The sequence below is a fragment of the Panthera tigris genome, chromosome A1 (assembly GCF_018350195.1).
Source record: "Panthera tigris isolate Pti1 chromosome A1, P.tigris_Pti1_mat1.1, whole genome shotgun sequence".
NCBI lineage: Eukaryota > Metazoa > Chordata > Mammalia > Carnivora > Felidae > Panthera > Panthera tigris.
The window spans coordinates 112,506,517-112,578,605 of NC_056660.1; the positions used below are offsets into that span (position 1 = coordinate 112,506,517).

General features: G+C 41.2%; 1 long non-coding RNA gene across 2 annotated transcripts; it reads right to left on the minus strand.

Annotated features, from left to right (window-relative positions):
- Positions 1-22,413: 22,413 nt before the first annotated feature.
- LOC122231310 lies at positions 22,414-39,728 on the minus strand. 2 transcript variants are annotated; one of them, XR_006208501.1, is made up of 4 exons: positions 39,670-39,728; positions 39,418-39,572; positions 38,447-38,685; positions 22,414-22,981 (listed from the first exon to the last, which is right to left on the minus strand). It is a non-coding gene; the product is annotated as an uncharacterized LOC122231310 (long non-coding RNA). The 2 variants fall into 2 exon arrangements; XR_006208499.1 differs by having other exon boundaries at positions 39,418-39,709.
- Between the last annotated feature and the right edge of the window lie 32,361 nt (positions 39,729-72,089).

Below are 72,089 nucleotides of genomic sequence, written 5' to 3' on the forward strand. Positions count from 1 at the left end.
TCAGAAAAAAGGTCATCATAAGGAAAGTACATGAAAATAAACAAGTTACATAGACCCTGCAGACATATTTAACGATCAACTTCTTGTCCTGCTGAACATATTGAGCCTATTATTGAGAGTGAGTGAGTTATATATCTTCCAATGGACAGTATTAGCTCTGGTGATTTCTTCTCTGAATTAATTACAGTGAGCAGGGATTTCTTGGAAGTAGTGCTCTATTTTGTTTTTCTTAGGGACTGTGTATGTGAGCCTCATTTAGTTGGCTTTTCTATCAGTTTATACTTTTTTTTCCCTTTTTTAATTTTAATTTTTATTTATTTATTTATTTATTTATTCAATATATGAAGTTTATTGTCAAATTTTTTCCATACAACACCCAGTGCTCATCCCAAAAGGTGCCCTCCTCAATACCCATCACCCACCCTCCCTTCCCTCCCACCCCCCATCAACCCTCAGTTTGTTCTCAGTTTTTAACAGTCTCTTATGCTTTGGCTCTCTTCCACTCTAACCTCTTTTTTTTTTTTTTTCCTTCCCCTCCCCCATGGGTTTCTGTTAAGTTTCTCAGGATCCATATAAGAGTGAAACCATATGGTATCTGTCTTTCTCTGTATGGCTTATTTCACTTAGCATCACACTCTCCAGTTCCATCCACGTTGCTACACAGGGCCATATTTCATTCTTTCTCATCGCCACGTAGTACTCCATTGTGTATATAAACCACAATTTCTTTATCCATTCATCAGTTGATGGACATTTAGGCTCTTTCCATACTTTGGGTATTGTTGAAAGTGCTGCTATAAACTTTGGGGTACAAGTGAGTTGGCATTTCTAAAATGTGTTTCAAGTATGAGAAATCAGACCTCTCATAGAAGTCAATGGTATTTAGTCATTAGCACTTTGGGTTCTCATTTTAATCCGGTGGATGGCATTTAAGGAATAATACTGAAACAAAATTACAAAATGAATACATGTTTATTGTAGAACATTTTCTACATACAGAAAAGCTAAAAGGAGAAAATCAATATTGCCAGTAGCCCACTCAGGAATAATGATTGCTCACATCTTGAACTTTTACTTGTGGCCATCTAGCCATTTCTCCAGATTGTATGTGACATAGGGAGCATGTGTACATGTGTATTTCCGTGTGTCTATGTGTCTGTGCATACTTCTACAGCTGTAAAAGTTGGGCTCACAACCTACATACTATTGTTTTGTGGGCCTTTTTTTTTCCCACTAAGAACTGTCATGATTTTATTTCCATATCATTAACTTGGTTTCTACAGCATATTTTTAAAAATATTTAGTTATTTTTGAGAGAGAATGCAAGTGGGGAAAAGGCAGAGAGAGAGAGAGAGGGAGACAGAGAATCCCACAGGATCCGTGCAGTCAGCGCAGAGCCAGATGCAGGGCTCGAACTCACAAAACTATGAGATCATGACCTGAGCTGAAATCAAGAGCTGGATGCTTAACCTACTGAGCCACCCAGGCCCCCCCCCCCATAGCATAGTTTTAATAGCTGCATTTTATTTTATCATATGCCTATACTATAAGTGATTGTAGCAGTTCTATGTTAGTTGACATTAGGTAATTCCCAGATTTTTGTTTAAAAAATAATATTTTATGGGGTGCCTGGGTGGCTCAGTCACTTAAGCATCCGACTTGGCCTCATGTCATGATCTCGTGGTTCTTGAGTTCAAGTCCCATATTGGGCTCTGTGCTGACAGCTCAGAGCCTAGAGCCTGCTTCAGATTCTTTGTCTCCCTCTCTCTCTGCCCTTCCCTCACTCATAGTCCATCCCTCTCTGTCTCTTAAAAATGAATAGACGTTAAAACAAATTTTTTTAAATAAAAAAATAAAAAATACCTATTTTTTTATTTTTTATTTTTTATTTTTTATATTTTATTTTTAAAATATAATTTAATGTCACATTGGTTTCCATACAACACCCATTGCTCATCCCAACAAATGCTTTTAAATATCCCAGTTCATCAATGTGAGGTCATGACTATGATGATTTCCTTAGATAAAATGCCTCCAGTTGGACTCTCTGGGTCCTGAGCATTTTAGCGGCTTCTAATATATTGTTCAATTACCCTCCAGGAAGAGAACTGAACTTGAGTTTCAGACTCACAAGCAGTGTGAATAGTTACTGACACTGTGTATTGACCATTGGTGTGTTTTCGTGTCTCTGTTGGAATCATATTCATTTAGCCATACCGCAGGATTATAAAATAATAAAAGTCATACACTGGGCCCTTCCTAAGGCGAGACCCTATACCAAGCATTTTACACATGAATAGCTTCCTTAAAATTCTCATCCACCTTTGGAGATGGTGTTATCAATATCCCTATCTTTTAAAGATAAGAAGAATTGTTAAGTAACTTGCTTAAACTCCCACAGCTAGTAAGTGACAAATTTGAAACTGGGATTGTCTGGGGGCACCTGGGTGGCTCAGTCTGTTAAGCATCTGACTCTTGGCTTCAGCTTAGGTCATGACCTCACAGTTTGTGAGTTCGAGCCCTGCATCAGGTTCTGTGCTGACAGCACAGAATCTGCTTCGGATTCTCTCTCTCCCTTTCTCTGCCCCTCTGCTGTTTATTCTCGCTTTCTCAAAAATAAATAAATGAAAATTAAAAAAAAAAAACCTGGGAATATCTGATTTCAAAGCTTGAGATTTTGCTGACAAAATTATCCTGCTCCAGTAGTAGATAAATCCCAGGAGTTTCAGGTTTTAGATGCTACGTAAACTATCTTAGGCTGTTTTCCCAGAAAGGATCTCTGAGACTTGGAGATTTCCGTGCAGGAGGATTACTGGGGAGAGCTCTTGGGCATAGTCCCTTTGGGTGCAGGACAGAGGCACAGAAGGAAAATGGGAAGATGGAGAGGTTAAACAGCAAAGCAGTGTGACAAAGGCCTCAGTTGATGCCGTAGTGAATTCTGGAGCCAGGGTGCTGGCAGAGGGGGGTGCTTCAGAGTGTCCTGAGCTGGGGTGAGAAGGCCAGAGCTGTGTAATCCTGTTACTCAACATAGACCTGCCCACATAGCGGCTTGACCTTAGGTGAGGTAGCTCCATTTGGCCAAAGGCAATTCTCAGGGAGATTCAGCTGTGAGCTGAACAGGAGACAGGAGATACTCCTGAAAACTGGGGGAATGAGTGGGAGTCTGGGCAGCACTCTACACCTCCACTAACTACTCAAAAACGGCTGGCTGTTCAGGGGACTGACCTGATGAATCTAGCACAGGCCCAAATTCTTGCCTTTCTCTAGTCCCTTTGGGGAAAAATATAGTTTTCCAGGAAGTTTTGCCACTTTTTCTGGGACTAGTCTAGAAAGGTCATTGTCTCAGGTCTGTTCAGTCTGTTCAGGGAAGGGGAGAAAGAATTGAGGCTGTGGCCAAAGGGAACCCAACAGGTCATTGTGCATTAGCTGGTGATGTCATAAAAGGCCTTGTAGAAGACAATTTTGGTGCTCTGTGCCAGTACCCCTCTTTTACTTCAGGAATGACCCTACCCCCGTTCTGAGTCCATGTGGTTCCATGAGGCTAATCCTCTCCTCAGCCCTAGGAATGGGTACAGGACCAGATACTTCCAGCTTCCAGTGATTGGTGAAAGGATAGACAGGTGACTTTTCCAAGCCAATGAGATTCAGGCCTGGGACTTTGGTTAGAATTTTGGGGAAAGAGATTCTCTGTCTACCAGAGTTACTCCAGCCTGGTCTTTGCCTCTACTTGGAGAGAACTCACTTGGAGAAAAATAGAGGAAAAAAGACACGCAGAGGTAGAGAAAGACAGAAGCAAAGAGACACAGAGATGGAGGGGGACTGATTTCGGTGGCATGGTTTCAGTACTTGAATTCAAACAAGCCTGAGGTTACACCTTCCTTATCACAATTCTTCAGACTTTTCATTTACCTGAGCAAATAATTTCCTTTTTCTCCCTCTTGAGAGTGTTTTACTTGGGGGGCCAGAGTGGCTCAGTTGGTTAAGTGGCTGACTTAGGCTCAGGTCACGATCTCATGGTTCATGAGTTTGAGCCCCACATCAGGCTTGATGCTGTTAACTCAGAGCCTGAAACCTGCTTCAGATTGTGTCTCCCTCTCTCTCTGCTCCTCACTTGTGCTCTGTCTCTCTCTCTCTTTCTCTCTCTCTCAAAAAATGAATAAACATTTAAAAATAAAAAAAAATGTTTTACTTGGGTTAAGGACTTTGCTCATGACAGAGTTCTTAGGACAACAAAGATAACCGAAGAGCTTAGAGCACAGCAAACAGGACCTGTTGGCCACCAGCAGCAGTTGAGAGGGGTTTAAGTATTCCTGACCAGCATGGAAGTCTATACTGAGGACCAGAGAGGGAACAGGACTAACCCAGGGTCACACAGATACTGGATAATCCAGACAGAGGACATGCCTCTCCAAATGCAGAGAAGGGGCTAAATGTATACTGACCTTCTCAAAAAAACATTTATCCAATAAATAACACGGGTATTGATCGCTGGTGGGGTGAGATGGACTCTGTGATGTGCTGTGAAAAATATAAAGTTGAATTAGTCATGAACTCTGGCCTCAGGGGACTGCTGTCAAAGTTTTTTCTTCAACTTGATATACTCAAGGTAGAATTGATAAAATTCAGTGATGTAAAAGAGGGAAGGAAAGGGATGACTGAATTAAGAATGACTTTAGCCCAAATGATTGATTAAGGTGAGGAAAAGAGAATCTGATGAACTAAATTTTAGCTAACTGAGGTTCAATCCTTGTGGTAGACCTATGGATTATGCAGTTTTCTTTTTCCTTCCTCCTCTCCATTTTTCCCCTCACCTTTCCTCCCTCCCATCTCCTTTCCTTCTCCCCTCCCTCCCTCCCTCTTTCTTTCTTCCTTACTTCCTTTTTTCCTTCCTCCTTCCATTCATTCTTTTTCTTTGTTTCTTTGTTTCTTTTCTTTTCTTCCTTTCATACTAAAGTAAATATTCATGAAATTAGAGGGGCCAGGATTATGAGTGCAACATGTGACAATGGAATGATGGTGTCATAAAACCACCACTGGGTTATATCCCGGGAAGAAAATAGTATGTATGTGCCCTGATGCAAAATTATTTATGTTTGCTTTCCCACCACTTGCTGTTCTAAGTGGAAGATATACGTTAATGTGTCAAAGATTATTTTCCTTAATATATGCCTCCCTATCTGCCAGACTCTCTTCCATTTCCTCTCCATTTTCTCTGCTGTGTCTTATTACATGCCAAAACTTGATAAGAAATTAAAATAAAATGTACAAGTTGTATCTAAATAAACTTAAATGTGTTCATTTTTTCTCATTTCCTAAGTTGTCCATTTTTATCAGACAATGACCTCAATCTGGCCTAGAATAATAAAGGCAATTATCAGCTACTCTACTGCATGAATAAGCCCTAGTTTTACTTTGCCAAGCATCCCATTTAAGTATTTGCTGGATTCTTCCATTTTCTTTCTTTATGTCAGAATCAAGCAAGCCAAGTTAGCCCCACTGCTGACTGGAAGGTAAGAGTCAAACAAGGAAAACAGACTCCGAGACAATGAATTTTCCCTAAACTAGAACAACCTATTCTGATCAGAGAAGATGAGCATCACTTAACATTTGACAAACCACTTGCCATGGAATGTATCACCATGGCAACTCAGGGTTGCAGAGCACAAAACTTCTGGAGCAGCCCCATTTTGTGGTCATTGGTCACATCCTGTGCCATATGACGCTTATTGAATGCCTACTGTGTGCACAGCATGTGGTGAACCTCCTCATGACTGAGAAGAATCTGGACAAAAACCAACCACCCTTTCCAATTGAAAATATAATTCAGGAATAAGATAGAGAAGAAATAGAATTCCATTCCAATGTCCAGAGACTATACGGGAATCCACCTGGAATAAGGCAACACACATCAGACTTAATCCTAGTGCTCCTGGCGGGCCTGCTTGGGCTTACTCTGCAGGAGTGAACACGGATGCAGATACATGTCCAACTGATGACACAGCCAGAGACAACACCGTAGAGAAAACCAAGTGAAAAGCATCCTTCCAAGTCAGAGCTATTCACAGATAGACCTAAACTAATCTGTCATTTGACTATGGAATTGGAAAGGATCTTTAAATTGGACTGATTTCCATGAACCTACAAAAGCTGGAAGAGAACAGGATTTATACTTGGTAAATAATAACCCTAAATTCAGAGAAATATAGAAAACTTACTGGTCATCAGAAACCCCCAACAAGAGTTCTAGCCCTTTGAGAGCCTTGCCAAATACAGATATTCAAAGTTTATTGAGGATTCACTATCAGCCTGGCACTCTCCAAAAACTTTATACAAGTTATCTCAGCCCATTCAAACTCTATGATATAATTTGAAATTAATCCCATTCTACAGAAGGGAAAACTGAGGCACAGCAAGGTTAATTAACGGACCAGGGCCATAGCTATGAGATGGTAGAACCAAAGAATTAAGACTCCAGAGTTTATTTTTCTATCAGTTCCACTTTGCTGCTTTAATCCCCAGCTTCTTTACCTGGTAAGGAAAACTATGGAAAACTTTGTATATGGACTGTATGGCCCACACAGAAACCCCTTCCCTGGGATACCCTTTAATAATGTTCCCTCTGCTTTGCCAGACTATAAATGAAAGAACAACCTAGGTGGACCATGGCCTTGTATCATTTGTGGAAATGTGGTAAAAGGTATTTGTTCCTTGCTATTCACAAATGTTTAATGTTTATTTAATTTTGAGAGAAAGAGAGAGAGAGACAGAACATGGAGGGGGAGGGGCAGAGAGAGAAGGAGACACAGAACCGAAGCAGGCTCTAGGCTCTGAGCTGTCAGCACAGAGCCCAACGCAGGACTCAAACCCACAAACTGTGAGATTATGACCTGAGCCGAAGTCGGACACTCAACCAACTGAGCCACCCAGGCACCCTCATCTACTAATTAATCTAGTATAGGGATTGAGCAGGTCTTTTCAAAATAGTTTCACAAATTAATTTGCAGGCAGTATGCTGTTGTAGTAAAGGGCACGGTCCCAGGAGTCGTTCTGCCTCTGGTAAGTACCAGCTCTAGCTGTTACTGCTAATCTACCTGGCCATCCAATTTTTATCTGTAAAATAGAGATAATCAGAGTTCCCATTTCGCATGTTGTAAAAAGTAAAATAAAGTACTTAGAAGTGTGCTGAGCATAGGAGAAGCCCTCAATAATCATCAGCTTGTAGGATTATTGCTCAGCTTGCTGTTTTCAGAAAGTAAATGCAGTTCCAAAATCTCTTACCTAGACCTCTTACAGTCAGGCGTGCTCTGGAATTCAGAATTTGGGAGATTTTAGAAAGGTGCCCGCTTATCTATACTGGGCAAGCGCTGTGATGTACTTTCTTCGTGGGATCTGGGACAGCACACTGTAATGCAATGCAGGAGTATTTCTGTAGCAAAGTGCGTGTCTTTTTATTCTCGGGGGATGGGTAGAGGTGATATGAGGCCTCGTGTCAGTTTTGCGGCCACGTGAGTTTGCCTGACACTCCAAATAAGTAAGTAAGTAAACAGGCTCATTTTCAGAGCTTGTCGCATTGTAGAATTGTGGAGGAGAGCTGTAGACCTTAATACAGGACCAGAGTTTCACCAGACACCCAGTCCTCTCCTGGTCTCAGCCGCCTCCCCACTACAAGGGATCTGTCTTCAGTGCTTCCACGGCTCTTTATCTCTGAAGGCCCACCTGCAGAAAGGACCCCTTTCTGTCATCTCCTGTTGATTCTCTAGGCCTGACCGGTTGCCTTCTTCCCCACCAGAGTGGCACCCCATTCAGCTGCCTGGAATCTCACCTCTCAGGCAGCCAGCTGCTCTGACATGTTGCTGGGGTTTTCCACTCTCTCTGTTTCCCCAGTGTCTGCGCTGCTTGGCAGGGGCCGCCATTACGGCCCTCCTGGTTGCTCATCCCACCTCGGCCATCTCCCATATGCTGCTGGGTCCGCCTCCCTCCAGTGCCTTTCGCATCATGCCGTTGCATTCAGCAGAGTCCTAGCTTGCCAGCCAGCAACTAAATGTCCTCTGAACCTCCTCTCAGCTCCCCCTTTCAGCCTCACCTACCCTTGTTCTACCACACCCGAGGACGCCCTGTTTTGTCACACACCCATGCAGCTGTCTCTCTGCTTTGGTGTCCCCACGAGATTTCCCCTCTCCATCTCCATCTTTTGAAATATTACCTTCTGTGGATGAGGCCAGTTGCTGCTGCTTTCTTTTTTAAAAATTTTTTCCCTCATGTTTATTTGTTTATTTATTTTGAGAGAGAGAGGGAGAGAGGGAGAAAGCACGTAGCAGAGCCTGACACGGGACTTGATCCCACAACGCTGGGATCATAACATGAGCGGAAATCGAGTCAGACACTCAACCCAGTGAGCCACCCAGGCACCTCGCTGCTGCTTTCTTGAAGACTGCTTTGATTGTTCCCACAGAAAGTATTCCTCTCCTTAACTGCTGTCCATCCTTGGTTGCTTCCCTCATACTCCAGCTCCTCTCTTCACGGTGTCTATTTGTGAGGAGGTTGCGTAACATCACGGTCATGAGTCCAGACCCGCATCCAAATCCTGCCTCTCGAATTTGCAAATGCAGCTTCCTTATAAGCTTGGTGCCCTCATCTGTCAAACAGGGAACTCAAATTCCTTCCCTCATCTGGTTGTTTTTAGCACCTCACTGGTTTGCTTTATATAAAAGAAACCATTTAGCATAGTGCCTTGGGAACAGTGAGCACTCTACAAATGTTTGATACTATTTTCACTGTTTTCATTATCTTACGCACTATACCATGAGCTCCCCAGTGGAAGAAATGTGCGTGGCTCGTTGTTCAAATCCTCCACACAGCGTTTTTCACACTTTCCCACACCACGGATGCAGTGAACGTTTGTCAAGTGGAATTCTTAAACCTTTGTATTCTGATATTTAAGTTTGCCAACCGTACTGTTTGGAGTGAAGGTCTCTGAACCTCGAAAGAATGAAAAGGTATAGCCAAAGTAAGAAGATCGGGCTCACATATATAGTTGTTTTTTTTGTTTTTTGTTTTTTGTTTTTTAATACACAAGAGTCGGAAGGGAATAGATCCATTTCTTTGAATAGTTCAACCTAAATAAAATCTGGAAAAGTCCCTCTCCATCTACTGAGGAGATCTCCATACTACTGAGTATGATCTCCATACTACTACTGAGGAATAGCAGTATAAGGAATGAATGAGAAATAAATCAGTCTGAGGTATGAGAGAAGGGCTGCCCGGCAGAGGCGGTAGGAAGCTTCATTCATTAAGGTCTGCGAAGCCCTCAGGACTAGGTCAATAACAGGGGGTTCGCTTTGAGCCCTGTGAAACCTTGTGCACAATCGCACTGTGTAATCCCGCCGACCCTTTGGCCTTCTGACAGGTCTGCTGTCAATCCAGCCGGTGTTTCAGGTATTTCCCTTCATCCCGAAGCTGCTCCCCCAGGTTCAAGGGAGCCAAGGCAGCCGAGGAGATAAAAGCCTTCCCTTTCAGTGGAATCAGATGCGTGACTGACCTCTGCCACAGCCCTGTAGTATCTGATCACATTATCCCCAACAGTGCCTGGGGGCGAGGCAGCTGGGGAGATGAGGCAGAGGCGTAGCAGGGACCAGAACGGGAAAATGGCATTTAATCTGAGTTATCAGATTCAAAGGGAAATGTGCCCGTCTCAAGTACAGGGCTTTCAGGCGTGCGGCCCGGCTGTATTGTGAACCCAGTGGTAGATGGAGCAGAGAGTGTGTGTCTTCCTCCACGTCCAGTCTTGCAGATCGGTGGACCCTGCCAGGACCCCCTCTGGCTTCTAAGCTCGCAATAGCGGGGGCCCCAAAATGCCATCCTCAGTGTGGATGGCTTTTGCCGGGTGTTCTGTCCACTCATAATCTGTTCCTGACAGCACGGCAGTTTCTTCTGGGGAATTACCACATTCCACAGTGGGCAGTCATGATGTGGTGTTAAACCCAGGGCCCGCGTTCTCCCATTTTGCAGCTGGACATTCCAAGCCGAGCCCTTGAGCCTTCACTCTGATATTGCAGGCCTCCCCATGGTCTTCCAGGAAATTCCCTTTCAGCTGAAGTTTGCCAGAGTCGGTTTCCGCAGCCTTTAATCAAAGAAACAAGACCTTTCACCTTGGCCTTTCTACACACGCTACTTTCATTCCTTCTAGTCCTCCTTCCCCAGAAAGCTTCTAGGCCTAAGGGAGCACTCCCAGAAGCAGAAAGAAACAACCCCTCCTCCCCCCATGAGCAAGTACACTGGGAAGCCGGCTGTGGAAGCAAGTCTGGGCCTATCGGAGGTCTCTGAAGCAGCTCAGGCTGGCTGGCCCCGCGTGGGAATGTGCAGGCTGAGCCGGCAGGCTCACGGAAGGCTCGCCAAGCTAAGCCTCCCGCCTGAGTTTATGCTGTTAGGTTGAAAGTCTTTTCTAACATTTACTGATACGTTTTCAATTTCCGTGTCAAGCTATAATGCAGTTGTGCCCTCACCACCCACTTCTTGGCGCACAGGGACATTTTGATTTTGTATTCATTCCTGTGCCGAGTGACTAGGTGCTTTCTAGCATTCTCCCCCTCTCCGTGTCCTCAGTTTTGTAGAGTTACCTCTCATTTCTGACCGTTAAATTCGTGTCTGTACGCTAGATGCGTCTTCCAATCTTCCGCTGGCTTAGAAACCAGAAAATCAAGTCCATTAAAACCAAGTGTAAAGCAAGAGGGAGGAGGGCCTTCGCTGTGAGTAGAATGATGAGTCTCAGGGAGAAGGAGTGCCAGACTCAAAATGATGACACGGGTACGTTATTTATTTACCTCCTGCACGCTTGTGCTTTCTGTGTGTTTCTTTTTCTGTTTTTAATTTAAATTCAAGTTAGTTAACATCCAGCGTGTAGTCTTGGCTTCAGGAGTAGAACCCAGTGATTCATCTCTTACAGATGACACCCAGTGCTCATCCCAAAAAGCGCATGCCCATCTGTAGTGTTTCATCTTAGATGCCAAGGGATCAGAGGGCAGGGTTCTTAGGAAATCCACTACCCTTTGTGCCACAGAGTATTATCATTGGTGCTGCTCTTGAAGCTTTGCGTCTTTATGGTATGGAGCACTCTTACTCCTGGTCTCTTTCTTCATTCCCAGCTCTGTGAGAGAGCCAGGGCCGTCACCCTCATGTAGGAGAGAGGAGACGGAGAGTAGACATTAAATGGCTATTTAGAGTCATAAATCTGGTCTTGTCACAGGTGAAGCTTAAAGCCCCAGATTATGACTCCTGCCACCTATTACATTGCGGGCTTTTAAATGTATATAATAGTTGATTGATTTTTTGCTGAATATAAAATTAATGCACTTATAAGCAAAAGTCTAAATAGGAAAGTAAAAATTACGTAAGATCCCACCACCCAGAAATAACTATTTGTCCTTCTTCCATCACTGGGCTCTATTTTCTTGGTCTTTAATATTACTGGAATTATACGTGTGTGCAGATTTTTATCCTGACTTTTGTTGTTTGTTTTTCTTAAGCTTAGATCAAAAGAGCATTTTTCCACGCTATTACGATCTTTGAAAATATAACCGTAAGGTGCTGCAGTGACCTTATGTCATATGCATATTCCATAAATTATTTAATCAGTGCCCTATTATTTGACATATGAATAATATTTTACCGTAATAAATAACAATAGGGTAAAAACGTTTATATATAAATTGTCTCTTACATTTAGGAGTTTTTTCTTAGGACATATTCCTATGGGGCTGCAGAGTCAAAGTCATTACGATTGCTAAGGCACTTGACATTTCTTAAATATTAAATCTCCCCATTAAATTCAAGCGAAATCAGGCTGTAAGAGAACATCTCGATAGTAAGCAGCAGAGTCCTTTCCAATGGAAATTCTCTTTTAGAAGAGACAGGAACATATTCAATGGATAGTGACTTTGTCTCACCAATTAGACCCTCCATGGAGATTGGTAATAATTTCCTTAGTGGGCTTTGCCATCTTCTGCCGTCTGTCCCTGTTCTAAGGTCACACTGTCAATTCCCAAACCTCACCATCCTCAGGGTATGAAGGGGGTGTGAGAGGACAGGCTGAGGGGTGGAAAGCCAGCGAAGAGGCTGCTGTACTTTCTCAGCGCCTCCTTTCCTTTGCGTCTGCTCCGTCTGCCCAGCACACTCGGAAGAGCCTTTGTTTGGGTACTCCAGCTTGCCCTTCAAATATCGGTTCATTCTGGGAAGTGTGCCCTGTCCTCCCTTCCCACGCAGCCTCTCTGTTATCACGGCTGCAGAGTACCGGCTGCTTAGTGGTCGTATCTATCACACTTGCAACTCGGTGTTGATTCGAATTGGTTAGTGTCTGCCTCACCGACTCCATTGTGAAGCCCAGTCACAGATGATTTGTGCATGTGATGCATGTTATGTCTTTAGCGCTTGGTGTATAGAGGTTGGCCAAATATTTGTTGAATTAATAAATGAATGAAGGGATAGATGACCGAGGATAGTGTTGTGTAAGTACCGAATGCCGAATGGATGAGGTCAGGGGTCAGGGGAAGGTAGCGGCAGGGAGGTGAGTGTGGCCATAAAAGGGGCAGAATGAAGGATCCTTATGGGGATGGAAACGCTCCGTATCTTGACTGTCTCCGTGTTGCTGTCCTGGTGTGGTAAGCTGTGAGTAGAGTGGGTAAAACGTGCACAGAATCTCCCTGTGTGATTTCTTAAAACTCACATGAATCTACAGTTACTTCAAAATGAAATTTAACAAACAGAAGTAACGTTTGTTCTGGCCAAGTTGGCTTAAAATCCTGTTTCGTTCACAGAGTTCAAAGGTGAGACAAACTCCGAACTCTTTACTGGGGCTGCTGGTGGAATTCTCCACTACGTGATGCACACAAGAACAGTGAAATAGCTCTGCAGATCTGCGCTCCCCTCCTCTAAATGCTTGACAGGAGAAAACCCAGATGTGCAGTTTCTGAGGCATATAGGTGGTATCACGTTTGGATGAAATGTTTAAGAGCCGTATTTTGTGGGGAGTGAAAGGTGGTTCTTTAGAAGATGTGATACCCTCTGGTAGTCATGGTCTGGCTTTGCTGGCATTATAAGGTAGGAGTACAACATTCAGACCTATTTATGAATAACCTGGAGGAAAATATCTTCTCATGCTTTTTTTTTTTTTTCAGCAGAAACTTCTTAAATTTATGATGAAAATGACTGTTACTAGGCTCTGGTCAGAATGTTGCCTGGGACCCACAAAAGCAAGGGTATTTTCTGATGGTTTATAGAGCTGAGAGAAAAGAACTTCCAAGATGTCAGTGCAAGCTAGGCTCTGTTCCATAAGGAGGGAAGTAGTTATTGCAAAAATCCATTATTTATTAAGAAAACTATGTTGAAACAGATAAAATAGGGAGCAAGACATTATCAATGTTACGGTCGTAGGTAGAGATTGTCTTTTTTTTAATTTAATTTTTTTAATTTACATACAAATTAGTTAGCATATAGTGCAACAATGATTTCTCACTCATATGAGGACTTTAAGAGACAAAACAGATGAACATAAAGGAAGGGAAACAAAAATAATATAGAAACAGGGAGGGGGACAAAACATAAGAGTCTCCTAAATATGGAGAACAAACAGTGTTACTGGAGGGGTTGTTGCAGGGGGGATGGGCTAAATGGGTAAGGGGCATTAAGGAATCTACTCCTGAGATTGTCTTTTGATCTTTCTTTAAAACCATTATATATTTTTTTCTATTTATTTTTCTATTATATTTGTTTATTTATTATGATCTTCCTTTTTTAGTGTTTATTTATAATTGAGAGAGAGAGAGAGAGCAGGGGAGGGGCAGAGAGAGAGGGAGACACAGAATCTGAAACAGGCTCCAGGCTCTGAGCTGTCAGCACAGAGCCCGACGCGGGGCTCGAACTCACAGACCGTGAGATCATGACCTGAGCCGAAGTCAGACGCTCAACTGACTAAGCTACCCAGGCACATGATCTTTTGTTAACACCATAATAAACTTTTCTTTCACCTTAAGTTTGTTGTATTAATTGTGAGAGAATTCCTTTAAAATTTGGTCAGTATCTGGTTAGTATACATTACGAATGTTTTGTTTTTTTTTTCTAGAGGACAGAGAAAATTTTGTTTTCAGTTCTTATAAACTGCATTTTAAAAGAAAAAATGGTTTGTGTGTTTCTTATAGAGTTCTTTGAGTACTTCTTTTGATTTCTCTCCCTACTCATACCCTGCCTCTTCCCTTCTCTTATTTTCTCTGATTACTATCCTCCCATAGAATTTGCAGGACAAAATAACTCTGCAATTACATGTTGTAACTGCTCAATAATTGCAAGCACAGTGCTTGAATGCTTCACACAATGGGATGGTACAAAAACAGGACCCCTTCAGATAATCTCTGCTGGAGATATTTATTATCAGACAGATGTGAATACAGTCATCTGGAACGTTTATAAATTAATTCAAAGGATGTTGAGTGAGAGCGGCTTAAGTCTCATGGTCCACAAATCCGCAAGCAAATGAGAATGATAAAATACAAAACACACGGAGGCAGCATTTGATTGATGCTGACATGAAAGAAGGTTTGGGGGAAGGAGGCTGAAGTGCACCGGGTAAGGCCAAGTCTTGTTGGGCAATCTGACTACTAAGAACTAGGAGGGAGTAAACAGCCTACTCAATTAAGGGCTGGTGGAAACCAATCAGCTGCTGTCTGAGCACATTTGCAAAGGCAGTCATAAAACAATAGAGATGTGTAGAGAGAGGGGCATGGATTTTCTAGTAGGAGAAACAACAAGAAAAATAGAGATGACAGTTGGCAAATATTTTCCCGCAAACGTGTTCTTTGCGACTAATGGATAATGTGTTAGTCTCGCTAAAGCTGAGGTCTAGGTGAATGTTATTTTCCTCACGTAATGAGGTGCCTTAAAAGATGTGACTGAAAAACAAATGTCACTAAGACAAGAACTTGAAAAACTTGAGGTGGGAAAGACTTCAGAGACAAGTTATCTACATTTTCTCGAAAATCTCCTAAATTAAGTAGTAATTACAATAAGGCCACGATATTGTATATTTAGAATGACTATAGGTCAAGGAAATTTTCCACTGTGAGGGACAGGAAAGGAAATGAAGAAAAATAAACAAAGCCTAAGGAGACCTGTGGCAGAATCTATGAAAGGAAACACCCTACAAACATATGCTATCTGCTACAGACAAACTTCAGATTCATAAGTATAAATAGGTTGAAAGTAAAAGGATGGAAAAAAGATATACCATGAAAGCAATAACCACAATAGAACTGGAATGGCTATACTAATATCAGAAAAAAAGAAAGAAAAAACACACTTTCATACAAAAATTGTTAGTAGAGACAAGGAGGACACTTTACAAATGGTAAAAGAATCAATGCATCAAGAAGATGTAATCCTTATGAACATATACGCACATAACAACAGAGCCCCATGAAGCAAAAGTGAATAGAATTGAAGGGAGAAATAGAGAACCCAACAATCATATTTGAAGACTTCAATACCTCATTTCAATAATGGATAGAATAACTACACAGAAGACCAACAAGGAAACGTATGACTTGAACAACACTATAAAGCAACTGGACTTCGCAGGTGTCCATAGAATACTCTACCCAGTGGTAACAGAAAACACAGTCTGATTGAGTGCCCATGGTGCTTCTCCAGAGCACTGGAGCACATTGCTCCTCAATAACCAGTGGGTTATTGAGTGATTAAGCAACATACTCCTCAACAACCAGTGGGTCAAAGGAAAAATGAAATTAGACAATACTTTGAGATGAATACAAAGGAAAACTGCAACACACCAAAACTTACAGGATGCAGCTAAAGCAGTATTTAGGAGGGAATTTGTAGCTGTTGTTGACTATATTAAAAAAAATAGAATAAAGATCTCAAATCAGTAACCTTACCTTTCATCTTCAGAAACTAGAAAATGAGGAACAAATGTTAAACCCAAAGCAACAAGAATGACAGTAATGAAGATTGAAACAGAAACAGATTAAATGGCAAATCAAAACACACTATAGTAAGTGATTCATTAAACATAGTGGAGGGTCTTTGTGTTCCGGTCACTGTGCTAGGTATAGCTAATAACATGTCTGTCTCATCTCCTTGACTGTGGGTTCCTTACAGGAAAGAGTTTGAGTGAAGTGCCTTTGTGGTCTCTACAGTGCTTGGTGGGTAGCACTCAATGACATTGGTTGAACGTGGCCCATGCGACTGAATAACTAGTACCATCGGCATGCCACACTTCCATCCACAACACTCAGAGGTGCCTACACTCAGTTATGGCTCTTTGGGTCATAATGGCAATAGCTAGAAACTATTGAACAGTTTCTATGTGCCAGGCTCTACTTGTCACTCAGGTTCACAGTAATTTTTCAAAAGGTAGGAGTTATCAGCCCTTTTATAAAGGAGGAAGCTGAACGTTGAGTTACTGTAGGGCATACATAATAATGTACTTTTGAGATGAGTTTTGAACTGAAGCCTGCAGGACTCCTCCCACCACACCCTGGTGCACTAAAGTAAAGCCTCACTTGCACTTGGAAAGACTGTTTTGTGAAAACACTGTAATAAGGAATTCATGTCCCCAATGTGTTGAATTAAATGACCTCTGAAAACAGCTGACCAGGTAGGCACAGCTGTCCAAGAGGGATGCCTGGGAATGTCCTTTTACAGCAGCTGCTGTCTTTCATGGACAGTGAGCTTTCAGATCTCAATGCTGAGAGCTATGTAAGACCTTCTCAAATTGATTTTTTTTCCCTAGAATGGCTCTTGTACCCTTTAGAAACCCAAGCTTATTTTTTGATTGAACTAGACTCTAGTAATTCCAGACTAAATGGATTTCAGAAGATCTGAAAGGCTGAACTATTTGAAAAATATGCAGCCTACATGTGGCCACAGAGGGAATCTTCCTCTTAAGCCAACTGCACTCCAAATATTGAAATGTCATTTTCACAGCTAATACAGTTTTTCCAGATGGATTATTTTTCAGGATTGGTTGACATTAGCAGAAATATAACTTCTTGTTATTAAAAAAACACATTTCTTTGGGTTTGAAATGAACAGGTTTTAGGAAGAATATTCTGTGAGTGGAAATGTGAATTAAAATATCTCCAATGTAATTTTTCCCTGATGTAGTTTTCCCCAGGGATGTTATCAGCAATGCACTGAGATTCTGTTGAATAAGGAAAGGAGCTACCTTATAATGCTTAGTAATCTCCCCAGGGTTAATCCCATAAGGGACAGTCAGTACATTCATTTTGGCCACAGTATATGATAGTCATCTGAAGTAAGCAACCTTTCTACACAGAAGGCAAATTTGATAGCTAATTCTGGATTTTATCTTAGTGAGCTCTCATATTGTGGGGCTCTACAATCTAATTATCAAGTGTCCATGTTGCAAAGTTTCATTTTTAACTTCTTAATCGAGGCATGTCAAGTATATGGTTAGGTGTATAAATCTTCAGTGGGCAACTCAATAAATACTTACAAAATGAATATATCTGTGGAGCCACCATCGAGATCAAGATGTAGAACATTCCCAGCACCCCTGAAATCAGCTTCCTTGTGCTCATTTTTAGCCAACCACCTCTTCAGAGGTCACCATATTCTAACTTCTATTACTAGATATTTATTTCGCAATTACTTGAGCTTTGTAACCATGGAGCCAGGCAGTATATACTCTTTTGTTTCTGGTTTCTTTTGTTCAGTATCATTTCTGTGAGGTCCATCCCTGTTGCCTGTAGTGGTTCACCCTTTTCTGTTCTGTGTACTATTCCATCATACCACGTGTCCTTTTAAGGATCGTTGCCAGACGACCGTAAATTCACTTAATGTGGTATGCAAAGAACCTGTGTATCACTGCAAGAAGAAGGTAACTTAAATAGAAAATATCATATGATCCGATACCCTCCTATCCAGAGAGAACTGCCATCATCTATCCAGAAAATGCTCATCTCACATAGGTGGACAGTCAGCGCTTTGTAGGGTCCAGGCAGTGTCACGCATCAAACAGCTGCCTGCACAATGGTTTGCAGAATTTGGGGCTTCCTAATAGGAGGTGGTACTGTTAATTGATGAGCATGGAAGAAAATATTACCTGTCTGATTCAAAATCAGTAAATCCTATTTAATAATATAAATACCATGGACATTTTCAAGAAGAGGGAGTTACTGGGGGCAGTACACCTGGGACAAGCATTGATGATACTGAAGCCTGAATCACGATGGCACTCAGTACAGAGAGCTACATGACGCGTGTAAGGACTATGGAGAAAGAAGCTCTACAAGGCAGTGCTCACCACAGACACAAGAGAGAGGTACAGAGTAAGACAGGCGAGGAGCTTTCATGGAATAGAACCTGAGACTAAGGGTGATTTTATGTAGAAATACAATAGTGCTGAGTATCTAAGACATATCACAGTCACAGGAGGGTGGAGGTGAATAGAGAAAGAGGAGCATAGATCATCTTCTAGCATTTAGGGCTGTTTTACGATCTTGTGGGGGGTGGTGAGACATGCTGGGGTCAATTCAGCATAAAGTATTCAAAGGTCCAGCCCTTAGTGCATGGCCAACCATCCAAATTGTCATGATAACTAGAAGCAGGGGGGCATTTAATAGACTAGTAAGAAAGGAGAACGTTAGAGGATTCGTGCATTATGAAAGGAAAAGCATGAGGCAATAGCATGATGTTGTTTACTCAAGCCTTTCATCCCAATATTATCAATAAAATAAATGTTTATCGATAAAATACTGTTTATTGTTCATTCATTCATTCATTCATTCAGCTGCTTTTGTTGAGCTCCTATCACGTGCCAGGATATGGGAAGAGACTGCCAGGTAACCATTGCCCATTGTCAATAGCAGCACCCAAATCAGCATCTTAGCCGTTTTCCAAGGACATTTTATCCCACGGGTGTTTTTCTGCCTCTACTTTCAAGTCTGTGTCTACATTCACAGTGTTCTTTTTGCCTTTGACATTTGCACTTCTTGACTCAATGCTTTAGTAACTCTCCATGCCCTTTACATATCCTGCAGCTAATAACTATCCTGCTGGCTTAGGAACAAAAATGAATCTGGAGTTGGGAACTCCTGGAGAACTATGAACCAAAAGCTCCTATATCCTGACTCTGCATTTTTTGAGCATGGTTTATAAAGGAACGGCCTTGGGGTTTGCTTAAGTGTTGAGGGAGGAGGAAAGGAGGCATCCGCCTGAACACTGGGGTGTCTGTAATGAAACCCTTTGCTATCAGAGACCCCTTTTACAAGAGAGGAGTTTGGTTTTCTCAGATGGCCTGAGAAACTTTTACCTATTCTTCGGGTTGCCTGATGCCATTAAGAGGCCTAATTCTGGGGCTGCATTAGGCTCCTTATGCATGAGAACGAGGATCCGAGGAGGAGAACAGTAGAGAAAATGGATCAAGAAAACAAATCTGTAAGGAAAGTATTTGACCCTAGCTGAGGTTACGGTATTATGGCATGCCTCCTGTTTGTTGAGCACTTACTATCAGACCCCATGCTCCTCCCAAGCATGCACTATCTCAGTTAAGCTTCCTGACAGTCCCACGGGCACTTACTGTTAATTTTATCGTATTAAAGAAGAGGAGACTGAAGATCAGGTACTTTCTCTAGATCACAGAGCTGGTAAGCAGCAGGTCTGGGATTTGAACTGTGGCCCAAGTGACCCCAGAAGCTGTAATTTTAACCAGGTGGCATGCTGCCCCTCCCCACCCACCCCCCCCCCCGGTTGAGACAAAGGAAGAGGTAAACGATAGAGTGGTTTTCACTGGGAGATGAAGATGCTCAGAAGCAGGGGTACCTGCAGGTCCAGAGATGGAGAAACGAAGGGACACGTCCTCAGCTTTTATGAGACCAAGTTCTCCACCAACCTGAGAATGCCCCAGTGCACTGGTAGCTCTATACTTGGGGCATATCACTGCTAAACCTGGATATGTCCTCAGAAGGGGACATGGTTGGAGCCAGTTGTCAAAGGTGTGAAGTTCTTCTTTACGATTCCTCAGAAGGACCCCTGATTTTCTCCTGTTTACTCATCAACTGTTCTGAAGCTAAACAAAGACCTTCCTTCACTACTGGAAAAGCTCATGAACCTTCCAGGAGCTCCCTCACTTGAGACGTCTCATCTGCCGCTCACCATACTGCTGTGAATTACGGACTACCGTGTAATCACTCTGTTTTCACAGACAAGGAGCTTGAGCCACAGGACACCCCTTAGAAGCTGGACGGCTGGCTGGCTCCCTGCCCCATCCCAGTCCCTCTAGGCTTCCTCCCTGCCCCATCCCAGTCCCTCTAGGCTGGCTCCCTGCCACATCCCAGTCCCTCTAGGCTGCCTCCCTGCCCCATCCGTCCCTCTAGGCTGCCTCCCTGCCCCATCCCAGTCCCTCTAGGCTGCCTCCCTGCCCCATCCCAGTCCCTCTAGGCTGGCTCCCTGCCACATCCCAGTCCCTCTAGGCTGCCTCCCTGCCTCATCCCAGTCCCTCTAGGCTGCCTCCCTGCCCCATCCCAGTCCCTCTAGGCTGGCTCCCTGCCCCATCCCAGTCCCTCTAGGCTGCCTCCCTGCCCCATCCCAATCCCTCTAGTCTGTCTCGCTTGTTTGAGCTTCTGTCTGTGTAACCCTAGACCAAAGAGCCAGAGCCAATTCCTGTCTGAATGTAAATCAAATTCCAGAAGGTTCACAGGATTTTTTTATTCTTTCCTTTTCTTGGTTTCTTTCTCTTCTCCTCCTTCACCCTTCTCTCCTCCTCTTTCTCTCTCTCTCTCTCTCTCTCTCTCTCTCTCTTTTTTTTTTTTTTTTTTTGTTCTTAAGGAAACAAATGTATGTATTCAGTCACTGGAGTCCTTCCTCCTCTAGAGCCAGCTCCACAGCTGTTTCTGGGAGTTGAGTGAGCGGCAGCTCTCCTGGCCCCACTGAAGCCTCTGGGACGGACAGGGCTGTGGGGAGCCCCCTCAGTGATTCTAGAATCGTAAAGAAGAACTTCACACCTTTGACAACTGGCTCCAACCATGTGAGTTGGGCTCCAGGTACGTCCTATCTCCTCATAAGCACGAATTCGTTATTATGCAAGTGTTATGCTGTGTGCCAGGGATTTATAGTTAGGGTCTGTTCTTATCTTCACAGAGATCATAGCTAAGGTGAGTGAGGTGTATGTGAGGGATAAACATGTTAACAAACTACCCATAATACATTACAATTCAGCATGAAACCAGCAGCGCCTGGGTGGCTCAGTTGGTTAAGCGTCTGGCTCTTGGTTTCTGCTCAGACCTCACGGTTTCGTGGGTTTGAGCTTCGCATCAGGGTTCTGTGCTGCCAGTGTGGAGCCTGCTTGGGACTGTCTCTCTCCCTCTCTCTCTCTCTCTCTCTGCCCCTCCTCCGCTCACGTTGTTTCTGTCTCTCTCGAAATAAATAAACTTAAAGGCATGAAACCAACTGCATAAATAATGGGCTGCAGAACTGATGAGGAAGAAGGAGTCAGTTGTGCTTTTGGGTAAGGAGAAGGAGCGAGGCTGGTTGGAAGTGGGCTTTGGGACATGAGGAGCGTTTGTATCAGGCATCATAAACAAACTGAGAAAACGTAAAAATAGTTTGCAACCAATAACTCCACAGAGGATTCTGTGGCTTTCATTGCTTCCTGAAAGCATTATTCATTTACGTGTTGATTCAGTAAACATTTGCTGCCTGGGCCAGGCTCTGGCTAGTCCCTGAGGATGCAGGAATGAGCAAGAGCGTCCATTTCCCTGCCCTGTGGAGGATGAAAGTCTCACGGAGGGGGACAAAAGCCAATCGGCTCCTTACCCTGTGATTTATTTGCTAACAGTCATGAGAAGTACAAGTTGAAGGGTGCCTCGAAAGGGGCCTGAACTTGTCTCTAGGAAGTGAGAGGCCGTTAGGATAGGCTCTTTTAAGGAAGGGGTGTTTAAGTTGGGATGCAGAAGATGATTAGGATTTAGTTAAGGGAACAGGATAAGCATCCCTGACATAGGGAGTTGTTACGGGCTGAATTGTGTACCCCTGAAATTCCTTTGTTGAAGGCTTAACCCCCCAGTACCTCAGAATGTGGCTGCATTTGGACATAGGGCCTCTATAGGAGTGATTAGGTTAAAATGAAGCTGTTAGAGTGAGCGCTGATTTCATTTGACTGGTGTCATCACGAGAGAAAATTAGGATACATGAAAAGATAGCAGGCTTGCAGGTGCACAGAGGGAAGACCATGTGACCACACAGCAAGAAGACGGCCATTTGCAAGCCAAGGAGAGGCCTAAAAGGAAATAAACTCTGCTCACACCTTCATCTTGGACTTCTAGCCTCCAGAACTGCGAGACAACACGTTTCTGTTGTTTAAGCCACCCAGTGTGTGGTATTTTGTTATGGCAGTCCTAACAAGTACACAGTGACATAGCGTGCTGAGACCCTTGGGTATGGAGGCGCTATTGCAGTAGGGTCCCCTATCTAAGGAAAGAAAAAAATAACCTCCAGGCAACCTTGCTCTTCGCTTACTCGACAACATCCCTCACGACCTTGTACCATGAGACCACTTAATCAGACTACATGTTTGGGTGTTACCGTATATGGGAGACAAAGAAGTAAAAAAAATACATTAAAAAACTAGGCCACGTGGCGTTCGGGGCTCAGTTCTTCGGCTAAGAACCCAACGGAGCGGTGTCGGCAGGAATGAAGTTGCTTCCTGGAAAGAAAGCCTCCGTGTCATGACTCTCTGTGGCAGAATCCTGCTATGCTATGGTTGCGTACTGGAGAGGTGGCAGGTGTGGCTGGTGACATTCTTGCTGTTTGACCCGGTTAAGTCTATCCCCTGTCCCTGGAAGTAGGTGTTCTCTCCCGGAAGACAAAGGTCCTGGGCTGATGGACATCCTTGAGGTTCCTCCTGTGTCTATGATGCTGTATGTCCAATGCATTGAACCTTTATAATCCCAGAGCACTAGGGAGTAAATGGACAAAGTGATTATTTGCAAATAATTCAAAAAAGCTCACAACACTTTGAAAAAAATTATTTTTTGCCCCCGTAGTTTAAATGTATAATTGACAAATAAAAATAAATACATTTAAAGTGTGCAGTATGATGATTTGATATACATATACTTTGTGAAATGATTACCACAGTCAGGTTAATGATTATAGCCATCATCTCACATAATTACATTTTGTGTGTGTGTTAAAAACGCTTAAGATGGGGCACCTGGGTGGTTGAGTGTCCAACTTTAGCTCAAGTCAAGATTTCATGGTTTGTTAGTTTGAGCCCTACATTGGGCTCTGTGCTGCTGACAGCTCAGAGCCTGGAGCCTGCTTCAGATTCTGTGTCTCTTTCTCTCTGCCCCTCCCCCACTCATGCTCTGTCTCTCAAAATAAAAATAGGGATGCCTGGGTGGCTCAGTCAGCTAAGCGTCTGACTTTGGCTCAGGTCATGATCTCAGTTTGTGGGTTCGAGCCCCGCATTGGGCTCTGTGCTGACAGCTTAAAGCCTGGAGCCTGCTTCGAATTCTCCCTCTCTCTCTGTTCCTCCCCTGCTCATGCTCTGTCTCTCTCTTTCTCTCTCTCTCTCTCCTTCAAAAATAAATAAAAACATTAATAAAAAAATAAAAATAAACATTAAAAAAATTTTTTAATTACAAAAAATAAATACAAACACTGAAGATCTACTGTCTTAGCAAATTACGCTGTTATTAACCATAGTTACCATGCTGTACATTATTTTCCCAGAACTTACTCATTTTATAACTGAAGGCTTGTATCCATTCACCAAAATCTCTCCATTTTCCCCAACCTGCAACCCCTGGTATTGTTCTATTCTCTACTCTCTGTGAACTTGGCATTTCTTTTCCTTTATTTTACACATGTAAGTGAGATCATGCAATATTTGTTTTTCTCTGTCTGGCTTATTTCATTTAGCATAATGTCCTCTAAAGCTCATCTATTTTTTTGCAAGTGCCGATCATGGCTAAAAAATATTCCGTCATATATATCTATATAGATATATATATATGTATATATGTACACATATATGATGTAATACTGTTCACCATACACACACACACACACACACACATATATCAGTATATATAGGCATCTATATGTATGAGAGTATATGTATGCCACATCTTCTTTATCCATTCACCCATCTATAGACACTTAAGGTTTTGTCCATATCTTGGCTATTGTGAATAATGTTGCAGTGAACATTGGAGTGCACATATCTCTTTGAGATACTGTTTTACATTTTCTTTAGAAATACACCCAGAAGTGGAATTGGTAGTTCTGTTTTTAATTTTTTGAGGAAGCTCCATATTGTTTTCCAGAAAGGGTGAACCAATTTACTTTCATATCAACATTGCAAAAGGTTTCCCTTTTTTCCACCTCCTTGCAAAGATTTATCTCTTGTCTTTTTCCTAAAAGCCATCCTAAGGTGTATGAGCTGTTAGCTCCTGGGGGTTTTGATTTGCATTTCCCTGGTGATTAGTGATGTTGAGCACCTTTTTATGTACCTATTGGCCATTTGTATGTCTTTTTTTTTAATGTTTATTTATTTTGACAGAGAGAGAAAGCACATGAGTGGGGAAGGAGCAGAGAGAGGGCAAGAGAGTGAGAATCCCAAGCAGGTTCCCTGCTGTCAGTGCAGAGCCCAACATGGGGCCCGATCCCATGAACCGTGAGATCATGACCTGAGTCAAAATCAAGAGTCAGACGCATAAGTGACTGAGCCACTCAGGCACCCCCATTTATATGTCATCTTTGGAAATATGTCTTTTCAGTCTTTTGCTGATTTTTAATTAGATTATTTGTATGTTGCTACTGAGTTGTATAGGTTTGTTTTATCTTTTGCATATTAGCCCATCATGAGATATATGGTTTGTAGATTTTTTTTTCCTAATCCATAATTAGCCTTTTCATTTTATTGATTATTTCCTTTGCCATTCATGAGAATTTTAGTTTGATGTAGTCCCACTCATTTTTCCTTTGGTTGCATGTGCCTTTGGTGTGATATCCAAAAAGTCACTGCCAAGATTAAAGTCCAAGGAGCATTTTTCCCGATGTTTTCTTCTAAGAGTTTTTAATTTCAGGTCTTATATTTAAATCTTTAATCCATTTAAAATTAATTTTTGTGAGAGGTATAAGATAGGGGTCCAATTTCATTTTTTTCGCATGTGGATATCCAGTTTTCTTGGCACCACCTGTTGAAGAGACTGTCCTTTCTCTATTGTATGTTCTTTTCACCCCTATCCAAGATTAGTTCACTGTATATGTGCAGGTTTTTTCTGGGATCTCTGTTCCATCGACCTATGTGTCTGTTTTCATGCCAATAATATACCATTTTGATTGCTATATAGCTTCATAATATAGTTTGAAATTAGAAAACGTGATACCTCCAACTTTGCTTTGACAATTCAGAATCTTTTGTGGTTCCATAAAAAAATTTTTTTTTGCTTTGTTCATTATAAGCCAATATCTTGTTTTCTTATTAAGTTTTTTATGTTAATTCCAGTACTGTTAACATACAGTGTTACATCAGTTTCAGTTGTATAATATAGTGACTCAGTAATTCTATGCATTACACTGTACTCATTATGGTAACTGTACTCTTACCTTACTCTTACTCCATCACCTATTGTACCCATCCCCCCAACCCATCTCCCCTCTGGTAACTATCATTTTGTTCTCGAGAGTTAAGAGTCTGTTTCTCAGGGGCACCTGGGTGGTTCGGTCAGTTAAATGTCTGACTTCGGCTCAGGTCATGATCTCCCGATTCATGGGTTCAAGCCCCGCATCGGGCTCTGTGCTGACAGCTGAGAGCCTGGAGCCTGCTTCAGATTCTGTGTCTCCCTCTCTCTCTGACCCTCCCCTGCTCATGCTTTTTCTCTGTCTGTCTCTCAACAATAAATAAATGTTAAAAAAAATTTAAAAAAACAACAAATGCAGTGGATTTCTGTACCTTGATTTTGTATCCAGCAGCTTCACTGAATTCGTTTATCAATTCTAGGAGTTTTTTGGTGCAGTGTTTAGAGTTTTCTCTATATCATATCATGTCACCTGCAAATAGTGAAAGTTTTACTTCTTCCTTACCAATTTGGATATCCTTTATTTCTTTTTGTTGTCTGATTGCTGAGGCTAGGACTTCCAGTACTGTGTGAAATAATAGTGGTGAGAGTGTACATCCCTGTCTTGTTCCTGTCCTTTGGGGAAAAGCTCTTAGTTTTTCCCCATTAAGGATGATGTTTGCTGTGGGCTTTTCATATAAGGCCTTTATTATGTTGAGCTATGTTCTCTCTAAACCCATTTTGTTGAGGTTTTTATCATGAATGGATGTGTTGTAGTTTGTCAAATGCATTTTTCTTTTGTGTGTGCATGTGTGTGCTTTTATGTATGCGTATTAGACTTTGTTTATTCTTTTTTACATTTTCTTTTCTTTTATTTATTTGTTTGTTTGTTTGTTTTTAATGTTACCTACAACACCCATTGCTCCTCCCAACAAGTGCTGTCCTCAATGCCCATCACCCATTTTCTCCTCTCAAATGCCTTTTTCTAAAGGTAGTTTTTTTTTCCTATATCTGTGAAAATACCATTGGAATTTGATAGAGATTGAACTGAATCTTTATATTGCTTTGAGTAGTATGGACATTTTAACAGTGTTAATTCTTTTAGTCCATGATAATGGGAATACCTATTTATATCTTCTTCAGTTTCTTTCATTAATGTCTTAGTAGTTTTCAGTACATAGGTACCTCCTTGGTGAGAGAAAATTTATGCCTGGGTGTTTTATTGTATTTTCTATTGTTAACTTTCAAAATAAAAATCAGTTATTTTGGCAGCAAAAAATAGGTTTATTTGGGAATAACAGAGACTTGTAGTTCAGGACATGCAGGCTATGACAAAACCATAGGCAAGTCTAATACAAAGGAGAGGAACATTATTTTTTGGAGAAGAAGGAGGAAATTGGGAGGGGTTGTTTTGAATGAAAGTCCATTTGAGAAACATAGGAGTTCAGAGTGATGGTGGGTTTCTTGTGGAGTAAGTTGCAGGCATGATTGATTTCTTGTAGGAGATTCAAGGTACATCTTATCTTGTTGGAACCTGTAATTGATCATTCTTTCCTGTTGATGATTCCTCTGTTAGGGTCTGTAAGTGACAATTCTTCCTGTAACTGACATTGAGCTGTACCAGTTCCCCCTTCTAGTTTCCCACATACACTTCAGTGAGGATTCTCTTTATTTTCACAGTATTAGTGTAAATTGGATTATTTTCCTAATTTCTCTTTCCAGAGAAATTCGCTGTTAGTGTATAGAATTGCAACTGATTTGTGTATGTTGGTTTTGCATCCTGCAGCCTTACTAAATTCAACTTATTTTAGCCATTTTTTCGTGGAGCCTTTAGGGTTTTCTTTACATAAGATCATGCTGTATACAGAGGTAATTTTACTTGTTTCAACCTAATTTGGATGCCTTTTACTTCTTTTTCTTACCTGCTTGCTCTATTTTGGACTTCCAGTACTATGGTGAATAGAAGTGGCAAGAGTAGTCGTCTTTGTCGTGGTGCTGATTTTAGAAGAAAAGATTTTAGCTTTTTACCGTTGAGTGTGACTCTAACTGTCAGCGTTTTATATATTGCCTTTATTATGTTGCAGTACATGTGAAGTATGTATGTTCTTCTACTTATTTGTGGAGAATTTTTATCGTGGAAGGATGTTGAGTTTTATCAGATGCTTTTTCTGCATCTTATTGAGTTGATCGTAATTTTTATCCTTCATTCTGTTCATGTGGTATTTCGCATTAATTGACTTTCATATTTTGAACCATCCTTGCACCCTTGGGATAAGTTGAACTTGATTATGGCGTATGATCCTTTAAATGTGCTGTTGAATTCTGTTTGTTGTACTTTGCATTTGATACTGACTTCTGTTCCCTGGCTTAGCAATCGCTTGGATGGCTTCTGGTATCCTGGATGTCATTAGTCCTGTAGAGTTGTTGATATTCTTCCCTCCAAAACTAATAATAGGTAACATGAATTGAGCTTAAAACATGTGCCAGGCACTATACAAAGTATGTTATGTCTATCCTGTCTTTTATGATGAGGATATTGAGGCACCATGAATCTATGTAACTTGTTCAAGGATCCACATTTTCATGCAAAGGAGCAGAAACTTGCATCGAGCAGCCTGTCTTTATACACCATACTTTTAACCTGTATTATATACTGCCTCTGTGCAATGATATCCCAGCAACATTGTGAGAACAAAATGAGACTCTGCGTTGTCTCATGAACATAGGAGTGCACATAAGAGGCATGTAATGTATTACTACATAAAAGGTAGAAAACAAATATTGCCTCTAACTTGCAAAGCTCTTCCATTATGCTTGATGCTCATATTCTAGCACACAATAGTCAAACAGTGACAAATATGGACGCATTGACACCCCCATGTCTAAGAAGGAAGGCCGAATGTGTGGCACTAGATTCTGAGGGGCTTAGTGGGCACAGATCTTGAAGATCTCATGGGGAACTGGCTGTTTAAGATGACCAGCGGCAGGGTCTCCTGGCTTCACACACCTTTAGGAGGTCATTTCCTGGTCTTGCCTAGATCCTATAAGCATAGGCCTAACCTCTTTCTCTGCAGACTGGTTTCCTAATTTGTGCTTGACTTGGGCAGCCTGCTCAGATGCCCCCCCACCCCACCCAAATTTCCAATCACCTTTCCACCCTTTTAAACTCTACTATGGGTAGAGAGATAAGTGGAGTTAAGCTCTTCTCCAATGATACCAGATAAAGTGGCAAGGTATCTAGGGAAATTACGCAAATGGAATAGTGGTGCAAGAGATACTTTGCACCGTGTGCCTTTTTCACTCGTTTGGCTCTATATCCTGTGAATGTATTATTTATTCCCACAAAATGAGATCCAGAACTAATGCATAAATAAACAAATACATAAATCATGTTCCCTAGGTGATTTTGCTGCCTAGCCAGGTTTGAGAATCACTGCATTAACTCATCACAAGGGACGGAAACAAACTCAAAGTGCTTAGCCCATTTATCAGCCTTCTAGTGAAGTCATCCGCCTGGCACCCCCAGTGCTTACTAGAGAGCCCAGGGGAGGGTGCTCAACAAGAATTTGTTGAGTTTAAATCAATCCTTACCTTTTCTCTACAACAGACTGAGATGAGCTTGGTCTGTTGACTTCTGTATCTTTACATACCACCTGCAGACTAAGGGCCACATTATCACATCTTGTGTGAAAGCCTCCAGTTTCCAAATGCATATCCCTGAAATGTATTTCACTGGGGCTCCTTGTCTGATCCTGTTCTTTCAAAATTATACATTGTGCTCTTTTTGAGATTAATTTGGAAAGGGCCTTGGGCCAAAAGTTAGAACTCTATGAATACAGGGACTAGTGGGAGTTTAGGGAAGTATTTATGGAGGAGGGCACAACTTGACCAGGACTATGAGAATGATTCAAATTTTCATTGTCCAGTGCAACCACAGGAAAGATAGACCTGGAGCTAAGAGACTCCAGGTGGGGGGGGGGGTACAGGAGCAGGAATTATAGCATCAGGAAGAGCCTCAAGCGGGAAAGTATGTTTGGGAGCACTTAGCTATAGGAAAGGACACCAGGAGATGCAGGCTGGAGAGAGGGAGGGGCCAGCTCATAACAAACAATCCCAAGGTATTGGGCTTGATGTGCATACACAGGAAATTATCATTACTATAGTATTCGTATTAGTAAGACCTTCTTGGGGAGATGAGACAGATCCTGGCCTTGGAGCTAAATTTAGGGCTGTGGTTTTAAACAAGAAATGTGTCCCAAAGTTTGCTGCAGAAGCAGACCAGTTCAAGTGAAACCATGCTCTCCAGGAAAAGAATGTGTTCTCAGGGTAGATTGAGCCAGGTTTTGATGTTTGATGAACCTGCTGAGAATAATGAGGAGAGAGGTAGTGAGTGGGCAGAATAAGGAGATAATCATTCGTTAAAGAATAAAGTGTGGAAGCAGAGAAATAACATTTCTCTTCTCAGCATAATGGGGAAAGAACAAGGTGGGTGACGATAAAGGTGGTCCAGGGTGAATGGAGGATGCAAGTGACAGAAATCAATTCCTGACAACAGTGTTTCCGTTCTCAGCTCAGAGGCAGAGCCAACCTGGACTTTTGCTCCATATCCTCCGCTCAGTGAATCCCTCTCCTGTTCCCTAAAGCGTTTCTCACAGAACCATTGTTGGAAAGGGTGGGAGGTGCTCTTCCACCCCCATGTGAAGGCTGCCAGGCAGCCAGCTTGCCCTGCGTCTGCCTGCCTCCCCACAGATGGCAAGGGACCCCAGACAACGTGAAAGACGCCCCGTCAATGGAAAATGGAGCAAAAGAAAGCACCCCCTACGTGAGCCCTGTTTGCCCACAAGTGTTTTGAGGGAGGAAATAGGAAGGGAATTATGCAAAAGTATCTTCTCTCAGAAAGTCAGTGTCATTCCTCCAGAACAGCAGAGAAACCTGTGGAGTATGGCTCACACTTACAGATTCCACCCCCATGCTGGATAGTTGTTTGTTTTTGCAGACTAAGAAGGCCTAAAAGGTGGGAGTTACCTTTTGATGGAACGGGATGCAAAATGTCTCTCGCCTAGTCGGTTTCAGGTCTTACAAAGCAAGGCAGATTCCTTAACGGGATTATATTTTCCTGTCTGTCGTTTTTTCTGTTTTTTTTTTTCCAATATATGAAATTTATTGTCAAATTGGTTTCCATACAACACCCAGTGCTCATCCCAAAAGGTGCCCTCCTCAATACCCATCACCCACCCTACCCTCCCTCCTACCCCCCATCAACCCTCAGTTTGTTCTCAGTTTTTAACAGCCTCTTATGCTTTGGCTCTCTCCCACTCTAACCTCTTTTTTTTTTTCCTTCCCCTCCCCCATGGTCTTCTGTTAAGTTTCTCAGGATCCACATAAGAGTGAAACCATATGGTATCTGTCTTTCTCTGTATGGCTTATTTCACTTAGCATCACACTCTCCCGTTCCGTCCACGTTGCTACAAAAGGCCATATTTCATTCTTTCTCATTGCCACGTAGTATTCCATTGTGTATATAAACCACAATTTCTTTATCCATTCATCAGTTGATGGACATTTAGGCTCTTTCCATACTTTGGGTATTGTTGAAAGTGCTGCTATAAACATTGGGGTACAAGTGCCCCTATGCATCAGCACTCCTGTATCCCTTGGATAAATTCCTAGCAGTGCTATTGCTGGGTCATAGGGTAGGTCTATTTTTAATTTTCTGAGGAACCTCCACACTGCTTTCCAGAGCGGCTGCACCAATTTGCATTCCCACCAACAGTGCAAGAGGGTTCCCGTTTCTCCACATCCTCTCCAGCATCTATAGTCTCCTGATTTGTTCATTTTGGCCACTCTGACTGGCATGAGGTGATATCTGAGTGTGGTTTTGATTTGTATTTCCCTGATAAGGAGCGACGTTGAACATCTTTTCATGTGCCTGTTGGCCATCCGGATGTCTTCTTTAGAGAAGTGTCTATTCATGTTTTCTGCCCATTTCTTCACTGGGTTATTTGTTTTTCGGGTGTGGAGTTTGGTGAGCTCTTTATAGATTTTGGATACTAGCCCTTTGTCCGATATGTCATTTGCAAATATCTTTTCCCATTCCGTTGGTTGCCTTTTAGTTTTGTTGGTTGTTTCCTTTGCTGTGCAGAAGTTTTTTATCTCCATAAGGTCCCAGTAATTCATTTTTGGTTTTAATTCCCTTGCCTTTGGGGATGTTTCGAGTAAGAGATTGCTACGGCTGAGGTCAGAGAGGTCCTTTCCTGCTTTCTCCTCTAGGGTTTTGATGGTTTCCTGTCTCACATTCAGGTCCTTGATCCATTTTGAGTTTATTTTTGTGAACGGTGTGAGAAAGTGGTCTAGTTTCAACCTTCTGCATGTTGCTGTCCAGTTCTCCCAGCACCATTTGTTAAAGAGACTGTCTTTTTTCCATTGGATGTTCTTTCCTGCTTTGTCAAAGATTAGTTGGCCATATGTTTGTGGGTCTAGTTCTGGGGTTTCTATTCTATTCCATTGGTCTATGTGTCTGTTTTTGTGCCAATACCATGCTGTCTTGATGCTTACAGCTTTGTAGTAGAGGCTAAAGTCTGGGATTGTGATGCCTCCTGCTTTGGTCTTCTTCTTCAAAATTACTTTGGCTATTCGGGGCCTTTTGTGGTTCCATATGAATTTTAGGATTGCTTGTTCTAGTTTCGAGAAGAATGCTGGTGCAATTTTGATTGGGATTGCATTGAATGTGTAGATAGCTTTGGGTAGTATTGACATTTTGACAATATTTATTCTTCCAATCCATGAGCAGGGAATGTCTTTCCATTTCTTTATATCTTCTTCAATTACCTGCATAAGCTTTCTATAGTTTTCAGCATACAGATCTTTTACATCTTTGGTTAGATTTATTCCTAGGTATTTTATGCTTCTTGGTGCAATTGTGAATGGGATCAGTTTCTTTATTTGTCTTTCTGTTGCTTCATTGTTAGTGTATAAGAATGCAACAGATTTCTGTACATTGATTTTGTATCCTGCAACTTTGCTGAATTCATGTATCAGTTCTAGCAGACTTTTGGTGGAGTCTATCGGATTTTCCATGTATAATATCATGTCATCTGCAAAAAGCGAAAGCTTGACTTCATCTTTGCCAATTTTGATGCCTTTGATTTCCTTTTGTTGTCTGATTGCTGATGCTAGAACTTCCAGCACTATGTTAAACAACAGCGGTGAGAGTGGGCATCCCTGTCGTGTTCCTGATCTCAGGGAAAAAGCTCTCAGTTTTTCCCCGTTGAGGATGATGTTAGCTGTGGGCTTTTCATAAATGGGTTTTATGATGTTTAAGTATGTTCCTTCTATCCCGACTTTCTCAAGGGTTTTTATTAAGAAAGGGTGCTGGATTTTGTCAAAGGCCTTTTCTGCATCGATTGACAGGATCATATGGTTCTTCTCTTTTTTTTTGTTAATGTGATGTATCACGTTGATCGATTTGCGAATGTTGAACCAGCCCTGCATCCCCGGAATGAATCCCCCTTGATCATGGTGAATAATTCTTTTTATATGCTGTTGAATTCGATTTGCTAGTATCTTATTGAGAATTTTTGCATCCATATTCATCAGGGATATTGGCCTGTAGTTCTCTTTTTTTACTGGGTCTCTGTCTGGTTTAGGAATCAAAGTAATACTGGCTTCATAGAATGAGTCTGGAAGTTTTCCTTCCCTTTCTATTTCTTGGAATAGCTTGAGAAGGATAGGTATTATCTCTGCTTTAAATGTCTGGTAGAACTCCCCTGGGAAGCCATCTGGTCCTGGACTCTTATTTGTTGGGAGATTTTTGATAACCGATTCAATTTCTTTGCTGGTTATGGGTCTGTTCAAGCTTTCTATTTCCTCCTGATTGAGTTTTGGAAGAGTGTGGGTGTTTAGGAATTTGTCCATTTCTTCCAGGTTGTCCAATTTGTTGGCATATAATTTTTCGTAGTATTCCCTGATAATTGCTTGTATCTCTGAGGGATTGGTTGTAATAATTCCATTTTCATTCATGATTTTATCTATTTGGGTCATCTCCCTTTTCTTTTTGAGAAGCCTGGCTAGAGGTTTGTCAATATTGTTTATTTTTTCAAAAAACCAACTCTTGGTTTCGTTGATCTGCTCTACAGTTTTTTTAGATTCTATATTGTTTATTTCTGCTCTGGTCTTTATTATTTCTCTTCTTCTGCTGGGTTTAGGCTGCCTTTGCTGTTCTGCTTCTATTTCCTTTAGGTGTGCTGTTAGATTTTGTATTTGGGATTTTTCTTGTTTCTTGAGATAGGCCTGGATTGCAATGTATTTTCCTCTCAGGACTGCCTTCGCTGCGTCCCAAAGCGTTTGGATTGTTGTATTTTCATTTTCGTTTGTTTCCATATATTTTTTAATTTCTTCTCTAATTGCCTGGTTGACCCACTCATTCGTTAATAGGGTGTTCTTTAACCTTCATGCTTTTGGAGGTTTTCCAGACTTTTTCCTGTGATTGATTTCAAGCTTCATAGCATTGTGGTCTGAAAGTATGCATGGTATGATTTCAATTCTTGTAAACTTATGAACGGCTGTTTTGTGACCCAGTATATGATCTATCTTGGAGAATGTTCCATGTGCACTTGAGAAGAAAGTATATTCTGTTACTTTGGGATGCAGAGTTCTAAATCTATCTGTCAAGTCCATCTGATCCAATGTATCATTCAGGGCCCTTGTTTCTTTATTGACCGTGTGTCTAGATGATCTATCCATTTCTGTAAGTGGGGTGTTAAAGTCCCCTGCAATGACCACATTCTTATCAATAAGGTTGCTTATGTTTGTGAGTAATTGTTTTATATATTTGGGGGCTCCGGTATTTGGCGCATAGACATTTATAATTGTTAGCTCTTCCTGATGGATAGACCCTGTGATTATTATATAATGCCCTTCTTCATCTCTTGTTACAGCCTTTAATTTAAAGTCTAGTTTGTCTGATATAAGTATGACTACTCCAGCTTTCTTTTGGCTTCCAGTAGCATGATAAATAGTTCTCCATCCCCTCACTCTCAATCTAAAGGTGTCCTCAGATCTAAAATGAGTCTCTTGTAGACAGCAAATAGATGGGTCTTGTTTTTTTATCCATTCTGATACCCTATGTCTTTTGGTTGGCGCATTTAATCCATTTACATTCAGTGTTATTATAGAAAGATACGGGTTTAGAGTCATTGTGATGTCTGTATGTTTTATGCTTGTAGTGATGTCTCTGGTACTTTGTCTCACAGGATCCCCCTTAGGATCTCTTGTAGGGCTGGTTTAGTGGTGACAAATTCCTTCAGTTTTTGTTTGTTTGGGAAGACCTTTATCTCTCCTTCTATTCTAAATGACAGACTTGCTGGATAAAGGATTCTCGGCTGCATATTTTTTCTGTTGAGCACACTGAAGATATCGTGCCAAGCCTTTCTGGCCTGCCAAGTTTCAAAAGAGAGATCAGTCACGAGTCTTATAGGTCTCCCTTTATATGTGAGGGTACGTTTATCCCTTGCTGCTTTCAGAATTTTCTCTTTATCCTTGTATTTTGCCAGTTTCACTATGATATGTCGTGCAGAAGATCGATTCAAGTTACGTCTGAAGGGAGTTCTCTGTGCCTCTTGGATTTCAATGCCTTTTTCCTTCCCCAGTTCAGGGAAGTTCTCAGCTATAATTTCTTCAAGTACCCCTTCAGCACCTTTCCCTCTCTCTTCCTCCTCTGGGATACCAATTGTGCGTATATTATTTCTTTTTAGTGTATCACTTAGTTCTCTAATTTTCCCCTCATACTCCTGGATTTTTTTATCTCTCTTTTTCTCAGCTTCCTCTTTTTCCATAACTTTATCTTCTAGTTCACCTATTCTCTCCTCTGCCTCTTCAATCCGAGCTGTCGTCGTTTCCATTTTGTTTTGCATTTCGTTTAAAGCGCTTTTCAGCTCCTCGTGACTGTTCCTTAGTCCCTTGATCTCTGTGGCAAGAGATTCTCTGCTGTCCTCTATACTGTTTTCAAGCCCAGCGATTAATTTTATGACTATTATTCTAAATTCACTTTCTGTTATATTATTTAAATCTTTTTTGTTCAGTTCATTAGCTGTTGTTATTTCCTGGAGGTTCTTCTGAGGGGAATTCTTCCGTTTGGTCATTTTGGATAGTCCCTGGAGTGGTGAGGACCTGCAGGGCACTTCCCCTGTGCTGTGGTGTATAACTGGAGTTGGTGGGCGGGGCCGCAGTCCGACCTGATGTCTGCCCCCAGCCCACCGCTGGGGCCACAGTCAGACTGGTGTGTGCCTTCTCTTCCCCTCTCCTAGGGGCGGGATTCACTGTGGGGTGGCGTGGCCCGTCTGGGCTACTTGCACACTGCCAGGCTTGTGGTGCTGGGGATCTGGCATATTAGCTGGGGTGGGTAGGCAAGGTGCACGGGGGCAGGAGGGGCAGGCTTAGCTCGCTTCTCCTTAGGTGATCCACTTCAGGAGGGGCCCTGTGGCAGTGGGAGGGAGTCAGATCCGCTGCCGGAGGTTTGGCTCTGCAGGAGCACAGAGTTGGGTGTTTGCGCTGAGCGAGCAAGTTCCCTGGCAGGACCTGGGTCCCTTTGGGATTTTGGCTGGGGGATGGGCGAGGGAGATGGTGCTGGAGAGCGCCTTTGTTCCCCACCAAGCTGAGCTCTGTCATCCGGGGGCTCAGCAGCTCTCCCTCCCTTTGTCCTCTAGCCTTCCCGCTTTCTGAGCAGAGCTGTTAACTTATGACCTCCCAGACACTAAGTCGCGCTTGCTGTCGGAACACACTCCGTCCGGCCCCTCCGCTTTTGCCATCCGGACTCGGGGGCTCTGCTTGGCCGGCGAGCCGCCCCTCTGCCCCGGCTCCCTCCCGCCAGTCCGTGGAGCGCGCACCGCCTCGCCCCCCTTCCTACCCTCTTCCGTGGGCCTCTCGTCTGCGCTTGGCTCCGGAGACTCCTTTCTGCTAATCCTCTGGTGGTTTTCTGGGTTATTTAGGCAGGTGTAGGTGGAATCTAAGTGATCAGCAGGACGCGCGGTGAGCCCAGCGTCCTCCTATGCCACCATCTTCCCTCGTTTTTTCTGTTTAAATTTCCGTTAAGAGCTCTTTGCACGTGATATGGGGCTGAACGTAGAAAAGATACTCTTCAGGGACCAGTGTGGGATAGAACCCACACTTGTTAACTCTGTCTGGGCCAGTGAAATTTCCCCTTAGGCTAACATGTAAGTGGCTTTCTCAGTCTTGATCTGTAAGGGCTATGCAATGTCAATTTGTATGGGCAAAGGTCTAAGGGCACACAGAGACCAGAGCTTCCCTTTGCTTCTGTGGCTGAACGATCAACCTCAGCAAGGCAAGACCAGCACAAGGTTAAGGTGAGTAACGTGCCTAAGGCCAAAATTTAAGGAGGCACTCACTCTTGGGGGTCACTTAAGTTCAGGGTCAACCCTGACAGCTTCCTTTAATTTTTGTTCTCCAAATGCCTCACTCTGGTCCCTGCCCAGAGCCTCAGTGTTCCATTCACAAACACTCAGACATTTCATGCCTTGATATTTTATGCAACTGCATCAACATTTATCCAGTAGATGTATTTCTAAACATTATTCACAAATTTATTCACAAATATTGAGAAGCTTCATCTCCTTCTTAGGATCTTCTACTGGCAGTGACCCAACCATGTTAACTTCGTATTTTCCTTACTGCTTCATGCAGAGAAACTTAAAAGCACTGCAGGAAGTTGACATTAAACGAATTGATAGAAGAGAAATAACCTTGGGTGATCACCTCCCAGATTCACCTGTTGCACAAGTTTGTTTTCATGTGTAGTTTTCTGTACGTTGAGACCACCTGTGTTAAATTTGGATTCCTCTAATTCACTGTTGCCCAGACCAATCAAGAGGCTAAACAAAATAAGAGTGACCATCACTTGTCTTTATTGCCCACCCATCATGCGTACACTCTAGATCAAGGCTATGTGCTATATTACACTCTCTTACAATACCCAACCGATCCTGGATTCTCAGGGTTGAAATAAGTGGGGACATATTTAACTACCTGGAGAAAATTATTTTTTCATTCTATAGTTCTTGAGTCAGTATCTTGCCAAACAAGGGCATCTCTGTCAGTCTGAGTCACAGGATTCAAATCCTTTGGTTTTAACCTTTATTGTAAACCAAGAGGTCAATTTTGGCCAGTTCAAGGCTGAATCCAAGACAGTTTTAAGACTATAGCTGACAGAAGACATCTATAAGTCAGCTCCCTCTGAGTATCAGAAGTTCTACTATCTATGTTAGTCATTGCTGAATGCTCTGGCAGTATGATAACTGAATATCTAAGAGGGATGTTACATTTCACATGGGTGGCTCTATCATCATTTCCTTTGTGACTGTTTCCACCATTGCTTTTATGTTTAAAAGGCCCTCACCTGTTTACTGTTAAAAAACAAAATTCACCTCAGTAAATTTTGTGTATTTTATTGGCTCTATTCAATGATCCACGAATCAGGGAGCATCCAACGTAATAGAGAGAAGGGATCTCCAAAGAACTGTACAAAATGAAAAACTTTTATAGGCAGAAGAGAACAGGAACAAGAAGTTATACTAGGCACAAAAGTAGGTTGGTTACTGTAAGGTTACCAACTTTCCTTTAGGGGAAGGCAGGCATCTATTAAGGGATTCCTGAATAATTCCATTTCCAGGAGAGTCAAACTGTAATTAAGTCAAGTCTCGCTTTGGTGATATGGGGCTTAGCATAAGCAACTCCACTTGACGTCTGTTGTCTTGTTTTTAACAATTCTCCCTTTCTGGTTAGACTCTTAGCCTAAGAGATGTGGTTAAAAAAAAAAAAAAAGACTTAAGGCAATAGCTTACCAGCTCCTCCCAGCTACTGCTCGGGAGTTCTCACAATTTTTGCTGAATATCTGTGTGCTGTTCACAGGTCATGATGTCCAGTTCACATTCTCCAAGTCAGTCATTCCTGTTGTTCCTTTTCTGTCTTAGAGAGATCATTTGGTTGGTAGTTCCTGTGTTCTAGATTTAGAGCTGTTTGTCTTTGGAATGTTTTTCTTTCCCCCTGGGTACATGGTTTCGTTTAGCTCAGGGAAGAAGGCCTAAAAAAAAAAGTTCCTGTTAGGCTCTGAATATCTGCTTCCAATTTGGCCAATTTTTGGCCATAGAGCTACTTTAAAAAAATCCTTTCAAATATCTTGTCAGATTTCATCCGGGACAAACAGCAAATATTCTTGGCTGTATTGAACAAACACTTGGACACAAGAGGTATCTCCAAAGAGGGTGCAAGGGGTACTATCCTTGAAGATCCAGTGCCACTCCCAAAATATCCCAAAGAAAGAAAGACTTAGACATTTTATCTGAGAGCTAGGAACAGTTAGTGGGACCCTTGCTGCAGATGGAATACAACTCACATTTCTGTCCAGGCATATTTTGCAGCTCCCAACTCCCAAACCGCGACTGAGCTTCTGTATACACTCGAACTGGCAGCCTGCGTGTGGCAGGCAGGCATAAAGCCAAGCCAGGTTGTTGGGACACAAAACAAGAGAAACAAGGACATAGTTTTCCCTAGGAGACAAAGGATCAGCAACCAGCAAGTGCCCCCAAACCAAATTTATGAGTCTGGATTTGGAAAGGAAGGGACAACCTGAGATTTTACCTCCTTCTCTCTACTGGACAGTACAGAGATCCAGAATAGCTGACTCTGGTGTGAATTCTCATCCTTTGCTGGCTTCTGCCAGTTTCCCCAGGATCCCATCTGCTGTCTCCAGAGCGAGTGAGGTTGAAAGTAGGGAGTATAGCCCTGGTATCTACGAGAATTTGGCAAGGTTTACCATTAATTTTAATTTTAGTTTCCTCTTGAAGCTTTAAGGAAATAACGTCTAGCAGTTTACTGGAGCATTCCTCAGGATCTCCTCAAGTATGGGACCAGCCCAGATGGTATGGGGGCTCCTCATTTGGTGGACTTTTGTTGCTGGTCTTCGAGTCTCTTCAGAGGGGAAACAAAATTCAGAGAGAGGATTAGTAGACTGAGTAGTCAGGTAAGGGAGGATGGAGGGGAGCAGTGGGAGTCACATTAGTCTTACATAGTCATGTCTTAGTTTTCCCTTGTATCTTTAATTCTCCTTAGACTTTTGGAATCTTGAGGCCTATCAGAGGCTTCTAAATTCCAATTACAATAGGTACTCTCCCCTGTTTATTTGAGTTAGTAGCCCTGGCTTTCAACTTCATTCCTTAAATGAATGATCTTGTCTAATGGGAATGTTCTCCATATTGGCCGTTTTAATTTTAGACTGTCTTTGTAAGATTCTGCCATTTTTTATAGACACGTACAGCTTCAGAGATCTGTAGGTCTGTAGATATAAGTAGGTATGGTAGAAGGTGGCACATTGGTTTCTTCGAAACTTCTAAGCCTTGGGTTCTCAGAGCCAAATTAATGACTAAGAGGCATTAAATACAAGCAGATAGGGACAGACCAGTGGCCACAAGATCTCTATGGTACTAGCATATTTTTTTGTGGAGGAAGAATGAAACGGTAGGGCATCATCTGACAGAGCTGACACTGGGAGATCTCCAACGTAGTCAATAGGTATTTAATGGAAGGCACAGCAGGCTAATTTGAAAATGGCAGCAGAAGTGGGGAGGGGCTTTTTCTCTGTAATACCGGATAAGTGTAAGGAGTCCACAAGAGAAAGGTCTGAGGGATGCTCAGTAGTCTGGCCCCTGTGAATTCTCCACACCAACGAGCCAGAGCTCCTGCCAGGACGCAGTCCCACCTAGAGGAATAACTGCTCAGAGAAGCAAACCAAACAGAACAGAGACAAAGGGACAAAGAAGGGCAAAAGAGGGGATGGGAATAGCCAGGAAATCAGAGGAAGTGGGCTGCCCTACTTTGGAACATTGTAAAACAACAGGAGAGGGACCTTTGAGAAGTTATAAAAGCTATCCTGAACCACGCCTCATTCTAAAAGTTCAAGGAACCAATTTCAGCACAAAAATCAGCAATAGGCAAGTATGAAAGTCAAATCCACACCAAGTTATTGTAAGAAAAAGCAAAATAAGGAGCAGAATAGCATCCCTGCAGACAGTGAAAGCATGCCAGAAAGATTTGCTCTCAAAATAGATTAAAACTATGACCTACTATTTCAAAACAAACTGAAAGATTAAGAAAATGATGTAAGACATTAAAGGATAGGGCAAATCGGAATTAGAAAGAACTCAGAAATGAGGTGATAACGCTCAGGAAAGGACTCAAGATAATGTAAAAATCTGTGGTGCTTAGAGATTTTTTTTTTTTTTTTTTTTTTTTTTTTTTTTTTTTTTTTTTTTTTACCAAATGATTAGAGTGACATAGATGTAGGAGGACCCATGAGCATTATTAGATATATAGGTACTTGTAAAACTAAAACTCATTGAGAGCTAAGTTCATAATTACTACATACTGTGACCATTTACATCCGGTAGAACTCCAGTAAATGTAGCGGGTGGGCATGGCTAGAGCATGTGCCAAAATAATTTTAACATTTCCATCGATCATATTGTACTATTGATTGTACTATTGTACATATTGATACTGTTAGTATCAGTGTTATTCCTATGACACTGTCTGTCACATGTACAATACATGAAAACACAAATGAGTTATGATAGAACATTTTTATTCTGTCACCTCTGCTGTCCTTGAGAGCCAGGCTTCTCAGTGTGAAATAAAGGAGGTGCATATATAATAGATAAAAGGTTTAGTAAATGTTCTTTAGGTTTAAATTTGAATTGTAAGTGCAAAACAAACTCATGAGGTCCCGTGTGTGTGTGTGTTTGTATGCGCAGGCGCGCATACGTTTGCGTGCATCAGTGTGTGTGTATTACTTAGCTCTGTGTACTACTTAAGATGCCTTGAGATAATTACCAACATCATAGTAATCATGGTCTTGAAATAAAATCTGTAACCCAAAGAAATCTGGTTTTCTTAAAGAAATAGCTTATTCCAGAGAGGATGGCCAGGAGGCTACCAGATCCTACTTGGGTCATGATAGAAAGACTCTAGAGATGACTTAACGAGTCTGCCACTAGTTAAAGATGGGACAAAATTGTGTTTCGGTAATGAAAATGATTATAATGGGTTGAAACCGACCAAATATGTTTATTTTCTGAGTTTATGGAATTAAAACATTATTCACCTTCAGAAAATGACAGCAAACCACTTTCATTATCTTGAAAACCAGTACATAAATGGAAAGGGCCAAGCATTTTACGACCTTCATGAACTGTACCAAGAGTAATCAAAAGAGTAAAAAAGGACAAGTGTCTCTTTATCAAATATTCCAATGAAGAAACTCCTAAAATGTCTCCCTCCCTTCATGTTCTGATCTTCGCTGACAACATTTTAGCCTCTTTCTCCCTCTTTTCGCCACATCTGGGTGAGCCAGGACGGCCAATGGCTGTCTCCTTTGGTACCTGGAGATGGTTTAAACCATGCCAGCTCCACTGTGCCCAGAAACCTTCACCCTACCCTATGTTCTAATCACAGTAACAACCACATGCAGTCTCCTTTCCCTGCTCCCTCGAGTCATTTTTGGGGCCAGCTTAGGAAGCCGGCAATGCTGTAGTCTGGCTACAGCCCCATTATGTAAGTAATAAAACTTTTCATTCCTTCTCTGTGTATGGTATTTATCAGTCTTGACATCCACCCCAGTTTTGGATGGGGATCCATCCTCTCTTTCAGAGTGATCTCACCACGGACAAAAATGAAAAGATAAATATAGGATATTGCCATTGGTAACCCCCAATTAAAAACAGCATTTAGGCAAAGGCTGCTGACATCATAAAATGAGAGGTACATCAGACACTGTGTGCTTCCCATAATTTTGATAGAATTTAAATCTGTGTGTGTCAATGTGCGTGTGTATTCAGAATAAGTGAAGGTCTGTTGGATCATGGACTCAGACCTACTAGTGGGAAATACCAGTATAAAAACAGTACACATTGGTACTACTTTTCTGGAAAGACATTTGGCAATAAAATTTAAGAAGCTTAAAAGCCGTAGAGCTCTTTATCTACCTTGTAGATATCAAATCTAGGGAATAATTAATGACATGATAAAACTTTATATAGGAAGACTTGCAGTGTAATAATGTAGTTTCCTATAAAGTAGTTAATGAAAGAAGGGATATAATGTCTAGAAGTAAAGGGAATAGTTGAACAACATGCCATAAATTAAAAGATGCCTTTGAAAAAATGTGATAAGCATCAGTGCTTGAAATATATGCCATAGTGTTGGTTTTTTAAAAAGGCAAGAAACAAATGAGTGTTCAAAATGGATGTATATGGGAAGAGTAAAAACCCTGGGAGAAAATGCAGCAATGCAAACTCTGATGAAAACCAGTGTCGGAGCACTGTTCTCGAATCAACCCATGAGAAATGACAGCTCGTCAGCAAAGTCATCAGGCGGCACCCGCCCAACACTCTGAAGTTTCATGTTCACGGTGGACCATGTCTGTAAAACTCATTTCTGGTTCAAATACTCTCATAATAATTAAGGAAAGGAACCTTACCACTCCATAAAAGGAATGATAACGGGGAATGCTCCTACATTTTCAAATAAAAGATACAGATCCTTGTCAACATCATCACCTTCTTCAGCATCATGGTTTCTGTGCCTGTCAGGGATGGGCTCATCGATCACAGAGCCCTGGGGTCCTTGAAGGCAACTTTCCGTATCAAACTAGAGCACACTCATGAGAATTTCCATCTCCCTGGCAAGACCGTGAGTTCCAAAGAACCGTGTGCGCATCCTCCCTGATCCCTGCTGGAACCCTGGCTCCCAGCCCAGGAGAGAATACCTGATTAATATCTGTCAAGTGAATGAACAAATGTTCCTATAACAGATGTGCTCCTGGGGAACCAATTCTCCACTGTTTAAGCCTTCTTACTCTAATGAGAGATGGACTGGAATTATTTATAGGAAAGAATGCTACGTGCCCTGTACCTATCTAGTAGAGTGCAGTTAAATGTGGGATGCCTGCTACTTCACTATTAACACTCTCTCCCATTTCTTGTATCCAAGAAAGTATAGGCATTGAGCCGACTAGTTCACATTCATTATGTCTAATACTCAAACCATCTTATCTCTCTGTCCATTTTGCCAGTGTGGCCATTAGGGCTCAGAGAATTGGTGTGACTGGGCCAAGACCACCCAGCTGGGAGCTCCCAAGTCAAGGTGACTGTTTCAGTAGCTCACATGCAGTACTAAGGATCAAATCAAGAAATGAGAGAAAATGAAAGATATCTCTAGATGTCTCCAAAGAAGGGAATAGGTAGGAATATCATCAGTCAGCAGGGAGCCTAAGTTGCTAGAAAACTCAGAAAGCTCCCAAATGTTTCAGCTGGTTTGCTCAGCTTTTTTTGAAGAGGAAATAAGGTAAGAATGGAGTTCTTCAGTCAGATGCCTAATCCTTCAGGGAAGGGAAGGCAAAACATAGTGTTGGACACGAGAGTAGCTTTTTTTCTTTTTTTTTTAACCCCGTTAAAAATTCTTGAAAAGGTGAAACACAAAGGATGCTAAGGGAAATGGGGGCTTGAATCAGGGATTATTTTTCCCAAGTTTTTGCTAAACTTTCACTCTATGGAGACTGATTATCGGGAGATGAAGAAGAATGAGCATTTGAAGTATTAATGTTGGACACAAGGTTCGCAAAAATGAAACAAGTATCCAAATGACGGGCTTGACCATTTCATGTAGAAATATATACACTTGGAACTTTAATTAGACACTTGACACTAAAAATGGAAATTAAAGGATTATATATGTCCTTAATAATAACCATGTAGGAGGAATGGTCAATAATGGGGAATTTAAATGCTTCCATAAATGGGATTCAAAATTCATACTGAATGGAAAAAGTTAAGATTTAAAAACAGTGAAAGACCTGTTGTTAACCAGTCTTCAGCCAGTGAAAAATGATAAAAATCAACTGGAAGATTTTACGGATGCAAACGTTTTTAGAGGAATTTTCAGCTCCTTACTTTAGTAAGAGGAATTCATTGTACCACCCTGAGACAGAAAATATTCCGGGTATCTCAGACAAAGTTAAATAATATACAAATTGACAAGATTCTTATTGTCTGTTGCAGACCATTGGTTCTCAGTACTGCCTGCGTATTAGAATCACCTGGACAGCTCCAAAAATATTCATTCTGGATCCCTACCCTAATTAAACCAGAACCTTTGGGAATGAGAATTGGTGTTTTTCAAAAGCTTCCATGATGATTGTATTTTGCTGCCGGATTGAGGATCACTAATTTAGAAAGTGAAGAGTATGATTATAAACCAAATGAGTGTAAGAACCATGCAAGATTTATTCAAAACATTGCCTGGGACATGATAGATACTCAATAAAGCCTTATTGAATGGATTGAGTAATTTAGTAACCCTGTGGCATATCTATAATTAGGAAAGCCTACCAATGCTTCCCACCCCATAATACCATTTTTAAAATTGCGTGTGCTGAATGATAACTTATTTTCAGTTCTCCTTGGGCATGTGTTCAAATAATATTTTCTAATTCATAATTGGAAGACATGAGGGTCCTATGAAATGAGGCTGGATTTCTTGTCACCAAAAGGAACTGGATGCCTGGCTTGCCATCATTATAAATGGTCCCTTAGCCCATAATATGGGATGAGACATTGCTGAAATTCTGGCTCAAGAAGCCATGCTTTGACACATTTTTGATGAGGACCTACTCTAAGACATATTCTATATCAGAACCAATGTATCCGTACATTTAACTCTGAAACAAAGTTCAGTAGTGACCTTTAATATAGGAGATAGTCTGACATTTTCTGTTCTATTTTATTAATTAAAAAATGTTTTAAAACTTAATTCGATGACCTACTAGGGGATTGTCAGTCACACCTTGAGAAACACTGCAATAACGGGACAGTGCAAATAGCATGGCTAAGGCAAAATAGGAAATGCCTTTCTTGCTGTGGAAGAGAACATAGATTTTCAGTGCTTATAACTAACTCATGATAGCCTGATTTGTTACACTTGCCACACATGTATGTTTTATTGTTTACTGTCTATCTCTTGCAAGATGAATGTATGCCTCATGTAGGCGGAACTCCCAAATGCTTTGTATACCATTGTATCACGAAGTAGATATAAAAGCAGTGCCTGTTCAACATCATCACCTTCTTCAGCATCATGGTTTCTGTGCCTGTCAGGGATGGGCTCATGGACCACAGAGCCCTGGGGTCCTTGCAGGCAACTTTCCATATCAAGACAAAGGGAGTGTAGCCCTGGTATCTACCAGAATTTGGCAAGGTTTACCATTAAACCTTAATGGTAATGTCTCATTAAATTGATGAACACATAAATAATTAAGTCCCTAGTATAATGGTTTCCCAGACCCAATAACATTGAATGTAATTTTCAATTTTTTTCCAAACAGCTTTCATTTCCAAAGTCCTTGTCATACAGTTTTCATCCTCTTGAAGAACTATGTCATTACTGTTTTGGTTTTTTTTTTTTTTTAAGGGATTACTAAGGAGATCCATGGCATATTCAGTGGAAAGTACCATAGGGCTCCTGCAACTCACCCCAGGGTTAAAAAAAAATCATCGTTGCCTTAAATTCATGGCCCTGAAGCCAAAAATAGTATCCCTATGAATGAAAAGAGAGAAGGAAAATCTATCTTCTCAATGTTCTTCTGGGAGTAACAGTTCCTAAATATCTTGGCAGGGAAGTAGGCAGACTTTGGAAGTAAGACAGCCATCAGATCAGGAGCCTGGGAGCCAAGTGTGATGAATACCAATGAAGCTGCCAAAGCACGGCAAGTTCCTGGCCCTTGGGAAGGAATTGAAAAAAGGAGAAATAAGTGGTAAGAGGCACTGGGTGGAGGAAGTGAAGAGACAAAGGGCCACAAGGCAGAGAACCTAGGAACACAAATGCAACCCAGGGAGAGAGAACAGAGAAAAGGGAGAGGACATAGATCAATTGCTATCCACCCACCCACACACAACACACTGCAGATACCGTGTAAGTCTGTATCAGCTAGCGCTCATGGTGCCGCGTGACTCACAAGTTTCAGTTCATAGATGTGTTGTGCTTAGAGATTTATAATCTAAGCTCCTGGTGCTGATAGAGGGTAAGAATCCATTCATTCACTCAGTCAGTGATTATTTATTGAATGCTTGCCTTTTGCAAACACTAGGAATAGAATTGTCAATATAATAGACATAGTACCTGTCCTTCAGGAATTCCTTTTTTTTTTTTTTTTTTGAGTTTATTTATTTTGAGAGAGCGAGAAAGCAGGGGAGGGGCAGAGAAAGGGAGAGAGAGAGAGAGAGAGAGAGAGAGAGAGAGAGAGAGAGAATGAGAGAGAGAATCCTAAGCAGGCTCTGCATTGTCAGTGCAGAGCCCAACTTGGGGCTCGAACTCATGAAGTGTGAGACCATAACCTGAGCCGAAATCCGGAGTTGGACGCTTAACTGACTGAGGCACCCAGGCGCCCCTGGGGAATTTTTATTCTAATGAGAAATTTAGATGCAGATAATGTTAATAAGTTAATTATATAATTAATTATTGACTGCAATTTTAAGAGTTATGAAGAGGGCCAATGGTACTGTAAATACTTGAGCTAGGATCTAAAGCATGAGGAGGAGCCAAGTGGAGTATTCCAAGTAGAGTGGATAGCATTTGCAAAGGCCCTGGGGCAGTGGAAGTATGTTCCAGTCGAAGACGGTGTGGCCGGCAGGCAGCGAGAGAGGACAGAATCTCTAGGCGAGGAAGCAGGGTGTGGGCCATGCAGGAATCTGCAGGGCATGCAGAGGATTTGCCGTTTTGTCTTGAGAGAAACACGAAGCCGTTCAAGGATTTTGAACACTGTTCAGGGGGTGCCGGTGGGGAGAGAGCAGGGGCAGGATCTCACACACGTTCGCCTGTCTCAGGTTGATCCTGTGGCAAGTGTTTCTGCAGGCTGCCTGTCAGGTGTCTGGAACACCCAATTCCAATCCCAGCCGATGCGGATCTGTGGGACAGAAGAGCTTTCGTCCTGTTACTGGATCCTCTTTCAGCGTATCCCTCAATCTGTCCAATTTATTGTGCAGAGAAGTTCCCTAGCTTAAGTCGTTTCTCATTAGAGAATGATTTGAAAAGGAAAAGGCTTTGCCTGCCTGTTACTACTGAAGAAAATGGTCTTGGGCGAGAGAGGCTTCCCTTCATCTGGGGCCGGTAACTCAAGCACTCCAGTAATGATTTGCCATAGATCCGCCTAAATCCTCATCATCTCACCCTTTTAATCCTCAGCTCCTTCTCTACATATCAGGCTTGGGAGGGCACAAATCCCCTTCTTCATTAAGAAAAACCCACAGCCCCGTAACCTGAGAATGTAGATCCGTCCATGTAGGAGTGCGGCCGCATGCATCTTGGTGAAATTTTGATGACAATGGAATTCTACTTTCCACATGGGGGAATCGAGAGCCACAGGCCTTGGGTCTCCAAAAGGGTCTGGCTCTCCGGAGCGCCCTGTCTAGACAGCTAAGATGCATCTTTCCAGGTTTCCTTATGGTGCTTTTAAGATTAGATCAAATTCAATCTGACCATGAACTATGGTTTCTTAATAAATAAATAAATTAATTAATTAATTAAAAAAACCTATTCTTGAAAAAAAATTCAGGTGTGAGAAATCTGAATCCATGTGGGAGCGCTCGAGTTTAGACCCCACATCTGACAGGGAGGGAAAATTGGGAAAATCGTTTTAAATATTTACTAAGCAGTTATTGTGTGCCAGGGACTGGGCTGAAGCTTTAAATGTACCATTTCATGTGATCCTTGTAACTATTCTATGAAGTAGCTGCTAGTAACGTCTGCATTTTGCAGATGAGGAAAGTGAGGCTAAAAATGGTTCATTCACTGCCCGGGACTGTGATGGAGCTGGGATCTGAGCCCTGTCTATACAACCCAAACACCTACTGTTTTAATTCCAATACAACACAGTAAGATTGATTATGTAAAGCATAGCAACACCGGGGCATGTTTCCTAGTACTGTCCAGTACTGCGAAGGTAATAGCTCAGGCTGGCATCTAGGGAAGGTGGTCCTTTAAGGGTTAGAAATCAAACCCTTGCGGGCACCTGGGTGGCTCCGACTCTTGGTTTCAGCTCAGGTCATGATCTCACGGTTGGTGAGTTTGAGCCCCGCGTAGAGCTCTGCACTGACAGTTCGGAGCCTGCTTGGGATTCTCTCGCTCTCTCCTTCTCTCTCTCTCTGTGCCCCTTCCCCACTCACACTGTTTTGTCTCTCTCAAAATGAATCAACTTAAAAAAAAAAAAAAAGAAATTGAGCACTTCCCTCCCCTTCCATAAAGTGTCCCAAAAGGCCAAAAGAATTCAAAAACAGGAAGAAAACCAGAGATGATGCCATACCCATGTCAGAAACTTGCAGGAATTTCTGCTGTGGTACAGAACATGGAATGGGTGCAAGGGAACTGAACCCTGGGGAGGGGGCGGGGCAGGCTGTGGGACAAAGGGGTTTTCCCCCTCCGGTTCCTCCTACACTGTGGATTAGTCACCCACAGTGTCAGCCCAGCAGGGCAGAGCTTCCATGAGAGGAAAAGCCCAGGGGAGGTGGACTGCATGTTGAGAGGCAATTTAAGAACAGCTGGGTAGATTTATTTTTTCTCTCTGCGTCTATGATGCCAAGAAGGTAACAAAATATTACCTACAGCAAACACTTAAATCAGAGCGCGCAACTCATGCAAAACACAAACTGCTCCTACATCAGAGCCTGTTCCAAGGAATGGAGTACACATTTGTTTCTTAGCCTTGGGACTGATTACACAGGGAAGAGTCTGTTGGTATATGTGGTACACAGAGAAAGATGATGCACTATTTCCTGGTTTTCAAGGTGTGGAAATTTGACTATTATTCCTTTTTTCCTGCCCATCCTGTAAGACCCAGCTCATGCCCACTCTTTCATAAAGCCATTACTGAACCTCTCCATTTCTCATCCCCCTAAACGAGAGGTGATATCTACATCTTTTTCTGTTGGCTGACTGTAGTTAATTTCAAAAGATGCAGTTGTGGGGTGCCTGGGTTGCTCAGTCAGTTGAGCATCCAGCTCTTGATTTTGGCTCAAGTCATGATCCCAGAGTCATGGGGCTCTATGCAGAGTATCAAGCCTGCTTAAGATTCTCTCTCTCTCTGTCTCTGTCTCTCCACCCCTCTCCCCTTCCCTCTCTTTCTCTCTCTCTCTGTCAAAAAAAAAAAAAAAAAAAGATGCAGTTACATCAGGTAAAAAAAAATCACACCTAAGTATTACGAAGGCATACAGTGAAAATACAGCTTCCTGCCATGCAACCCTCATTGTTTCTCTTCTCAGCTTCTTGAATGTCTCCAAAGACAGTTGTCTATACCAGAAAATAGAAGTTCTCTCTGCACATCGTTCTTCCCCTCCTTCTTCATCTCAGCATATAGCCTTGGAGATTATTCCACATCAGACCTACAGATCCCCCTCATTTATTTTCATGGCTCGCTAGTATTACCCTTACATCTCCCTCTTTTGAATCCCAATGATGTACCTGCATTGCCAGTGCTAAGCTTTGTATCTCATACTTGAGATCTAGTGCCCACGTGCATGCTGTCTTCTCTGCTGGATTTTAACTCATTGATGGCAAAGACTACACATCATTCTTTGACATATTTCCTTTGGGCTTATTATACCGTAGGTATAGAAGTATGCAATAATTAAATTGTAAAACTCTATCATGCTTTCCAATGACTATTTGGCCATAGAAGAGCAGTTTTTAAAATTGAGGTAAAATTTAAAAACAATAAATTGTACAAATCTTTTCTTTTTAACGTTTTTAATGTTTGTTTATTTTTGAGAGAGAGAGACAGAGACAGAGACAAAGCAGGAGCGGGGAAGAGCAGAGAGAGGGAGACACAGAAACCGAAGCAGGCTCCAGGCTCTGAGCTGTCAGCACAGAGCCCAACGTGGGGTTTAAACTCACAAACTGCAAGATCATGACCTGAGCCGAAGTCGGACTCTCAATGGACAGAGTCGCCCAGGCACCCCAGATGTACAAATCTTAAGTGTTCAGTTTGATAAGTTTTGAGAGTTGTAACTACCACTCAAAACATGACATGGAATATTTCCATCATTCGGGAAAGTTCCCTCATACTGCCTTCCAGTCCATTTTATCTCTCTCACTATCACCCACACGTCAGAAGCAGTGATTTTCTGATTTCTGTCACCATGTATCAACTTTATATAATCTTGTACTTAAGTTAAATGGAATAGCATAGTGATATTCTCATGAATATTCCTTTTCATTGTGGAGTAGTATTTTACTTTATGAAATTTGTTTCTGAATGTTCTTTTGTCAGTGGATTTTCATCCCCTCCCCAATTTTACCTATGATGAATAAGGTTGCTTTGATCATCCTGGTACTAATCTTTTAGTAACCTGTGCTTTCTTTTCTCTTGGGTACATACCTGGAGTGCACTTCCTGGGTCATGGGGCACATAAATGTTTAACTTTAATAAGAAATTGCCAAATTCTTATCTAAAATTGTTGTATCATGTTAAACTCCACCAGCAATGCGCAAAGGTCTCGATGTTCATTTTTGCCCACATTTGATATTGTTGTCTTTACTTTCACTATTTGTGCATATGTGAAATAATACCTCGTAGTGGTTTTAATCTGCATTACATGATGAGCAGTGATGTTAAAAACTTATTGACTGTGTGTTATCTTCTTTTTGAAGAATTAGTTGTAGTGTTTTGTCCATGTTTTTTAATTTTGTTGTTTTTTGTTCTGGATATGAATCACTCATCAAATATATGTATTGGAAATATTCTCTCCTAGTTTGTGGGCCTACTTATTTACTAAATGGGGTCCTTGATGAGCAGAAACTTTAAATTTGACAAAGTCAGGTTTGTGTTTCCCCTCCCACCATTATCACCCCCATTTTTGTGTTCTGTATAAGAAATCTTTTGCCTACAAGTCATGAAGATATATTCTTTCCTGTGTTGTCTTCTAGAAACTTTATTTCTCTAAGCTTTCTGTTTAGGTATATGATCTAACTTGAATTAATTTTTGTATATGGCATGAAATAGTGGCTGAGATTTCTGTTTATTCCATATAAACATCCAGTTATTCCAGCACCATTTGTTAAATAGCTTTCCTTTCTCCATTGTCTTTGTGCCTTAAAACTCAGTTGTCTGTCTATGTGTGGGCCTGTCTTTGGATTCCCTGTTCTTTCCCACTGATCTATCTTATACCAATACCATACTGTCTCAATTACTATAACTTTATTTTGAAATAATAGAATATAAGTTCTCCAATTTTTTTTTAAGATTGTTTTTCTTATTCTAGACCCTTTAAATTTCCATATAAATTTTAAGATTACTTTGCCATTTTCCCCCAAGAAAGCCTGCTGGGATTTTGCTTAGGGCTGAATTAAATCCACAGATCAATTTGGAGACAATAGACACCTTCACAATTTTGAGACTTCAGATCCATGGAAATTATATACCTCTTCATTTATTTAAATTTTGTTTAATTTCTCTGAGAATGTCTTGAAATTTTCAGTGCAGAGGACTTGGACATCTTCCATTAGATTTGTTCTAAGACGCTTAGTATTTTGGGTGCTGTTATAAATTTAATAGTGTGTTCCAATTGTTTATTATCAGAATAATGCAAATACAACTGATCCATGTATGTTGCATATGTATTATAATAGTTATGTTTTGTTGATGAATTGCCCTTTTAGTCATTATGAAATGTCCTTGTTTTTCCTCTGGTAATTTTCTCTGTTCTGACATCTACTTTGTCTGATATGATATGGCTGTGCCGCCTCCCTTACGCTTTGTGTATGCATGGTCTGTCTTTTTCAGTTACTTTACTTTCAACCTGTGTGTGTCCTTATGTTTAAATATGTTTCTTGTAAACATTCTTGCTTTTTTAAAATCTTGTCTGATAAGGTCTGCATTTTATATGGAGTGCTAATTCGTTTACTTACAAAGGAAGTATTGATGTAGTTGGATTTTATGTTTATCTTCTTGGTGTTTGTTTCGGTTATGTGTGTATTTGTTTCCTAGGCCTGCCATAACCAAGTACCACAAACTGGGTAGATAACAGAAAGTCATTTTCTCACAGCTCTGGAGGCTGGAGTCTGAAATGAGGGCATCAGCAGGGTTGGTTCCTGATAAAGGGGAGGGAGGGAGTTGTCCTAGGCTTCTCTCCATGGCTTGAAGATGGCCTTCTCTGTGTGTCTTCACGTTGTCTTTCCCCTCATGCCTGTTTGTGTCCAATTTCCTCTTCTATCTATCTATCTATCTATCTATCTATCTATCTATCTATTATTTACTTATTTCAGAGAGAGAGAGAGAGAGAGAAACAGAGGAAGAATCCCAAACAGGCTCTGTGTCCAGTGCGGAGCTCGAAGTGGGGCTCGATCTCACACCCACGAGATCATGACCTGAGCTGAAATCAAGAGTTGGACACTCAATAGACTGAGCCAACCAGGCGCCCCAATATTTCCTCTTCTTATAAGGACACCAGTCATGTTGGATTAAGGCCCGCCCTGAATGACCTCATTTTAACCTAATTACTTCTTTAAAGACGCTCTCTCCAAATACACTCACATTCTGAGGTACTTGGGCTTAGGACTCCAACATCTGAATTTTGAGGGGACACAATTCAGCCAATAACAATGTTCCATAATATCCTTACTTGTACTTTCCTTTGTACCTCCTTTCCTGCCTTGTTTTAGAAAAATCAGGTATATTCCTAGTATTCCATTTTATACTTTCTATTGACTTTTTTTTTTTAGCTGTACCTCTTTGTGTTAATTTTTAGTTGGTTGTTCTAGAGATCACCATCTGCAACTTGAACTCCTCACAGCCACCTTCAATGTTGCCACACTGCCCTTCTGGTGACTTCACCCTGGCCTTTGTGCTCTTTTTGTTTTATATTTACCTTTACATCTGCTATGAACCCCTAAACATATTATAATTAATTTTGCCTTAAACATTTATCTCTGAAAGAAGTGTGAAAATGAGAAAAAGCTAATAGTCTTTAAGAAGTTTTGTATATAAAAGATAATAAAAAGTTATGTGGTATTGTAAAGAAATATAAAGATATAGAAATATATCTATTTACATATATTATTATTGATTATCATTAATTAATAATAATGTGACCTTTGGTTTTCATCGGGCAGGTTAAACATGCTGTTCTGTTGGCTCTGGCCTCCATGAAAAAAGCAGTATCTAACCTTTGCTGTTGCAGTGAGAGAGGTTAGTGCTAGGCACAAAGGGAAAGTCTGGAAGCAGGAAAAAATTCAGTCTTCTGTGTAATACTAGGCTTATCAACTCCCACTCCTGCCCAGACATAGGAATCCTCCTCTACCATAGCCCCAGGAAGCTCTTTGTCAAGGCCCAGCAGGCTTTGGCACGCCAGGAGAGAGAGACCCCTCCCGAGTTTTAGCATCCAGGGAGTCTATATAAGGAATCACTGGTGGTTCTTCAGACCCCGTCACTTACTCTTCGCAAGGATGATGGGCAGAGCAGAGGCAAAGAGAGAAGAGGTCTTCTGAATATAGGAGTGATGTGGTTTCTAGGAGTGACTCTCTATAGGTGACAGTACTGGGACTTGGAGAGGTCAAGAGTGTTTTGATGTGTACCTATGGAGCGCCCAGTGAGGACAGAGTGGTTTGGATGGTCCTCTCTGTCCTCCAAGCAGCCCCATTCTTCACATCACATAGCTTTAGAGCCTTGATGGCAGAAATGAGATGCAGTGTGTGGGCATCTGGGAGTTAGCAAGGACCGTGCTGCACAAGCGTGTCATGTCTCTTTGCTCCCCATCCCCCTGGCTATCATCCTGGTAGTGACTACTCATGTTCTGAACTGAGATTGTCATCTGAGGAGACCCTAAGGGCTCTGGGATCAGGCAGGGGTACAACTGCCGGAATGAAAAGCAAGTCACTAAATTCAAAATGAGAATGAGAGTTGGCAAGGGCTTCATCTAAATTATTTCATGTACATAGTGCTTTAAAATTTGCCACATGTGAATGTTTTATCAAACTGTGATATTCCACATGTAATTATCTTCACTGATGAACTTGAATTTTGAATATAAGACCTCATTAGAATATGCCATTATGTAGTAATCATTATGGCCCCATAGATTTGATCAATATTCACATGTCATATTTCCAAATATAGGCTACTGCAAATATCCATAGTGAATTCTGCATAGAAAATGTTGCTAGGTATTTGTTTTACACAAACCGTTAATACTTAGAGTGAACATTATCATACCGTGAATTGAATGAAGCAAATGAAATAATCTCAGAGCCTGCTCATCTGTTGTTACTAGTTAGGAATATCTTGATTGTAAAAGAGAGAAAAAACAACTCAAATGAAATTAAGCAGAAAAGGGGGATGGGGAGGGTAGTTCTTGGCTCACAGACCCAAAAGATTCAGAGATACTTTTATGTTCAGGCAATGCTTGATCCAGTAACACATACATTGTAACCAGAACCTGATTTTTCTTTTTCACTCTGCCTTTTGTAGTGCTGGCTTCGTCTTCAGGTGCACACACTGTGCCTGTCCCCATTCTCAGCTCTTTTTTTCTTTTTCACAAATGGCTGCTGCTGACTGCAAGCTTACGGATGTCCTTGAACTACACTGAGGGAAGAGGAGGGGTCTGCTCTGACTGTTTTTGTACAGATCCTTAGACAGACACCCTTCCTCTTCTTGGCTCAGATTTGTTCTTATATCCATCTTGAATCAGTCATGGTAGAAAGAGGAAACCGTGACTGGCTTAAATCATTCAGGGCCTGGCCATGAACACAGGGTGGCTCAACCCTTCCTGAGCCACACAGTGTCAGAAGGAGGGAGAGAGGGATGGTTCCCCAGCATGGTCTGGGGACACTGGCCTGCCACCTGTGTTAGCATCTTACTAACGGTGTGTGACCTCACTAACGGGGATGGTGACCCAAAGAGTTTAAAGTTGCATCACATTCAATCCTTTCCTTGTGTTGTAAACCCCTAGGCTTTGGGAGTTTCCTTATTGCATAACCAGTGCCTCCATTTAGGGCACCTACAGGTATATTACACCCTTAATAGAGGTCTTTCCCTCCTTTAAGAGCATTTGTTCCTTCAAGGTGTAAAAGCACCTCTAATTCAAAGGTCTCTAGGAACAAAATTAAATATTGTATGTTTCAAAATGACATTTCAAAACATGCACCTAGCTATTTTATCCCTGGGCACTCCAACGAGGAAGTGGATGGCTACACTGCAGAATTGCTTGAATTACTATCATCATTATCATCCTTACCATCCTTATCATTTGCATTGACGACACTGCACTAGGCACGTTGCAGACACTGCTCTACTCCATTCCTGGGAATCATTCCTTTAGATCCTACACACATTTCAAAGCCTGGCTCTAGTCTTCATCCAGGGAGCCTTCTAGACTAACTCCCAGGAACATCTTCCTTGGATGATATTTTTTGTTTAAATTATTTCTCCTGCTCTGCTTTGATCTTTCTTGCCAACTGGGTTGTTAGGTGCTCAAGGGCAGGGGCCCTAGCTTCTACTTTCTGTATCCTTAGAGTCTAACATAGTGGTCTCGAACAGCAGGAGTTCGGTAAGTATTGATTAGCACTCGAGACTGTGGAACTTTCATTCCTTAGAGGAAATCAGGAAACCTTTGTGCCACGTGAAAAAGCTGTTTATTTAGGCCACATCCCAGGACAGTTTCCTTTGTCTGAGTGCTTGCAGGTTTATTCTGCAAAATTACATTGCTCTGAACACTTCTCACACTAAGGAGACTGAATGGACCAGAAAAGTTTCTCCCAGCAGTTCTCTTTCCAGCACCATTGCTGGTAATGGCCCTGGGATAAGCATTTGTAGTACCTAACCTTTGTGAGTATTAGAGCAGTTTGGCATGAAGCAGAAAGATCGCAGACCTTGGAATCACATAGATCTGGGTTTTAATTCTAGGTCTGCCACTTACTGCCTGTATTACCTGCTATTTCCCCTGTAAAACTTGAAATACAATTCCTACATCAGAAAGTTGGGAAGGACTTATCTCCATCCCAACTGGATATATTACAATACAGTTGAATTCTGATGTTAACCACTTGGAGTTAGCCCTAAGCTCCACAGATTTAAGAGCACAGACCCTAACAAGTCTGCCCTTCAGACACTTACCATTGGGTGTCCCCAGGCCACCAAAACTTGGGAGCAGAAGGCTACCAACCCAGGATGTTCCTATAATGCCCCTCAGGTTTGATAATTTGCCAGAACTGTTATATATATATATATATATATATATATATATATATACACACATACATATATATATAACAATATAATTATAATAATTATTATATCTAATTAATAATTATAATATATTATTAAATAATTACATTTAGTATATTTATATATTTAATATATAATTTATATATTTGATATATTTAACATATTAAATAATAATTATATAATTATTATAATTATAATTGTATTGTATAATATATTATTAATTATAATTAATATTAATACATATTAATATTTAAGTAAGCTCTACACCCAACATGGGGCTTGAACTTACAACCCTGAGATCAAGAGTCTTATGCTCTACTGACTGAGTAAGCCAGGTGCCCCTAATATACTAGAACTATTCCCAGACCTTCGAAAAACAATGCTTATAATTACAGTTATATTCTTAAGGATGCGCATCAGACAAGGTCTGGGAGCAAACACAGAGCTTCTGTGCCCTCTACCCATGGAATAAGGGTTTGGCCCCCTTCCAGCATATCGGTCTGTTCACCAGCCACCAAACTCCACTGAGCTTTGGTGTCCAGAGATTTTATTGGCATTCTATTATGTAGACATGATTCATTAGATCAATGGCCATGTGGTGGAACCCAATCTCCAGGTCCTTCCTCTCCCAGAGGCTGGGCTCATCTATGTCTCAGCCCTGTCACTGCATGGTAGAACTTTCTGGGGACCAGTCCAGCTAGCACAGCTGAAGCCATCTAGGGTCTTCACTGTCAGTCACCTTAATAGCATAACAGACACCCCATTACTCAGGGAATTTCAGGGGTTTTAGAAGCTTTGTATGAGGAACCAGGAACAAAGGCCAGAAAAACTCTTTATTATACTAAAGGAGATTTATGAGATAATGAATGATAGTGCACCTTTATTGGGAGAAAAAAGTCAATATCGAACTAATTAAAGCACTGAGTTTAAAGACTGGGTTTTATGGTTATACTGTTAGCACTGTTGTCCATCTCCCGCTCCTTTTTCCTCTGGTCTCCAGAACTCTACCAAGATTCCAGCCATTTAAAGGACCGGCACATATAGTGAGTAGTGTATTCATGGTATAACTCCACATGAAAAGGGATCTTCTGTAACTTACATATGGATTTAATTAATGAAGCATATAGAGCAACCTCTGGGCAAAGAGACCATTTTAGCCATTCTTCACAAGTGTTTCCATAACTAGAACAACAGAGAGGAAGCTGGGTGACCTCCCCAGGCTAATAGCAGAAGGAGGAGTGGCAGTGGAAGCAAGCTTGCCAAATTCCAGAGATGAAGACAGACGTGCCACAGGAAGAAAGCTGTGGTCTTTACGTTCTGCCATGATCTTTTGGGTCTGCATCCCTGGATGAACTCTCTTTGAGATTCCACGAGGTTTTCGTGTCACCAGTAGCCTCAAAAGCAGGCAAAAAAAGCTTTGAGTAAGCCTTTGGGTGGGATCAGTACAGTGAAACCACTGTCAGCCACACATCGTTGCCCCACTAAGGAATGTTACGCGAGATCAGAACAAGTGATGTAGACAAGTGTTAATATTATTATGCTTAGTGGAAAAAAAACCAGGTTACAAATTAAGCATGAATAGGAAATGAATTCCCGTCCTTAGACACACATGCAGGTGGGCATAGAAAATAATAGGGAAATATATAAAAATATTAATAGTTTAAACTTGTGAGTCATGGCATTACCTTTTTTTTTCATTTTCTTCTTTATTCTCTTCAAAATATTTACATTCCTGATGCATTAGTTTTATCATAATAAAAAGTTTTAGACAACACTGCATGCTTCTGTATACCCTGCCCTGTGATTATTTCCACTTTATTCCCTGTGTGTCTAAATGATAATCTTTTCTCGCCAAGTGGAATTAAGCTTGTGGCATACGGGCACAAAGCCTCCTATTTTATGTGCTTTGCTGCCTTTATGTTAGATTCTCACCTTTCATCAGTTTCTGGGTGGACACGTTTGCTGCCCAAGCTTGCTTTCTTTGAGCAATTGAAAGAAATAGAATGCTAGAGACCAAAATTTGGGATGATTATGTAAAACTGGTCAAAATATTGATTGCCTAATTTTATCTTAAAACTCTGTATAGTCTTCTCAGTCAAGCCATGCAAGATTTTAGAATGTCATCCTTCCCTGAGAGCCCCCTGCTAACTCCGGACGCTTCGCTTAGTGAGGCAGATGATTCAAACAAGATGCCCGAGAGCACATTGCCTTCAGGATGGGTGTCAGTTCGTGTACAGAAGTCGAGGATTAGGAGAAAATATTGAAGAATGAGTAGGATTTTGTTGTAGAACATTACAAAACAGAACCGCCCATTATCATATAAGAGCTTGTAGAAAACTATGGTGAACGAAACAGATAAGGTCTTCATTTCATGGAACTAACCCCTTTGATGTAGATGGAAATCCTCTCAGCAAATATGTAACTTGGGGTCATTTTTCCTAATCTCTTGTTGCCTCATTTATTCATTCATTCCCTCTCTTACTTGCTCACTAATTTATGCAAACGCAATTCAAAAATGTTCGGTATAACACTTTGCTAGGCTTTGAGGGAACATAGGGTGTACAGTATTTGGTTCGCCATCTTTCTAATGAAATCCATCACCCAAAAGACATCCACTTTTCTCATCAGTGATGTATATTACTTGAACTTCAAGTTTTCCCAGCCCTCAGTCCTCAACTTAAAATGGCTACATTGCATGCCACTCCTTTTTTTGAATCTGTTAAATGTAAATTTGGACATAATTTAGAACACGTGAATTTTGAATATGCCAAATTTTATTGGATTCCTTCCCATCTCCAGATAACTGAGAAATAAGGAAAAAAGATTTCTCTCTGCCTATTAAACTTTAAATCAAAGGAATGAAGACCTCATTTTCTGACTTATGGGAACTGGCTGTGGTGGCCAGTGCTGGCCTTGTTCAGGTAATGCCCCTGCCATTGCCATGAATTAAGCCTGGACAATAGAAATTTTACCATATAGAATCAATTAAAGAATTCAGAAAAGTTAAGAGGGCCAAAGGGGAAATGCATACATTATTAGGTGAAAAAATAAATTTCCTAGAAGTATTGCTTAGAAATATGGTTTCAGGGAGAGCTCTAGAAGCTTTCTTTCCTTTTGTTATCCTAAAAATGGAATGGATTCTGGCAGAAGGTCTTACATCATTTTTCTTGCCAAGATGAATTCTAAGCTAGGCATTTTCTAGTAAACATCCTTGTTTGCAAGAATTGCTTCCCTGATACTGTGATATAAGGCTGCCATTCCCTTTAATCTAAGTCATATATGTTTCACTATCTGATTATTCAAACTTTTGCAACCAGAGACACAAAAATAAATTACTTTGGCTGATTTCCTGAGGTGTTGGGATAGGTGCTGTCATTTATAGACACAGGTAAGGAGACATGTCTTGAGGGGCAAGGGAATCTGCCTGTGAAACTTTTTCTATTTTATTGCAACATGATGGAATATGAACATCATCACATATTGTGTTTTCATCCACTGATTGAATAGGTCTTTACTCCTGGGTGATAAGGACTATACAAATAATCGATGACTCACTAACAAGAGAAATAGGGATTTACAGTCAGTCATCTTATAAAAAGCCCAAAATGCCATTTGAAACTGAAAAAAAATGTAAGAAAAATATAAATTTCCCATGGTACTCCACCAATCAGAGCTTTCTGTCTCCATTAAAAGGTACCTCTGTCTCTATTACAAGACCAGCAGCTGGCTCATCTACCAAGGTCCTGCCTTCATGGAGTTTGTGCTTCACCCCCAGGCATGGCCTCAGGGATTTCCCTTTCTTGCCAAATATAATTCTGTCTAGGAACTGACTTGATGTTTCAATAGATTTATTCTCTTGGTATGCTGTGTGCTAAACAACTAAGTGATTTTCTTTAAAAAGTCATATACCAGGTCAGTTTAGTGAACAGAGCATTTGGGACTGGTGTCTGGTCAACACTTATTTAAATTTTGTACAATCAAAGAGGGACACTTCTTTCATTTCTAAATATTTATTGAGGGCTTAGTTTACACTAGGTGATGTTCTGGGCCCTGGAATTTTGGCGGTAAAAAAGACAGGTAAATTTCCTTCTCTCGTGACATGTATGAGTATGTTGGAGAAGAACCACAATAAGCGAATTTGCAAAAAAAAGTGAGAAGGAGGGAGAGGGTTGGGGAGCAAAGGCAACAATGAAAGAGAGGAAGGAAGGAGAAAAGAGAGGAAGGGAAGGAAGGAGGGAAGAAAAGAAGGAAGGAAGAAAGGAAGGAAGGGGCAGTAAGAACTCTGAAGGAAACTGGGGTTAGAATATATGTATGTAAATTGTGGTGTTTATATATCTCACAACTTTAGTTGAGAGCTATGTGATTTTAAAGTTCAGAGGCCTTTGTAACTATGGTTTTCTCTGTTAATAAAATGTTTTTTCTTGTTAAAAAAAATAAAGTTCAGAGGCCTTTGATAACCAGGCACATCTGGGTTATCTCATGGATGGATCATGGCCATGTTGGTTTCTGCAGTGCTCCTAAAAGACTGTAACTCCCTACAATAACTCCGTACTCCCCACTCCCACAATAGAAAGAGCACTGAGTTTCAATTATTCTCCCCTTTGTAAGAGTCATAAATGATATTATCATAGGAAAGATTCTGAAAAGTCTTGCAATACCTACTTGATTAACAGTTCCCCAAACTTTTTTGATACAGAATTTTTATTTCCTGTCCTACTTATTAACCCTCCCACCTTACTTGTGTTCCAGTGGTTATCACATGGGTAGGATGCCTAGTGGGAGAGGCATCATTAAACATAATGCCTCATCAACTAGACACTCAGCCTTACTAGAGAGTAGCCAAAAAAGACAGTAAAAAAGCAGCATCCACACTCTTGAAATTTATAATACAAGTATGGGTCAGTTCAGTTGTAGGGTTACCCAACCCTAGAGAGATGGGTAAGGCACAGGAAGATGCGATATAATAGGGAAAGTATTTACATGTAAATTAAAAATTTTAATTTAGTATTACTTGATACAGTAAAAATAAAGGCACAGAATCCCAGGGAAGCACAGAGCTCACCTAGGTAAGCTGAAAGAGATGTAAGGGCTATAGTGGAGGATTTCTTAAAGGAGGTGATAGGAATTATACATGAAACATTACAGGGGACCAACCCATGACAGTACAGGAATTACATTTATAACGTCACCTGGAGAATGATTCATGACAGTACATGATCAAGAACCAAATCATGTAGTTCACATGGTGTATCCTATATGAATTCGGGAACTGGAAGAAAGGTCATGGACACTTGGTAGGATATGGGTGTTCATTAAAATAGTGGAACATGAGTGGGATCTTGAGAGAAGTGGGGCCAATAATTATTTATAATTATCTATAATTAATAATGTTATTAGTTACTACTAATTGATTCTAGGGACCTTCTCTGTATTGCATTGTATACTTTGCCAAAGACTTCCCACAGCACCTTCTTCACTCCCCCCCCACTCCGTAGGCCCCCAAGGTGGGTGTCACTGTTGTATTCTTCCAAAGATGAGGAAAGGAGCTTTCAGAATTCAGAGGACTTGTTGAAGGTTACCTAAAGGTCAGGGCAAGAGTTAAGAATCCCCTCACCCCTGCTGCTGACATCTGTAATTTTCACCATGATGCTGACTACATTATATGAACCCAACATATAGTGACAAGGCAGCTGATGTTTAAGAGCGTATTTTGAGTTATAAGAAAAACAGGTTAAGAAATACCGTGTCCACACAAGACAGCTTTTGATGTAACACATTTGCTAGATTAAGTTCCCTTTGGATTCCTGATATACCAGGGCTTGATGATAAACTTTTACAAAATATTCACTACCTATATATGAATTATAAACTCTGTTTAGGTCTGTGTGAAATAATGGTACCAAAGAAATTTTATTTTATGTTTGAAGTTGATATCACACTTGTAAAAGCTTCCCTTCTCAGTGCTGCTATGTTTATGGAACATGAACATTAAATATAGAGCTCAGAATTTTGTCTCCTCAAAGAAGAGGACGTATGAGAACAATAGGAAAGGAGAGGTCTCTGCTTTAAAAGACATTGTTTAGTTAGAATCAATGTTGTTGTAATATCGGTATTACAAATATTTGTGAGTCTCCCTGCTCTTGGAGAAACAGAACTTAAAGGTGGAATCTCGGCGTCTTGGTCTTTGGGAATTTTCTCCTTACATCACCATGTCTGTTTGGTAAAGAAGAGGTCTGCCTCATCTTGCATTTCTATTTGAAAGAAAAACCTGATTGGGGATCTATTTTGTTTTCATGTTGCTAAAAAATCATATTTATAAGTTCTACCTTTCATGGTTACTCCAAAAATATTTTTTTAAAAGAAAGGTTATATTTGTCACAGAGATTCAATAATGTCAAATATATGTCAAAAAAACCTAAATTTCTTAAGAGATTATTTATTACATTTGATACTGGATGGGCTTAATGATGATTTGTTTTTTGAGTAGGGGATATGTGACATGCATGGTTAACATTTTCTATACACATACCGGCAACGTGGCATGTGATTTGCCTTCTCATGCTGCATATAGAGATAGTAGATGAACAAACAGTATTTAAAAATAAATCCTGGAGGGGTGCCTGGGTGGCTTGGTCGGTTAAGTGTCCAACTTCGGCTCAGGTCATGATCTCACGGTCTGTGAGTTCGAGCCCCGCATCGGGCTCTGTGCTGACAGCTCAGAGCCTGGAGTCTGTTTCAGATTCTGTGTCTCCCTCTCTCCCTGCCCCTCCCCTGTTCATGCTCTGTCTCTCTCTGTCTCAAAAATAAATAAACGTTACAAAAAAAAATTTTTTTTAAATAAAAATAAAAATAAATCCTGGAGAGGTGGGTTTTAACCCTTGTCCCCAGAGCCTCAATTTTCTCATCTCTAACAGTGGGTAAATAAGGAGAGAAAATATAAATGAATAAACACAACCTCTTCCCCTTCTTTAGCTCCGCTTCCTCAGGACCTGGTTTTCTTGCAGCCTGTCAAGAGGTTATCAGTTCTCTTTCTCTACCATGACTCCAAAGTGGAGTATGTGACCCTTCTTGCTTCCAACTGTTACTTCCAAACCATTTCTTCCCATCCAACTGGTAAATGAACATCAAACAAAGACCATCTTTTCCTCTTGGCCCTGTGACATCCAGACTCCCCATGTCTCGCCTTTCAAACGCCTTCCTGCCACTCTCACACTCTCCTGTGTATCAGACAGGTGGTCCCTCTCTTACCATCTTTCTCTCAACCCCCAGCCTAGCTATTGTCCTGGGTGACTTCATGGCTACATGGACAACCCCTCCCCCTGTCCTCCTCATCTTTCACGTTGTGGCCATTCTACCCCAGTTTTCCAGTCTGATCCTCATCATCTAAAACAGTCATCTTGCAAGAGTCACAGATTCAAGCCTTCCCCATCTCTGGCACCAGGGTCTTCCCTGTTCCTCCGCTGTCACCTCCTCTCTTCTTCAACCATACTGAAACATCCCTTCCTTCCTTTACATTTCTCTCTGCCCAGCTTACATTCCAACAACTCTGTTCACCTGTTCACGCTATCCTCAACACATCTGCACCTCTGTCTTCTCAAAATAGCCATCTAGCAGAACCACAATTTGGAAGCAACCACATTATGTCTTTTCTCCATGCTCGCACTAAACAATTGTGTCGGGCTTGGCAAAAATCACACAGTAGGACAGAATGTTCCGCTAAAAACGAGGCATCATAAAATGAAGTAGACCTTCTACATTCTCATAGTGCTGCCGTGCATAGATGCTGACTAATCATAACACTAGTATTTCAAATCTCCTCCACCCTCCTATATCCTTGGACCTCAGCCATCTAATCTTTCCCTTGCAGTCTCAGTAGTTGGTCCCAACTCTTTTTAAACACGTTTTATTTATTTATTTTGAGAGAGAGAGGGAGCATGAGTGATGGAGGGGTGGAGTAAGAGGGATAGAGAGAATCCCAAGCAGGCTCTGGGTAGTCAGTGCAGAGCCCAGTGCAGGACTTAGTCCCATGAACCATGAGATCATGACCTGAGTCAAGATCAAGAGTCCAGAACTTAAGTGACTGAGCCACCCACATGCCCCAACCCCAACTCTTACTTCATAAGGAAAACTGAAGCCATTGTATGGGAAATGCTCTCAGCTTCCCAGCGAGAAATCTAGACCTGTCTCCAGCTGGTTTTGCTCTCTCTTCTTGTATCTGCTCTGCTCTTCTCAGGACCTTCATGGACAATAGATTGTCTTTGTCTTTCTCACTTTAATCTTCTTCCTGAAACCATGTTCTTTTAAACATGCTCAGGTCCCTCTGTATTAAAAACAAATAAGCAAAACCAACTCTCCCTAAGAATATCCTCCTGATACCATACCACACCCCCTGCTTCCCTTCTCTTTATGCTCTATCATCCTGTAAGAATTGCCTTTACTCCTATCTCCAGTTCCTCAACTCTTTTTTTCCCTCAATTTATTTATTTATATTAAAGTTAACATACAGCGTAGTATTGGTTTTAGGAGTAAAACCTAGTGATTAATCACTTACATATAACACCCAGTGCTCATCCCAACAAGTGACCTCCTTAATGACCATTACACATTTAGCCCGTTCCTACCCCCAACACCCTCCCAGAATCCCCCAGTTTGTTCTCTGTATTTAAGAGTCACTAATGATTTGCTTCCCTGTTTTCATTTTATTTTTCCTTCCCTTTCCCTATCTTCATCTGTTATTTTTTTAAAATTCCACATATGAGTGAAATCATATATTTGTCTTTCTCTGCCTCATTTATTTCATTTAGCACTTCTTACCTCTCAATCCACTTCCAAATGACTTCTCATCACATCAAGTCAGCAACATACTGATTGCTAAGATAACCAGTAACCAAATCTCTAAATCCCATGGCCATCTTTCAACCTCTCTGTAGCATTTCTTGATGTTAACTGATTACTTTCTTTCCTCTCCAACTACAATCTCTCTTTGGCTTCTGTGACATGGCATCTACTTGATGTATCCCTAACATCTCTGTTCAATGTCTCTTTAGGCCATTGTCAAGTCTTCATCATAGAGGCTATTTCATTCTGTACTTTTGACTCCATACTTTCTGCCTAGGTTGTCTCATTGATAGCCATGGATTCAATTATTGCTTGTGCACAAGGACCCATTAATTGAAATCTTTAGCCTAGTTTCCAACACATATATTTGACTGCCTACATGACATCTATAGTTGGATGCTTCTAAGTACCTTGATCTCAACATATCCAAAATAACAATAACAGTTTAGTCCCTTTCTAATGTCCTCTGTTTCGGTGAACAGATCCTCATCCATCCAGTCCCATAAGCCAAAACCCTAGGATCCAAACTTGACTTATCCCTTATCTCTGCACGTTTAATCTATCAACAAGCATGCTCAACTTCTAAATCTGTGCATGTCTTGTGCCACTGCCAGAGTCTTAGTCAAAGTGGCCATAATTTTTCATCCATCTTCACTATGCAGTTAGCCAAATATTTTCAAAATGCACACTGATCAGGCCTCATGCCTGCTCTTAGCTTGGAGTCCATTGTATTTAACATGGTCTTCAAGGCCCTTCTTCTGTTTACTCATGCATTGCTTGATTCATTCTTTTAAGAGAATACAGGCATACCTTGAAGATACTGTAGGTTCTGTTCCAAATTGCTGTAAGAAAGCAAAGCAAGCATTGTAAAAAAAGCAAGTTAAATGAATTTTTTGTTTGCCCGGTGCATATAGTTCTGTTTATACTTTAGTGTGGTCTGTTGAGTGTGCCATAGCATTATGTCTAAAAAAAACCCCAATGTATACATTTTAATTAAAGGAAGTTTTATTGCTAAAAAATGTTAGTCGCCATCTGAGCTTTCAGCAAGTCATGATCGTTTTGGTGGTGGAGACTCTTGCTCAAAGTTGATGGCTCCTGACTGAGCAGGGTGGTGGCTGCTGAAGGTTGGGGCAACTGTGGCACTTTCTGAAAGTAGGACAACAGTGAAGCTTGCTGCATCGATAGACTCTTCCTTTCACAAACGATTTCTCGGTAGCATGTAATGTTTGTTTGATTGCATAGGAGACCTTCTTTTAAAATTGGAGTCAGTCCTCCCAAACCTTGCTGCTGCATCATCGACTAAGTTTATGTGATGTTCTACATCCTTTGTTATAATTTCAGCAGTCATCACCAGGAGTAGATTCAGTCTCAAGACACTACTTTCTGGGAGGGGCAATCTGCCTGGCAAGGTGGAATCCCCAAGTCAGGCTTGCAAAAGTGGAGGGGCCAGACTGCATGAGTCCTGACAGCCAGTGGGACTTAACATCTGGAATGTTATAAGTCAACAGCTCTGTTCGGAGTGGGAGGGTGAGAGGACACTGGGAGGGAGAGGTGTTGGCCCTGGAAGACAGAGGTCAGCTCGACAGGGAACAAAGGCACTGGCCAGTGTCATCTCCTTCTCCCATCCCCCAGCCGAAACCCCAAAGGGAACCTGTTCACTGAACTTGCTTGCACTGCGCAAACACCCAAATCTACACTTCTGTGGATCCAGCCCTCTGACGGGTAGGCCTCCCTCCCAATCACTGCAGGGCCCCTCCTGCAGGAGACCACTGACTGCAAAGTGAACTGAGCCTGCCCCTCCTGCCCATGTGCACCTTGCGGAACCACCCCAGCTAATACACCACATCCCATCAAAGCAGCACCACAAGCCTGGCAATGTGCAAGTAGCCCAGACAGGGGCCACACCACTCCACAGTGAGTCCTGCCACTGGGAGAGTGGAAGATAAGGTACACACCAGTCTTACTGGCCCCAGCGGTGGGCTGGGGACACACATCAGGTCTGACTGTGGCCCCGCCCATCAACACAAGTTACTCCAGACAGCACAGGGGAAGTGCCCTGCAGTTCTGAGCGACCCAGGGACTATCCAAAATTACGAAATGGAAGAATTCTCCTCAAAAGAAACTCCAGGAAGTAGCAACAGCTAACGAATTGATCAAAAACAATTTAAGCAATATAATGGAACAAGAATTTAGAATAATAGGCATAAAATTAATCACTGGGCTTGAAAAAAGTATAGAGGACATCAGAGAATCTATTACTACAGAGATCAAGGGACTAAGAAAGAGTCATGAGGAGCTAAAAATGCTATAAAAGAGATGCAAAATAAAATGGAGGTGACCACAGCTCGGATTAAAGAGGCAGAGGAGAGAATAGGTGAATTAGAAGATAAAATTATGGAAAAAGAGGAAGCTGAGAAAAAGATTTAAAAAATCCAGGAGTATGAGGGGAGAATTAGAGAATTAAGTGATGCAATCAAACGCAATAATATCCGTATAATAGGATTCCAGAAGAGGAAGAGAGAGAGAAAGGGGCTGAAGGTGTACTGGAAGAAATCATCGCTGAGAACTTCCTTGATCTGCGGAAGGAAAAAGGCATTGAAATCCAAGAGGCACAGAAAACTCCCTTCAGACGTAACTTGAATCTATCTTCTTCACAAACTATCATAGTGAAACTGGCAAAATACAAGGATAGAGAGAAAATTCTGAAAGCAGCTAGGGATAAACACGCTCTAATTTATAAAGGGAGACCGATAAGACTAGTGACAGACCTACCTACTGAAACTTGGCAGACCAGAAAGGAATGGCAGGAAATCTTCAATGTGATGAACAGGAAAATTATGCAACCGAGAATCCTTTATCCAGCAAGTCTGTCATTTAGAATAGAAGGAGAGATAAAGGTCTTCCCAAACAAACAAAAACTGAAGGAATTCATCACCACTAAACCATCCCTACAAGAGATCCTAAGGGTGATCCTGTGAGACAAAGTACCAGAGACATCACTACAAGCACAAAACCTACAGACATCACCATGACTCTAAACCCATATCTTTCTATAATAACACTGAATGTAAATGGACTCAATGCTGCAACCAAAAGACATAGGGTATCAGAATGGATAAAAAAAACAAGACCCATCTATTTGCTGTCTACAAGAGACTCATTTTAGACCTGAGGACAACTTCAGATTGAAAGTGAGGGGATGGAGAACTATTTATCATGCTACTGGAAGTCAAAAGAAAGCTGGAGTAGCCATACTTATATCAGACAAACTAGACTTTAAAATAAAGGCTGTAACAAGAGATGAAGAAGGGCATTATATAATAATTTCAGGGTCTATCTATCAGGAAGAGCTAACAATTATAAATGTCTATGTGCCGAATACAGGAGCCCCCAAATATATAAAACAATTAGTCACAAACATAAGCAACCTTGTTGCTAAGAATGTGGAAATTGCAGGGGACTTTAATACCCCACTTACCACAATGGATGGATCATCTAGACACAGGATCAATAAAGAAACAAGGGCCCTGAATGATACATTGGATCAGATGGACTTGACAGATATATTTAGAACTCTGCATCCCAAAGCAACAAAATATACTTTCTTCTCGAGTGCACATGGAACATTCTCCAAGATAGATCACATACTGGGTCACAAAACAGCCCTTCATAAGTATACAAGAATTGAGATCATACCATGCACACTTTCAGACCACAATGCTATGAAGCTTGAAATCAACCACAGGAAAAAGTCTGGAAAACCTCCAAAAGCATGGAGGTTAAAGAACACCCTATTAAAGAATGAATGGGTCAACCAAGCAATTAGAGAAGAAATTTAAAAATATATGGAAACAAATGAAAATGAAACTACAACAATCCAAATGCTTTGGGATGCAGCGAAAGCAGCCCTGAGAGGAAAATACATTGCAATCCAGGCCTATCTCAAGAAACAAGAAAAATCCCAAGTACAAAATCTAACAGCACACCTAAAGGAAATAGAAGCAGAACAGCAAAGACACCCCAAACCCAGCAGAAGAAGAGAAATAATAACGATCAGAGCAGAAATAAACAATACAGAATCTAAAAAAAAAACTGTAGAGCAGACCAATGAAACCAAGAGTTGGTTTTTTGAGAAAATAAACAAAATTGGTAAACCTCTAGCCAGGCTTCTCAAAAAAAAAAAAAAAAAAAAAAGAGAGATGACCCAAATAGATAAAATCATGAATGAAAATGGAATTATTACAACCAATCCCTCAGAAATACAAGCAATTATCAGGGAATACTACGAAAAATTATATGCCAACAAACTGGAAAACCTGGAAGAAATGGACAAATTCCTAAGCACCCACACACTTCCAAAACTCAAACAGGAAGAAATAGAAAGCTTGAACAGACCCATAACCAGTGAAAAAATTGAATCAGTTATTGAAAATCTCCCAACAAAAAGGAGTCCAGCACCAGGTGACTTCCCAGGGGAATTCTACCAGACATTTAAAGCAGAGATAATACCTATCCTTCTCAAGCTGTTCCAAAAAATAGAAAGGGAAGGAAAACTTCCAGACTCATTCTTTGAAGCCAGCATTACTTTGATTCCTAAACCAGACAGAGACCCAGCAAAAAAAAGAGAACTACAGGCCAATATCCTTGATGAATAGGGATGCAAAAATTCTCAATAAGATACTAGCAAATCGAATTCAATAGCATATAAGAAGAATTATTCACCATGATCAAGTGGGATTCATTCCTGGGCTGCAGGGCTGGTTCAACATTCACAAATCAATCAATGTGATACATCACATTAACAAAAAAAAGATAAGAACCATATGATCCTGTCAATCGATGCAGAAAAAGCATTTGACAAAATTCAGCATTCTTTCTTAATAAAAACCCTCGAAAAAGCCCACAGCTAATATCCTCAATGGGGAAAAACTGAGAGCTTTCCCCCGAGATCAGGAACACGACAGGGATGTCCACTCTCACCGCTGTTGTTTAACATAGTGTTGGAAGTGCTAGCATCAGCAATCAGACAAAAGGAAATCAAAGGCATCACAATTGGCAAAGATGAAGTCAAGCTTTCACTTTTTGCAGATGACATGATATTATACATGGAAAACCCGATAGACTCCACCAAAAGTCTGCTAGAACTGATACATGAATTCAGCAAAGTCGCAGGATATAAAATCAATGTACAGAAATCAATTGCATTCTTATACACTAATAATGAAGCAACAGAAAGACAAATAAAGAAACTGACCCCATTCACAATTGCACCAAGAAGCATAAAATACCTAGGAATAAACCTGACCAAAGATGCAAAGGAACTGTATGCTGAAAACTATAGAAAGCTTATGAAGGAAATTGAAGAAGATATAAAGAAATGGAAAAACATTCCATGCTCATGGATTGGAAGAATAAATATTGTTAAAATGTCAATACTACCCAACGCTATCTACACATTCAATGCAATCCCAATCAAAATTGCACCAGCATTCTTCTCGAAGCTAGAACAAGCAATCCTAAAATTCATATGGAACCACAAAAGGCCCCGAATAGCCAAAGTAATTTTGAAGAAGAAGACCAAAGCAGGAGGCATCACAATCCCAGACTTCAGCCTCTACTACAAAGCTGTAATCATCAAGACAGCATGGTATTGGCACAAAAACAGACACACAGACCAATGGAATAGAATAGAAACCCCAGAACTAGACCCACAAACGTATGGCCAACTAATCTTTGACAAAGCAGGAAAGAACATCCAATGGAAAAAAGACAGTCTCTTTAACAAATGGTGCTGGGAGAACTGGACAGCAACATGCAGAAGGTTGAAACTAGACCACTTTCTTACACAATTCAGAAAAATAAACTCAAAATGGATAAAGAACCTGAATGTGAGACAGGAAGCCATCAAAACCCTAGAGGAGAAAGCTGGAAAAAAACCTCTCTGACCTCAGCCACAGCAATTTCTTACTTGACACACCCCAAAGGCAAGGGAATTAAAAGCAAAAATGAACTATTGGGACCCCATGAAGATAAAAAGCTTCTGCACTGCAAAGGAAACAATCAACACTAAAAGGCAACCAACGGAATGGGAAAAGATATTTGCCAATGACATAACAGACAAAGGGCTAGTATCCAAAATCTATAAAGAGCTCACCCAACTCCACACCTGAAAAACAAATAACCCATCAAAGAAATGGGCAGAGAACATGAATAGACACTTCTCTAAAGAAGACATCCAGATGGCCAATAGGCACATGAAAAGATGCTCAGTGTCACTCCTCATCAGGGAAATACAAATCAAAACCACACTCATATACCACCTCATGCCAGTC